Source organism: Sus scrofa, chromosome 2 (genome assembly GCF_000003025.6).
Source record: "Sus scrofa isolate TJ Tabasco breed Duroc chromosome 2, Sscrofa11.1, whole genome shotgun sequence".
Lineage (NCBI taxonomy): Eukaryota > Metazoa > Chordata > Mammalia > Artiodactyla > Suidae > Sus > Sus scrofa.
The window spans coordinates 56,051,261-56,123,349 of record NC_010444.4 but is presented as its reverse complement, the minus strand read 5'-3'; the positions used below and the strand labels follow the sequence as shown (position 1 = coordinate 56,123,349).

At 35.5% G+C, this 72,089-nt stretch overlaps 3 protein-coding genes across 3 annotated transcripts; 1 reads left to right on the top strand and 2 right to left on the bottom strand.

The window, feature by feature from the left end:
• Positions 15,779-16,735, bottom strand: LOC110259605 (olfactory receptor 14A16-like). The gene has a single exon (XM_021085082.1). It carries the CDS (start codon positions 16,733-16,735, stop codon positions 15,779-15,781), a length of 957 nt encoding a protein of 318 aa, XP_020940741.1.
• Positions 42,056-43,047, bottom strand: LOC110259604 (olfactory receptor 6M1-like). Its single transcript, XM_021085081.1, has one exon. The coding sequence runs from the start codon at positions 43,045-43,047 to the stop codon at positions 42,091-42,093; it is 957 nt and encodes a 318-aa protein (XP_020940740.1). The 3' UTR covers positions 42,056-42,090.
• Positions 57,614-61,944, top strand: LOC100736662 (protein FAM71A-like). Its single transcript, XM_021085080.1, has 4 exons — positions 57,614-57,775; positions 59,919-60,121; positions 60,669-60,930; positions 61,660-61,944. The coding sequence occupies exons 1-4, from the start codon at positions 57,614-57,616 to the stop codon at positions 61,942-61,944; spliced, it is 912 nt and encodes a 303-aa protein (XP_020940739.1).

Below are 72,089 nucleotides of genomic sequence, written 5' to 3'. Positions count from 1 at the left end.
AATTAATAGTATCAAGAAATTAATGGCAATGTAAATTAAGCATATCTTAAATCTATACTATCTATTTATTTACTTAGTCAATAACAAGTCTGAATCCTGAATTTTGATTGTGAATTCTAAATTTTGAATCCAGAATAAATGAAAAAAATTATACTGTGAAAGCATTTTTGACCAGTAAGAAAATGATAAATATCTATATTCTGTTTTGAAGAATACAGATTCTGAAGTGACAAGTATTCATGGAGGTAAATCTCCTCTCCCATTAATATTACACTTTTAAATATATTAGTATTATAGAATCAAATTAAGTTAAAGGCATAAAATAAGATAAAGTAAATTAATGTTTTACTAGGTAATAATACTCCTTGATAAACAGTAACAAAATTAAATAAAATTTTAAATAAAACATAAATCTGGAGGTGGGATAAATATGGTGGAGGAATAAGATATGGCACTCAACTACTACCACAAACATATTTTAAAAAAACACCAATGTACATGGTAAATGAGTTATATAAGACACCTACTGAATGATGGCAGAAGACCTCAAGCCAACAAAAAGAGCAAGAAGCCCTCCAGATAACTGGATAGAAAAAAAGGGAAAAAAAAAGAGTGAGAGAGACATAAAGGAATTGGGATGGGGCCTGCACTCTTGAGAGGGACCTGAGAAAGAGGAAATGGTCCCACATGCTGGGAAGCCACCTAACTGATGGGGATATCATCTGACATGGAGGGACCTCAAAGCCACAAAGAAAAGCACACCAGCTGCAAATGAGAATGGCAAATCAGAAAGAGAGCTACAGAGTCCATCAGTACTACTGCCCCCAGAAGCCACAGTCTGAGATGTTCAAGTGGAGCCTGTGTGCTGAGACTCAGGTTCTGGAGGTTGTTTCCTGGGAGAGAACTAGGGTTGACTGTGTGGAGACAGCCTGAAGGAGCTAGGGGGTAGTGTGCCAAGGGCTGGGGAGAGGAGTGTCCCTGCTGAGGGAACCCTGAGGTCTGGACCTGCAGGAGAAGCAAGGTGACATTGTTGGGGAGGGCAAGAGGAAATGGGGTGGACTTCCATAGAAATTTCTCTGTCTGCACACGTGCAGACACTCAGAGGGCAGGGTTAGGGGTGGCAATGCATCTTGGACCTATAATGTCCCCTCATGTGCCAGCCATTTGTTGTAGCACCTCCTGTGTAGGCAAAGCAGGATGGGATACTTCTTGCATGTTCTACAGGTAGCAAGGGCAAACCACTGCAGTTATCTCTGAATGCAGAGGTGGGCATGCCCCACCACCACAGATGGGTTCATCAACAAGCAACGTTTGAGCCATAATCACCACAGAGGTTGCCAAAGAAGAGGGTATTGCAACCGAGTACAACCTATTGTTGCTCTCAATCCCCTGGAATGCACATGCCCTGCCATCACCACTGCCAAATGCTCTAGGCACCACCTAAATCTGCCTGAGGCTTGGTACCACTTCCCAGGACTCTGCAACTAGGAGTAGCCTGTGTGACCTTCCCATAGGTCCTTTCTACTATCAAGAGCCCAGAAACCAAGCACTGACTACTACCCTGGCTCACTGCCTCCTCCCTGGAAAGACATGCTGCACCCTATCCAGGGGATAACAGCTTGCTCACACTGAGGAAAGATACAGCAAATATCTAAATTCCCATGCCAAAAATAAATAGTAAGCCCTTACAAAATACAAAGGGGTGCACTTGAATATAAATATCCCTCTAAGACTACGGTAATTGATTTCCCTAAAATCACAGAATAAGAAAAATATAAGAAAAATAAAGAAGCTCAAGAACCAATCCCAGGATAAAAACAGGAGAATTCAGCTGAAGTTGCAAAAAGTGAAACAGACCTCTGCAGTCTAGTAGACACTGAGTTCCAAAAGGAGATAGTGGGGAGTTCCCATTGTGGCTCAGTGGCAAACGCTGATTAGTACCCATGAGGGTGTGGGTTCAAACCCTGGCCCTGCTCAGTAGGTTAAGGATCTGGCATTTCCATGAGCTGTGGTGTAGGTAACTGATGTGGCTCAGATCTGGTGTTTCTGTGGCCATAGCGTAAGTCAGCAACTACAGCACCAATTTGACCTCTTGACTGGAAACGTTCATATACTACAGGTGTCCAAAAAACAAAAACAAAAATTACAAAAAAAAGAAGATTGTGAAAATAGTGAAGTAATTAGGGGTTACTTTGAAGGACTTAAGAGCAAATATAAATAGTAATGCAGACTACTTTAGAAAGGAACTAGAAAATATAAGGAGGAGCCAAGAAAGATTAGAAAAGTTAGTTGCAGAGACACAAACTGAGTTAAAGGCACTGAAGAGAAGAATGAATAATGCAGAGAAATGAATTTGTGACTAGGATGACAGAATAATGGAAATCACCCAATTAGGACAGCAGACATAACCAAAAAAAAAAAAAAAAAGAAAGAAAGCAATATAAGATATACATGGGATAATATAAAATGGGTCAATCTATGCATAATAGGGATTCCAGAAGGAGGAGAAAAAGAAAAGGGGATAGAAAATATATTTAAGAAATTATGTCTGAAACTTTCTAAAGCCAAAGGAAACAGGTATAAAGATTCAGGAAGCACAGAGGGCCCCAAACAAGTTGAACCCAAACAGGCCCACACAAAGGAATAATATGACAAAAATGGCAAATTTAAAACTAGAGAGGAGTTTAAAGGAAAAAGATAAAAGCAAAGCATTAATTATAAGAGAACACCCATAAGGATCTCAGGTGATTTCTCTACAGAAATTCTGCAGGCCAGAAAGCATGGCAAGATATGTTCAAAGTTCTAAAAGGGAAAAATTTGAAGCCTAGAATACCCTGCCAAGCAGGGATATAATTTAAAATAGAAGGAGAAATAAATAATTTTTCCAAAAAACAAAAATTAAAAGTATAGCAATACTAAACCCATTCTAAAAGAAATGCTGAAAGTCCTCCTGTAAGTAAGTAAGAAGAAATAGGATGGAAGAAACCAAAATTGGAAAGTATTCACTTAAGCCAATATACAGAAAAAAAAGAAAAAAAAAACTTTTGTAAAAGAAATAATAAACTAAAAGAACAGCAAAAGAATAAACATGATGATGTTAAAAAAAGTACATCAAAATCATAAATTGTGGGGAAGGAAATTAAAATCTAGACTCTTACTTTTTAGAATATTTTTAAGCCTACATGACTCTCAGGCTAATGAAAGCAAATATAGGAAAGGGTTAATGTATTTTAAAAACAGGGCATCCACTAATCAAAACCAAACAATACATTCACACAAAACAAAAAAAAAAATAGGAAACAAGTATAAAATAGAATGAAATCATCCAAACAAACAAATGAAAAAAAGAAAAAATGAAAAACAGAATCAACTGGAAACAGGTTTTAACCTGGCAATAAATACATATTTATCAATAGTTACTTTAAGTAATAATGGACTGAATGCTCCATTCAAGACATAGAATGGCAGACTACATAAAAAAAAAGAGCCTAAAATGTGTTGCCTACAGGAGACTCGCATTAGGGAGAAGTACACATAAAATTGTGAGGGAGGGGATGGAAAAAGATATTTCATGCCAATGGAAAGACAGGAAAGCAAGAGTTGCAGTACTCATATCAGACAAAATAGACTTTAAAATGAAGGTGATAAAAAAAACAACAAACACTATTTAATGATAAAAGGAACCATTGAAGAAGAGCATATTACACTCAGCAACAATATATGCCCATGATATAAGAGCACCCAGATACATACAACAAATACTAACAGACATAAAAGGAGAAATTAATGCAAATACAATAATAGCAGAAGACATTAACACAATACGTCCATCAAAGGACAGATCCTCTAGACAGAATATCAACAAGCAACAGAGATCCTAAATGACACAATAGAAAAGTTAGACTTAGAGTTCCTGTCATGGCACAGTGGTTAAGGAATCCAACTAGGAACCATGAGGTTGCGGGTTCCGTTCCTGCCCTTGCTCAGTGGGTTAACGATCTGGCGTTGCCGTGAGCTGTGGTGTAGGTTGCAGACGCGGCTCAGATCCTGCGTTGCTGTGGCTCTGGCATAGGCCAGTGGCTACAGCTCCGATTCGACCCCTAGCCTGGGAACCTCCATATGCCGCAAGAGCAGCCTGAGAAATACCAAAAAGACCAAAAAAAAAAAAAAAAAAAGTTAGACTTAACTGAACTTTTCAGGATATTACATCCCAAAAATCAGAATATACATTCTTTGCAGATACACATGGAATATTCTCAAGGACTGACCACATATTGGAGCACAAAAACAACCTCAACAAATTTAAGAATATGGAAATTATTTCAAGTATCTTCTCTGAACAAAATGAAATGAAATTTGAGATCAAACACAGAAAAAGAAATGAGAAAAAACTGACTAAATATAGACTAAACAACATGCTACTAAAAAATCAATGGGTCAATGAGAAAAAAAATAAATTAAAAAAACACCTTGAGACAAATGATAATGAAGACACAATGATTCAAAATCTATGGGATGCCACAAGAGCAGTGCTTAGAGGGAAGTTCATAGTGATATAGTGATATAGGCCTTCCTCAAAAAAGAAGAAAAACCTGACCCCCTTGCTGTACAGTGGGAAAATAAAAAAAAAAAAAAAGAAAAATCTCAAATCAATGACTTAACCCAATGCCTAAGAGATTTAGAAAAAGAAGAATAAACAAAACAAAGTCAGCAGAAGAAAGGAAAGCATAAAGATCAGAGAGGAAATAAATAAAATAGAGATTAAAAAACAATAGAAAAAATTAACAAAACCAAGAGTTGGTTTTTTGGAAAGGTAATCAATACTGACAAACCTCTGGCCAGACTCACCAGGAAGAAGAGAGAAATAACCCAAACAAAATAAGAAATGGAAAAGGAGAAATCTCAATGGATATTGCAAAAATACAAAAAAAAAAAAAAGAGAGAATACAATGAACAATTACATGCCAACAAATTTGACAACCTAGGAGAAATGGACAACTTTCTAGAGACATACAGCCCACCAAATCTGACTCAAGAAGTAATATATCAGTCAAGCAGACCTATCACTAGAAATGACATTGAATATGTAATAAAAACAATCCCTACAAACAAAACTCCAGGACAGAAGGCTTCAGAAGTGAATTATACTAAACATACAAAGAATGATTAAACCCATCCTTCTTAAATTTTCCAAAAGTTTGAAGAAGAAGGAAGAATTTCATAGACATTCTATGAAGCCACCATCACCCTAATACCAAAACCAAAGATACTACCAAAATAGAAAATTATAGGCCAATGTCTTTGATGAATATAGATGCAAAAATTCTCAACAAAATTTTAGCTAATTGAATCCAACAATGTATAAAAAAAGATCATACACCACGACTAAGTGGGATTCATCCCAAGTTCACAAAGATGGTTCAACATAGAGAAATGAATCAGTGTCATTAGCCACATTAACAAAGTAAAGTGAAAAAACACATGATCAACTCAATAGACACAGGAAAAGCATCTGACCAAGTTTAACATCCATTTATGATGAAAACTATTACCAAAGTGTATGTAGAGGTAAGATGCCTTAACATAGTAAAAACCCACAGCAAATATAATACTCAATGGAGAGAAGCTGAAAGCCTTCCCACTTAAATCTGGATCAAGACAAAGCTGCCCACACTTACCACTTTTGTTCAATATATTATTGGAAGTCCTAGCCATTGCAATCAGAAAAACAATGAAATAAAATGTACCCAAAATGGAAGAGAATAGTTACAATTGTCACTCTGTGCAGATGACATATATTATTTATAGCAAAACCTAAGGATTTCACACAAAAATTACTATAATTTATCGATGAATTCAGAAGTAGCAGTATACACAATTAACATTCAGAAATCAGTTGCATTTTTGTAGAATAACAGTGAAATATTAGAAAGGGAAAATAAAAATAAATTTTAAAATTGCATCCAAAAAAATTAAACACCTGGGAATAAATCTGACCATGGAGGTGAAAGACACATATGCTGAGAACTATAAAACATTAATAAAGGAAATTAAAGAGGATTCAAAGAAATTTAAAGATATTCCATGCTCCTGCATTGGAGAATTAATATCATTAAATGACCAGAGTACCCAAAGCAATCTACAGATTCAATGTAATCCCTGTCAAATTACCTATGACATTTTTTCACAGAACTATAACAAACAATCCAAAAATTTATATGGAACCATAAAAGACCTGGAATTGCCAAAGAAATCCTGAGGAACAAAAACCAAGCAAGAAACATAACTTTCTCAGACTTCCGACAATATTACAGAGCTACAATGATCAACACAGTGTGGTACTCATACAAAAACAGGCATATTGACCATTGGAACAGAATAGAGAAATAAACCCAGACACCCATGGTCAATTAATCTTTGACAAAGATGCAGGAATATAAAATCGCAAAAAGTCTCTTCAGCAAGTTGTGCTGGGAAACCATTGTAAATCAACTATAATATAAATTTAAAAATCTATAAAAATAAATAAAGAAAAAACTAAATCTACATAAAATAAAAACCCAGGATTTCCCATCATGACTCAGCAGTAATAAATCCAACTAGGGAGTTCCCGTCATGGTGCAGTGGTTAACAAATCTGACTAGGAACCATGAGGTTGTGGGTTCAGTCCCTGCACTTGCTTAGTGGGTTAACTATCCAGCATTGCTGTGAGCTGTGGTGTAGGTTGCAGACGCGGCTCAGATCCTGCATTGCTGTGGCTCTGGCATAGGCCGGAGACTACAGTTCTAATTAGATCCCTAGCCTGGGAACCTCCATATGCTGTGGGAGCGGCCCAAGAAATAGCAAAAAGACAAAAAAAACAAAACAAAACAAAAAAATCCAACTAGTATCCATGATTATGCTGGTTCAATCCCTGGCCTTGCTTAATGGGTTAAGGATATGTGTTGCAGTGAGCTGTGGTATAGGTAGCAGATGCAGCTCAGATATGGGTGTTACTGTGGCCATGGTGTAGCCAGCAGCTGCGCTCCAATTTGACCCCTAGCCTGGGAACGTCCATATGCCATAGGCCACATACGTAGCCCTAAACAAGCAAAACAACAACAACAACAACAAGAAAAACCCTCATAATAACAAAATGGATATGTTGGTGAAAATTCAAGAAATAATCAAGTTAAGAAGAAAAAACATTAAGGAATTTTATTGAGGCTAAACTGAGGAATATAACATAGGAGCTAGATTCTCAGAAAGCTCTGAGTACTCTTTTACCTGTTAGTAGTAGAAGGCATAATCATATATATTTTCAAGAAAAAGAATCACACATCAAATTAATGTACTAATATTCTACCCAAAGGTCATCAAGACTATATAGTCAAGGTAAGCATATACAAAGTAAAAAGTCACCATAACCCCTTACAGAATTGGGAAAATATGCAATTATTTTATGAAATTATAATGCTAGTGTCAGAAAAAAGATAAAAATACCAATATTTATGATCAAGCAGGCATTCCCATCTTTGAGGATCTCTGGTTAATATGTAAAGCAGATGTACAGTGCTTATCAGGGATGTAGAGAGGCCAAAACAAAAACAGAGAGGGATTTTATGTCTAATTTTTCTTGTCCTGCTTTAAAATATGAATTTTATTTCATCAGATATATACTAGTGATTCAATTATATTATTTAATCTGTCCACATTTATTAAAAATGTAAATATTCAAGCAGTGTTTTTCATGTCTATAATTACATAATCATATTAGTGTATACATCTATATCTCTATATGCCTCTATATCTGTATTATATTATTCTAACATACCATAGATAACCACACATTATATTTTTTTTTTTTTTTGGCTGCACCTACAGCATAGGGAAGTTTCTGTGTCAGGGACTGAATCTGAAGCACAGCTGTGATCTATGTCATGGCTGTGGCAATGCCAGATCCTTTTAACATATCTCACCAATCCAGGGATTAAATCCATGCCTCTGCAGTGACTAGACCTGCTGCAGTTGGATACCTTAACCCACTGAGCCACAGTGGGAACTCCACATATTACTTTCAATTGTGATTATCTTTTTCCTCTAGCCTTATTAATTTTTGAATGAAAAATAAAAATGGTGTACATATAAAGTGTAGATGTTTTTTCTATATGCACACATTGTGAAATTACTACAAAAAATCAAGGTAATCTTTCCATCACCTCACATTGTTACCAATTTTTGTTTGTGCATTGTGACAACACATAAGACTTACCCTCAGCAATAGTTTAACTACACCTTATTGTATTGTTAAGTATAAGCCCTATGTTGTTCAATAGACCACTAAGACATTCATCTTGCATTACAAAAAAGTCTGTTTTCTTTGAGTAACTCCTTCTTTTCCCTTACGCTAGTCACTTATAATTACTCTTCTAGTTTCTGGCTTATTTCTTTATTTCTTTTTTTTTCCTTTTTCTTAATTGCTTTGTCTAGGTCATTGAATAATATGTTCAAAAGGAGAGATAAGAGAAAATATCTTTTTATTCTGCATCTTAAGGGAAAACTTTTAGCTTTTCATCATTAAATATAATGTTAGCTGTAGACTTCTAATAAATATCATTTATTACATTAGTAAATCCTTCCAAACTTATTTTGCTTAAACTGTTCTTTTTTATTGTTTTCCCAATGCAATTTTTTTTTTCTACTGTACAGCATGGTGACCCAGTTACACATACATGTATACATTCTTTTTTCTCACATTATCATGCTCCATCATAAGTGATTATTTAATTATTACAAAATACTGTTGATTATGTCGGATACTTTCTCTGCATGTATCTTTTATTCTCTTAGTGTGATACATCGCATTGGTTGAATTGCACAAGGTGAAACATCCTTACATCCCTGAAATAAATTATACTTGGTCATAGTTTTTTATTTGATACTTCAATATACTGTTAAATTTGTTTGGGGTAGCATTTTATTGGAGGATATCAAATATGTCATCAGGAATATTTATATGAAGTTTTATTTTCTTCTGGGGTTTTTATCTGGTTTTGTCATCAGGTTAATACTGGCCTCATAGAGTAATTTTTAGTGTTCCTTCTACTATTTTTTATTGAGTTTAAAAAGGTTTTGTACTGATTCTTCAACTCTTTGGTGGAATTTATATTTGAGGGCTTCTGGTCTTGTGCTTTCACTGCTTGGTATATTGTTTGATTACCGCTTCAATCTCTGTGTTTGTTATTGGTTTGTTCAAGCTTTGCAGCTTGCCCTTGTCTTGATTCAGACTTAGTAGCTCAAATGTTTTCAAGAAATTATACATTTCTCCTAGGTTATCCAATTCTTTGTTGTAAAGTAATTCAAATTTTCTCTTACTATTTTATCTCTGTGACATCAGTTGTAATTTCTCCTCATTAAATGCTGATTTTTTATGTAAATCTTAATTATTATTTTCTAAACTGGTGTATATAAATGTAGATTTTGTTCATTTTTTCAAAAAATTAATTCAGCATGTTAATTATTTTTGATTATTTTATTATTTTTCTTGTGACATTTGTTATTTTCTTCCTTTTTTGCTAAATGTGACCTTGAAATGCTTTTTAAAATCTAATCTGTTCAGGAAATAAAACTAGCTGTTTGTCTTTAGATTTATTTTCTTAATTTCGACACCTATTACTATAAACATCTCTGTTAGAATTGCTTTTCCGTATCTCATATATTTTGCTATGTTTTTTCCCATTTGTGTAAAGATTTTTTCCTTTGTTTTTGACTTAATTGATTGTTCAGGATTTATTAATTTTCAAGTTTTTGTGCATTATCCAGGTTTCCACCTGTTATTGATTCCTAATTTAATATACCTGTGATTGGAAAAAAAGCTTGATATAAATTCAGTCTTTATAAATTTATTAAGGCTTATTTTGTGGTTTGCCACATAATTCTATCTTGGAGAATGTTCCATGTACACTTGAGAAAAATATGGATTTTATTGTTATTGGAAGGAATATTTTGAAAGGTCCTTTTGGATTAAAGGGTGTCAAGAGACATGTTTCTACAATATTTTCTTAGCCTCTCTGCTTCTATTTTCTATGCTAAAAACTTTGTTTTGTCCTGCTTTACCTTTACCCTACATTCCTGCTTGAAAAACAGTCATGGTGATACTAAATGACTTAAGCTTAAGAACAAAGACCAAAAGGCAAAAGCTATTCATGTGGTCAGCTGAATGAAGACATAATGCTTTGGTCTAGGCATGCTGGACCTATGTAGATAGGAATGCTATTTTCACAGCATGATATGTCCTGTTAAGATAAGAGAAAGATGAGCCTCATGGCCCCAAGGGGTTTATGAAGGGTCACTAGCAGGATATGCATCAGCAAGGAGAACAAGGTGCAAACCTAGGCACTCTGGGTTGCTGCAGATAGGCATGCCATCTGTGGAAGCACAATGGTGATTCTCTAGATTCTATGCATAGATAGCTGAGGCCAGGCTATTGATTGTTAAATGCCTAAAGGTCAGAGTAAAAGCTTAACCAGCTACCAGTTATGTGACTTTAAAAAAAAATTAAAAAAAAAAACTATATTCTGCACCTACAGCCCCCTCCTCACTTGATGTAACCTAAAGAGCACAATAAAAGAAGTGTGGTTTCGTGAAGCAGCGCTTTTGCTCCCTGAGACCTTGAGTCCCCTGGTTCCCACCTTTGATTAAAATAAATGTCTCTGTGTTTTGTTTTATGTTAATTTTTCTTAAGTTTCACAGTGCCTGTTCTTCAGCCCTTACCTGCTGAGCTGGTCTCAGCAAAAATGTAGTTAAAATCTATTTTTTTCTTACTAATTTTCTGTTTGTATGACTGCCTGTTTTTAAATGTGTTATATTGAAATATCCTACTAATGTTGTGTTGTTTTATATCTCCTCTTTGGATTAGTTAATATTTGCTTTATATACTTAGGTTTACTGATACTAAATTCTCATATACTAACAATTGTTATAGCCTGTTGATCACCTTATCATCATATCCATCTCTCTTTTGGTTTCTGTTTTCATAGAATATCTTTCCATGCCTTCACTTAAAGCCTATATGTGTTTTAAAGCTGAAGTAATAATGTTGTGGAGAGAATATGGACAGACATTTTCCATTTGTTTAGCCACTTAGCCACCTGTCTTTTGATTGGGATCTTTAATCTTCCAGCTTGAGAGACCATTACAAAAAGATACTTCAATGATTAACATCCTGTATGTGACAAAAAAAAAAAAAAATCTACTCTATGGCAAGTCACTATCATTAGCCAAATCCAGAAAGATGCCCTTCATGGTATACTTGTTGATAAAGTCCAGATAGTTTAGATTTCAGGACATTGTTTGAGTAATAACAAACACAGGATTTAGATGATTTTATGAAATACCCCCTACACACAATTTATACATTTTGTTTTTATTTATTTATCTGAATTAGTATTCCTGAACACATGGATTAATATATTTTATGATTTTTAAAATGTAGTTGTTAAGCAAATTACCACTTCTCTTTTATTTCTTCTTTTCTCTTCATTCTCTGTATCTCTAACTACCAGTGTTTTCTACATCTCTATATTTTCTTTATCTTTAAGTGTATGTGTGTCTGTGTGTGTTGAATGTATATATGTGTGTTCGTAAAATTATATTCCCTTCTCCTCTATAAAATGTTCTGGTTAATTTATCTTGGTTGAGTTCTTTAAGTAGTTTTGATATGGAATTTTTTTTTTTAGTTTTTTCATTGAATTTTTAATTTAAATAATAATCTGCTTCTATTTTGCCAAGCTTTACTTACATATTTTCCAAATATTTGCATTTAATAATTAATATCCACACTTCGATTTTAAGCTCCTTGATTCTACTCAATAATTAAAAAATGTAGACTTCTTGAACACTAAGAATTTTTTGAACAAAATTTTAAAGTGCTGAAAGTTTTTCATGTGTTTTTCTTTAACATTTTTAGTTATATTAACTATAAATTACTTTTAGGTCATTAGTAAAAGAAATTATATAAATTAATTTAGTGACTCAACATAATGTAAAATCAGAAATCAACATAATTTTATTAATTTGATTAAATAGTTGAATGCATACAACTTTGAGACATTATTTAATATTTTATTAACTTAGTTACATATTTTAATTGCATTATATTATAGAGTCAAAGTTGATAAAAATGTTACTAACCAGTTTAAATATGATCTAATGTATTTTCTTAATTGAATATGTATATTTAATTTTTTATATCTCATTATTTGAATAGTGACACTGTAATAGTATTATTAATTCATATGAACTAGTGAAATAATTTGTAAACAAAAATGTCAAGTATTTAAAAGAAAAAATTACAATTTAACATAACAAATTCAAAAGATTTCACCATCTTTTCTATCCATTCATGGGTGCCATACAAATATATATATTATATCCTGTATCAAAATCAATTGAGTCAAATTCAGAACTGATTGTCACCATCATAGAATGAACCATTTGAGAATAAATCTGTATTATCTGAAGTGTAATTAGAACAAAATGTTTATTATTATAAGTACTTTGAAATTAAATTTTAAAATATTTGAGTAAAATGGAAAGAAAATATTTTGAGTAGGCAACAACTGAAAAGCTTCTGGATCAAGTTTGCACATGTTTGTGGTACAGGCTGATGCTTATCTTCAACTAAGTTTAGGAAGAAAGCAATAAATAATGAAGATATTTTATATTTATATTTGCTTTAGGAAGAAAGCAATAAATAATGAAGATATTTTATATTTCCCAATATTTGTATACTTTATAAGTATACATTGACTAATATTATTTTATTATGCAACAATTTGATGAGTTCTCTCCTTTTTAAAATGTGAATATGCACAAGTAAATATTCTGTGTAAGACCTATCGTGAGAAAATAAAGTATCCAATCAGGATATTTTTCTTAATTTCCCATGCACACTATGTAATGAAATAAATGTAAAAAATATATACTTAGAGTGTAATGTTATGATGGCTCTTCACCAAATATTTCTGGAAATATTAGAATTATGATACAGTCTACTATCCTGTATTTTGCTTTTACCATTATAAACTAGTTGATTTATCTTATTTGCTTTAAAGATATTCTTATCCAAGAGAACTTTGTATATTTTCAATAATTATTCTACATATGAAGTTAACTTTTACAATTATAATTACTAATTGCCAGTGTCCTTGTCACAATAAATATATGCTTTATTTTAAATGAGTAATAGATTTCCATATCTCATATTTATAAGATGGTCTCATTCATATAACATCTTTAAGCCTTGCCCATATTAGAAAGTAATTACTCTAGCTACAAATCATAATACATAGTTACATATGGTACTGAAGTTCTTATAATTATTGATAATGTGATATTCTGTGTTAACACATGGTCATTGCACAAATGCTTAGAGTTGTAAGTGGCATGGAAACAAGCAATTAGCTTTACAAATATTAGAGATAAATTAGAAGACACTTGGAGAGTATTTGCTGAACAGTGAGGCTTAAATTCAAGTTTGTTGCATTTCTAGGGAGATTCCAAAGTGAGGAATCAATGGAGGAAAATAGAAAATATAAGATTCTACTACTTTCTCTTGTATACAGAAAATCAAAAAGAATCTAAGAGTTAAAAAGAGAAAACATGAGCTAATATAGTATGTAAACAAAATACTATGTTCAGTCTCCTTAAAATATATTTTCAAAGAAGAGTAAACATGTGTGTATATTTAATTAAAATGTGTGGAGAAGTATAATGTTAAAATTCATAGTAAGTAATTGCTAACCAAAATTCCCATCATGGCTCAGAGGAAAGGGATCTGATTAGCATCCATGAGGATGCAGGTTCAATCCCTGGCCTCACGCAGTAAGTTAAGGATCTGGTGTTGCTGTGAGTTTTGGTGTAGGCTGCAGTTCAGATCCGACATTGCTGTGGCTGTGGTGTAGGGTAGCAGCTACAGCTCCAATTTGACCCTTAGCCTAGGGACCTCCATATGCCATGGGTGCAGCCCTAAGAAGCAGAAAAAAAAAAAAAAAAAAAAAAGGTGTTAGTAAAAAATGTATTCACCCCAGTACATTTTTGAAAACATATTTTTTCTATGTTAAATTTTATTGTAAGTCTTAAATGTGTTTCAATGGTAGCAGTGGTAAAATTCTAATGCTCTATTGCAAAAATTAGTCAATTATTTTAATGAATGAAGATTTCAGAAAAAAAGGCATAAGCAAAATGAAGACATATCATCTTCACCCTCCCCTTATTCTCCAGTAAATTTTAACTAATGTATCTTCCTTTCAGAATATTTATTTGCTGCAATTTATATATAGCTAATAGGCCAGAAAATATAGAAAATTATAAACAAAAAAATATATCAACCAGCAGAGTTATCACAGAAATTTGATTGTGTTTGGGTTGTAGTAGCTTTTTTCTCCTAAGTTATTTGGGTGGGATATTGAATGAACAGTGCCAAAATGGAACACTAACAAACCACACATCAAGGAATACCACATAGGTTACTTTTGTGTACAGGTCATTATAATAAAGAATTAAAAACATTTCAAAATATTTCACAAGAAAAATAAAACGATAAAAATATATGAGGGAGATCTACATAGACATTACTCCACAGAAGACATATCGATGGCCAACAGGAAAATAAAAGATGCCAAACTTCACTCATTATTAGAGAAAGGCAAATGAAAACATCAATGAGGTATCACCTCACACCAGTTATAATAGTCATTATCAAAAGTCTACAAATCATAAGTGCTGGAGATGTGAAGAAAAAGGAACCCTCCTACACTATTGGTGGGAATATGTAGTGGTACAACCACTATAGAGATCAGCATGGATGTTCCCTAAAAAAAACTAAAAATAGAGTCACTATATGATATAGCAATCTCACTCCTGGGCATATATCTGGAAAAAAATAAAAAATATTCAAACACCCCAATACTTATTGAAACACTTTTAACAATAGCCAAGACACAGAAGTAACCTAAATATCCATTGACAGATGAATGGATAAATAGATTATTACTTAGCCATAAAAATAATGAAATAATTCCATTTACAATAATATGAATGGATTCTGAGATCATCATACTAAATTCAGTCAGTCATGAAAGATAAATTTCATATGCTATCACTTACATGTGGAAACTTAAAAAATGTTAAAAATGAGCTTAATGACAAAACAGAAATAGATTCACAGGCACAGAAAACAAACTCATGGTTACCAAAGGGAAAAGGTGAAGGATAAATTGAGAATTTGGGGTTAACATATACACACTACCATATATAAAATAGATAAACCACAATGAGCTCTGTATAGCATAGAGAAATATACTCAATATCTTATAATAAGTTATAAGGGAAAAGAATGTGAAAAAGCCCCAGGCTCAGATTTCAGGGGCCATTCTTAGTAACAGAGAATGTGCTTCTTTTCCAGAATACAAATCAGGACACCTGGGTATTCAGTCTCATTCAACTAGGAATATAATCTCTAGTCAAGTATCCCACCAGAATGTGTAAAATGACTTGATAAGCAGAAATCAAGATAAACTAATAGTAACTAGGTACAAACTATGAATGTGCAATTTTTCAAGCAATGTTCCAAAGTTGGTGCTGTCAGACCTGAATTCAGCTTCATTCATACTAGATATCATATTTTATCCCAGTTTGATCAAGAATCATCACTATAATTCCTGGTAACCCTGAAGATAAGCACAACAAACCAGACAGATTAATCCTGAATTTAGGCATATATTATGATGTGTCTCTATTATTTGAGAAACATAAGAATATTCTCCTTTGTCAATAGCTTTCTAGTGACCAACTTATCTAAACCTGCCTTTATGGCCTTGTTTCTTAAGCTGTATATAATGGGATTAAGGGAAGGGGGCAGAAAAATATAGAAAGAAGATAGAATGAGATCAGTGAATGAAGGGGACCCTAAAATAGGTTTCAAATAAGCAATAAAAGCAGTTGAAAGAAAAAGTGCAACAACTGCCAGGTGTGGGAGGCAAGTAGAATAGACTTTTGACTGTCCCTCTGTGGATGGAATCTTTTTGACAGTGGAGAAGATGTATATATATGAGATTATGATGCACAGAAAGCAACAGAAATCCAAGACTGCATTAACAAGAATGAGCACAACTTCTGCAGTTATATTCTTTGAGCAAGTAATAGCTAACAGCTGGGGAATATCACAGAAGAATTGCTGGATTTTGTTGAGGCCACAGTATGATAAGGAAAAGATTCCTATTGTGTGCATAGCAGATAACAAGCCACCACTGAGCCAAGACAGTGCAACAATCTGGACACATCTGTCCCTGTTCATAATGACTTCATAGTGCAGGGGATGGCAAATGGCAGTGTAGCGGTCAATGGACATTCCTGTGAGGAGCAGCAATTCTGCCACTGCTGAAAAAGGTACCAGAAAGACCTGGATGACACAGCTAAGAAATGAGATGGAATTCCTTTGTATCAAAGAGTTAAAAACAATTTTAGGCACAACAGCTGAAACAAGGCAAATATCAAACAGGGACAGATTTCTTAAGAAGAAGTACATGGGTATGTGGAGGGATGGGTCTAAGGATGTGATGGCAATAATGAGGCTATTTCCCATTAGGGCTGCCAGGTAAATTATTATAAAAAACACAGATTGTAAGAACTGAAACCTCCATGTGCCAGAAAAACCCAAGAGAAGAAATTCTGTTAGCACTGAGATATTGTTCATTCTTGACGAAACATTCTGTGTGAAAAAAAGAAAAAAAATTTGTTTAAATGATCAAGAATTCTAAATATAGCATATTTTCCTTCAATAAAACTGAGAAATAAAAACTTTAGGTGTTTCTATTTAATGTTCATCATATAATGAATGTGTTGTGTATGTGCATGAAAAAGAGAGAGAGAAATGAAAAATAATTTTAACAGTATACTTTCTCCATCAATACAGTTCAATTTATTAATCATATGTTTGTATGTATTATTTTATCATCTTTACTTCTTCTTCTTTTTGTGTGCCCAAATGTTATAATGCTATGCAAGTACATAGCAAATTGTTTCAGATTGACAACAAAATGCAACCTGGTCTCATAAATAACAATTTAATTCACATATTAATGAAAATAAGGGGACCAATATAGAGTATCCATTGATCCCATTTCATATATTATATCCACTTGCTTTTCATTTTTTGTCTTTAAATCAACTGTTTTACTTAAAATTATTTGCTGATTTTCATCTTAAAAATAAACTCCATGAAATAAAGAATTTTCTCCTCTCTACTTTAAATTTCATTCCTTCCTATACTTTTTAAATCTCTTCTTATAAGATTTTAGGTTATTGTACAATTGATTAAATGTCATATCCCATAATTTCTTCTTTTGGTCTTTTGAGTTTCTATAATTCTTCCTTCACACTCTCTTATCATTTTGGTTACCTAGATTTCACTTTTTTAAAGTTTTTCAATTAATTTTTAAAATCCATATGCCTAGACACAATGACAGAAAGCTAGAAAGAGATAAATACACACGTAAATGTTCATGAGGTTATACTTATTAATACAAAATGTAGAATTATGTGAAAGGTTAAATTTCTGTTTACAAAACTGTATTTTCTTTCTCTGACTTTTAATTACTAATATAATTTTCCTACAACTGAAAAATGTTTCCTAGTATCATGAAATCTTTGCAAATATTTTGCCTAAATATAACCCCATATTAAAGGGAAAATTCCATGTATTTCTCTACTTGATTTAAAATTGACCAAAACTTTGATGGTGAAGACATCAAAAAGGCATTGTTATAGACATAGACAGATGCAAAAATATACATAGATATGCATATATAAAATATCTATATATATAAACTTATCTCTCTTCTAGTTATCTAGTCTTGTCTCAACATGTTTCTGGTATTATTACTTTAATGCCTTAATTGAGACCATTAGCTACGGCCTGTCTTTTCCATTCAACAATCAACAACTATTCCCTATTCATTTAAGAATCCAATTAATATAGCTGAATAAAATAAAGAAAATATATTTGTTTTGAAATTTGGGTGAATCAATTTAGAGTAAAATGTTGAAATAAACTGACATGTCTGTTGATTTTGTTCAGTGCACAATTTACATTAAAATACTCCTTCATTTAAATCTTGCAATTTTGTTAATATTTTGTTTTCTTCCTAGATTGGCTAGTGTTCTTTATTTTTATTAATGTCATACATTCTCTCTCTCTGTTTTTCTGTCTCTGTCCATCTCTCTCTTTGTTTCTATTTCTCTCTTTCTCTCAGTAGATAGATATACAAATCTATTTAGCTGGACAGCTAGCTATCATCTAGATCCTTTTTAAAATTCTTTGAATAATGTAAATAGCTAAAAAATACATGAAAAAGAAACCATTGTGATCAGATGCTTGGAATGCAATATATTTGCTCATATTTTCTTGGAAGAAAACTACCTAAAACTAATCATTCCAAAATTATATTCATTTAAGAGTTATCAAATTTATTAGAGTAGAGAAGATATTTATATTTGAAATATATCTGAGCCTATATTCTAGATTCTCAAATGCACAGAGTTACAAAAATATTTTTCTTACTACCCCTCAATGTAGTCTATGATCTCCATAATATTCAGGACATTTTATTGTTAATGATATTACCAAATTAGTTACCACTTTTTGACATCTCCCTTTATCATTTTACTTACTTTTTTTTCTTCCTGGACACAATTTAAATAAAATATTTTCAACTGATTTTGCGTTGATTATGGTGTGCTCAGATAGTTCTGTATATTACAAATAAGTTATGTAAATAGCAATTACAATATCTCATAATGTCCTTTGTATGAGCTCATTTCAGAATTTATTTTTTTAAACCCATGTTTTAGAGATCTTAAATTAAATATCATGGCACAAGAAAATTTCTTACTAGAAAACTAAGAAATAAGGGTTTTGGCAGGCTTCTCATTTTCTGACTGAAATTATAACCAACCACCAGAATAAAAGAAAAATAACAGTCACTAAAGTATCTGTTCTATAGAAGATAAAGGAAGTCAGCAGGCTTTGTATGCAGTTGTTGGTGAAAATATTACTCACCATTAATGTTAATGGACAGAACTAAGTCTGACTTTCAAATATTAAGAAACTCCTTCCTTCTCTAATAGGAACTTTCCTTTTGGCTCTCTTGACTTTAGTATACATATTGTTGGTGAGAATAGAGCCTAAGGATAGTGATGATTTTATATCTGTTGTCCATGTCTCAAGGGCTTAAAGTCTGAAATTCTCCAAAGGGATATGCTGCTGCTTTTGTGTAAATTGGCTTATTGTATCTGTCCTTCACAATTATAAGAGATAAATCTTGGCACTACCTAATATGTGGAAATAAAATACCACAACTGAATTTTCCTTACCAAAAAGTCTCTTCCAATACTGGTATACAACCAAGAGTCCCATTAGTTGCTAAGAAGACATTTAAGGAATACACTTATCCAATCACCAATGAGCCTTTATAGAAAATAAGCTATGTGACTGGCACATTCCAAGGTATTGGTTATGTTATTCACAATGGGCTTTTTGTTTGTTTATTGTTTTTTTGAGAGCTAGGTTTTATTTGGGACAAAATGAGGACTTAACCCTGGGAGGCACCATCTCAAATAACCCTGAGAAAACTGCTCCAATGAGGCAAGGAGGGTAGTTAGGAAATACAAGTGTTTTGCAACAAAGGTTATGTAGTAGGGAAAGAAGGATTACTGCTAATAACCAAAAACTAAGATTGTCTTGTTAAGAAATTTAGTCCAGTGTGGGCCCAACAAGTGTCTGGGCTCACTGAAATCATTCCCTTGGCACCTCACCTAATTGTGGCCAGTATCTTGTATTTTCACAGCCTGAATTTCCTCGTGGCTCAATGTTAAGAGTGGTTGCAATCTGATGGCTGCTAGATGGCAGGCATTCTTTTTTTCCTTCCTGAGTTCCCTCAGGGCTTTCCAGCAGCTGTGCACACATTTTATAGAAGTTTGCTGCTGGTCTTGTGAGGGTTACTACTAGTCATGAGGAGCAGAGGTTACCATGAAGAATCATAGTATTTTTTTCTAGATACTAAGGGATGCAAGAATTTGGCTCATACAATATTCTCCTAAAAATATCTAGCTATCTGAATACTTGCTGTGCCAGTTTTCCCAGAGCACAAAATACCTCACCCCTAATCTCCACCTTGAGCCCGCTCAGGGAGTGTTGAAATCCAGCAGTTGCAATAGCTCATGATTTAATTCATGTAGAGGCAGATGGCAAATAATGTCAAGTACCAATTTCCAGTTCAGCAAAGTAACCAAGCCATACATACATATTCTTTTTTTCCACATTAACCTCTATCATGTTCGATCACAAGTGACTAGATATATTTCCCTGTGCTATACAGCAGGATCTCATTGCTTACCCACTCCAAATGCAATAGTTTGTATGTACTAACCTCAAACCCCCAGTCCAGTCCATTCCCTCCCCTCCCTCCTGGCAACTATTTGTCTATTCTCCAAGTCCATGAGTTTGTTTCCTTTCTATAGATAGGTTAATTTGTGATGTATATCAAATCTAAGATATATGATATCATATGGTATTTTTCTTTCTCTTTCTGACTTACTTCACTTAGTATGAGAGACTCTAGTTCCATTCATGTTGCTGAAAATGGCATTATCTTGTTCTTTTTTATGACTGAGTAGTATTCCATTGTGTATATGTATCATATTTTCTTAATAAATTAATCTATTGATAGACATTTAAGTTGTTTCCATGTCTTGGCTATTGTGATTGTGCTGCAATGAACATACAGGAGCATGTTTCTTTTTCAAGAAAAGTTTTGTCTGGATATATGCCTAGAAGTGGGATTGCTGGGTCATATTGTAATTCTATATTTAGTTTTCTGAGGTACTTCCATACTGTTTTCCATAGTGGTTGTACTAATTTATGTTCCAAACAACAGTGAAAGAGGGTAACTTTTTTTCCTTGCATCATTTGAAATTTCTCCCATTCCATAAATTGTCTTTTTTTTCTTGTTTCCTTCCTTTGCTGTGCAAAATCTTTTAAGTTAAATTAGGACCCATTGGTTTATTTTTGTTTTTATTTCTATTGCCTTGTGAGACTTACCTTTCTATGGTTAATGTAAGACAATGTTTTGCCTATGTTCTCTTCAAGGACTTTTAAGGTATCTTGTCTTACATTTAAGTCTTTAAGGCATTTTGAGTTTATTTTTGTGCATGGTGTGAGGGTGCGTTCTAGTTTCATTGATTTACACGCAGCTATCCAGTTTCTCTAGCACCACGTGCTGAAGAGACTATTTTTTGGTAAGTCTATTTAAAGTTTTGTCAATTTTGTTTTTGTTTTATAAAAAGCCAGCTCATTGTTTAGTTGAGTTTTCCTATTTTTAATCTCTATTTATTTATATTTTGTCTTTATCATGTCTTTCTTATGTTAATTGTGGGTTTAGTGTTATATTAGTTGTAGGCTTTTTGTTGTTGTCTTTCTTATTATTGTTCCTTAAAACATAAAGTTAATTTCTTATTGGAGATATTTATTACTATAATATAGAAACTATTGCTACAAACTTTCCTTTTAGAATTCCTTTTATTTGTACCATAATTGTAGTATGTTTTATCTCCATTTTTATCTACCATATTTTAAAAAATTTTTCTTTTGAAGTTTTTCTTTGACCAATTTTTTCAGCAGAATGTTGTTTAATCTCCATGTATTTATGATGATTTATTCTTATAAATTGACTTACCTTTTATCACATTATACTAAAATACTCTCTTCTAGCTTCTAATTTTTGGCTCAAGCATGAACTATAAGCTTATTGAAATTATATTATTTGATTAATTTCCTATCTCTGGTTACTTTCAAAATTCTTTTTTTTTGTCTTTGACACTAGATAGTTTAATTATAATTAGTCTCATTATGGCATATATTTCAACCTGATCAAATCAGGTATTGAAATCTAGAAATGAATTTTTCACTTCAATTATTGTATTTCAGCTCCAGAATTTCTGGTTTTTTTCTTTCTCCACAGTTCCTAACTCTTTGTTGAGTCAATATTGTCACTCTTGCATAATTTTCCTCATTTGATTTAGCTGTGTATCCGTATTCTCTTTTAGTTCATTGAACATCTGTATAAGTGTTATTTTAAGTGTTTTCAGCTGGCTAATAGATCTGTATTTTTTTATGGTTGATATCTGATGTGTTACCTTATTTCTTTGTATGAGTCATGTGTCCATTTCCTCTCTTAGTTTTGTGATGCTTTATTCATTTAGGAAAATAAGTACTTCTCATAGATTTTATACTGGATTTGTACAAGCAATGGCCTTTACCAGTAAGTATATCTGGAGGTTCTAGGACATCCCAGACTTTTTCTAATCCCTTTCTCACCTTGCTGTCTACCCACAGAATACAACTCTAATGTGGTGCTTAACTATGTTGGCTGTGTCGTCTAAATTTTGGAACCAGCTCTGTTAACACTTTGAATCAGATGAAAAAAACATCAGCATTCTGGAGTTCCCAGCATGTCTCAGTGGTTAACAAATCTTACTAGTAAGCATGAGGTTGTGGGTTTGATCTTGCTCAGTGGTTAAAGACTTGGCATTGTTGTGAGCTGTGGTGTAGGTCACAGACATGGTGCAGATTCCATGTTGCTGTGGCTCTGGCATAGGCTGGCAGCTACAGCTCCAATTAGACCCCTAGCCTGGGATCCTCTATATGCCACAGGCCACAGGTGCAGCCCTAGAAAAGACCAAAAAAAAAAAAAAAAAAAGAACTCCAGCATTCCTGTTTTGGTCCAGCAGATTAAGAACCTGACATAGTGTCTGTGACAATGAAGGTTTGTTACGTGGCCTCATTCAGTGGGAAATTGTCTAGATAGATAAAATAAAAGCCAGAATTAGAAGGAAGAAATTTTTAAATGATAAAACTCACTAGTAAATTCAATGATAATATAAAGATAGAAAATCACCCACTGACAAATATCATATTAAAAACAGCAAGCATTAGAAGGGTAGAGGACAAAGCAGAACATTGAAACTACATTTAAAAATTAAGAGACCAGCAACCAGAATTAATTCTGTACATATACCAATGACTATATCAAAATCAAATTGGAACCACAAACCAAAAATCTATAGTGGAGACACACATAAAAAAAGAAAAGCAATCCAACACAACACTAAAGATAGTCAGTAAATCACAAGAGAAGAGGACAAAAGAGGACGAGAAGGAAAAAAATTCAAAATAGCAACCCAAAGTAATTAAGAAAATGGCAATAAGTACATTTTTAACCATAATTACACTGAATGTAAAATGATAATATGCTTCAACCAAAAGTCAAGGACAGGCTGAGTAGATAAAAAAACAAGACCCATACACATGATTTTTCCAAGAGACCCTCTTCAGAGCAAAGGATATATACAGACTGAAAGTGAGGGTATGGAGGAAGGTATTCCATGCAATTTGAAATTAAAGGAAAGCATGATTAGCAATACTCATATCAGATAAAATAGACTTTAAAATAAAATTACAAAAAGGACACAATCCAATGATCAAAGGATCATTCCAATAAGGTATAACAATTGTAAATATATATTTATCCAACATATATTTGGAGCCAAATATATAAGGCAAACTTAACGGAGAACCAAAATATATAAGGCAACTGCTAACAACCATAAAGTGGGAAACTGATAATAACACAATAGTAGTGGGAGACATTAACACCCACATATATCAATGGACTGATCATCCAGGCAGAAAATCAACAAGGAAACACAGTGCTTAAGTGACATTCCAGACCAGATAGACTGAAGTTCATACAACAGTTCATCAAAAGTAGCAGAATATATATTCTTCTTAATGGCACATGGAACATTCTCAAGAATAGATCACATCTGGGGCCACAGATCAAGCATTGGTACATTTTTTTAAAAATGGAAATATTTTAAAGAGTTTTAAAAGACCACAGTTAGGAGTTCCCATCATGGGGCAGTGGAAATGAATCTGACTAGGAACCATGAGGTGGCAGGTTCAATCCTTGGCCTTGCTCAGTGGGTTAAGGATCTGGCATTGCTGTGGCTGTGGTGTCGGCCAGCAGCTACAGCTCCAATTGGACCCCTAGCCTGGGAACCTCCATATGCCATGGATGCGGCCCTGAAAAGACAAAAAGACAAAAAAAAAAAAAAAAAAAGACCACAATTATATGAGACAACAAAAGAAATACACAGAAAAATGTAGCAAAAAACACAAACTCAAGGAAGCTAAACAATATGCTACTAAAAAAACAATGGATTATTGACAAAATCAAAGAAGAATTCGAAAAATACTTGGAGACAAATGACAATGAAGACATAACAATCCAAAACCTATGGGACACAGCAAAAGCAGTTCTGAGATGGAAGTCCATATCAATATAATCTTATCTCAGGAAACAAGAAAAACCTCAAATAATTATCATCTAAAACATCTATAGAGGGAAGGACAGACAATGCCCCAAATTTATAGAAGGAAAGAAGTCATAAAGATTAGAGAAGAAATTAATACTATAGAGAAAGAAAAAATAAATCAATGAAATCAAAAGTTGGTTCTTTGAAAAGAGCAACAAAATTGATAAAATTTTAGCCAGATTCATCAAGCAAAAAAGATGTTTCAAATCAATAAAATTAGAAATGAAAAAGAAGAAATCACAACTGACAACACAGAAATTCAAAGGATTATAAAAAACTGCTATAAGCAAGTATATGCCAATAAAATGGACAGCCTAGAAGACATGCTCATATTCTTACAAAAGTACAACCTATCAAGACTGAACCAGAAAAAAAATAGAAAATATGAATAGACCCATTGCAAGAACTGAAATTGAAAATGTGATTAAAAACTTCCCAAGTACAAAAGTCCAGGATCTGATGGCTACACAAGTGAATTCTATCAAATATTCAGAGAAAAGTTAATATTTATTCTTCTGAAATTCTTCCAAAAAATTTGCAGAGGGTGGAACACTCCCAAGCTCATTCTATGAGGACAATATTACCCTAAAACAAAACCAGACAAAGATATCACAAAAAAATTACAGGCTAATATCACTAATCATTATAGATGCAAAAATCCTCAGTGAAATACTAGCAAATTCAGTAATACAATAAAAGTATCATACACCATGATCAAGTGGTATTTATCCCAGGGATGCAAGGGTTCTTTAATATCCAAAAAATAAATCAGTGTGAGACACCACCTCAAAAAACTTAAAAATAAAATAGTATCATCATCTCAGTAGACAAAATCCAACACTCATTTCTCATATAAACTCTTTAGAAAATGGTCATAAAGGAAAACTACCTCAACATAATAAAATCCACAGATGATAAATCCACAGCTAACATTATTCTAAATGGTGAAAAAAATAAAGCATGTCCACTGAGTTCAGGAATATCACAAGTACATCCACTTTCCATACTGTTATTTAAACTAGGTTCAGAAGCCGTAGCTATGGCAATGAAAGAAGAAAAAGAAATAAAAGAAATCCAAATTGGAAAAGATGAAGTAAAACTATAACTATTGTCAGGGAACATGACACATGTTCCCTAGAAAATTCTAAAAAGACTACCACAAAACTATTAGAGCTCATCAATTAATTTGGTCAATTTTCAGAATACAAAATTAATACACAGAAATTGATTGCATTTCTATACATAAAATGACAGATCAGAAAGGAAAATCAGGGAAACAATTCCATTTACTATCATATAAAACAGAATAAAATACCTAGGAATGAATAAACCTACCTAAACAGAAAAAAAAAATCTGTACTCTGAAAACTCTAAGATGCTTCTGAAAGAAACCAAAAATAAAACAAACAGATGGAAAGAAATACTATCATTTTGGTTTGGAAAAATCGTTATTGACAAAATGAGTATGCTACCCAAGGTGATATACAGATTCAATGTAATACCTAACAAATTACCAAGGACATTATTCAGAGAACTAGAAAAAATATTTTAAAGATATAAATTCCAGAAATAAACCTATGGTCAACTAATCTATGACAAAGGAGGAAAAAACATACAGTGGAAGAAAGATAATATTTTCAATAAATAATGCTGGGAAAACTGAACAGCTACATGTAAAAGAATGAAATTAGAATATTTTCTAACCCATATACAAAAATAAGCTCACAATGGATTGAAGACCTAAAAGTAAGGCCAGATACTCCTAGAGGAAAACATAGGCAGAAAGCCCTTTGACATAAATCACAGCAACATCCTGTTTGACCCATCTCCTGGAATAATATCAATAAAGACAAAAAAAATTGACCTAATTCAAACTCAAAAGCTTTTTCACAGCAAAGGAAACCATTGAAAAAAGAGGAGACAATACACATAATTAGAGAATATCTTTGCCAACAATGCAACCAACAAGGGCCTAATCTCTAAGTGTGTAAACAACTCATTCAACTCAACAACAGCAACAAACAAGCAACCCTATCAAAAAATGGGCAGAGGAGTTAAATAGACACTTCTCCAGGAAGACATATGGATGGCCAATGAGCACATGAATAAAAGGTTCAACATCATTAATTATTAGGTAAATACAAATCGAAATTAAAATGAGGTGCCATCTCTCACTGGTCAGGATGGGCCTCATTTACAAGTCAACAAATAACAAATGCTGGAGAGAGTGTGGAGTTTTATTTTGGGAATCTTCCATCACTATTGTTGGGAATGTAAATTGGTACACAACCAGCATGGAAAACAATATGGTGATACCTGAGAAAAATAAATATAGAACTACCATATGATCCAGAAATCCCACTCCTGGGCAATACTTTCATTCAAAAAACATATCCAATCCTATTTTCATTGCAGTGCTATTCACAATAGCCAAGACACAGAAACAATCTAAATGTATATTGACAGATGAATGGATTAAGAGGTGGATTGAGAGATAAATACAACGTAATACAACTTGGGCATAAAAAATTACAAAATAATATCATTTGCAGCAACGTGGATGCAATGAGACTCATATTAAGTGAAGTAAATCAGAAAAAATAAATACAAATACCACATGATGTCACTTATATGTAGAATCTAAAATATGGCACAGATGATCCTATCTATAATACAGAAACAGATCACAGACAGGTAGTGAAGACATGTGTTTGCTTGGGGTGGGGAGCGAGGAATTGTATGGATAGGGAGTTTAGAGTTGGTAAAGGCAAAATATTACACTTGGAATATTTACATGAAGTTGTAAAATTACAAATGGTGCATCAATTGCCATGAATTATTACCCCTTTTGTGGGAATTCCCTTTTTGTTTTATAATGACACAGATGCTGTTAACTTCTCAATTGATCTCTAGAACACTGCCAGAGATATCGTGGTCTGTATATCACAATTAACACATTGTCTCTCTGGATATAAGACCTGTTGCTTCCTATTATACCATCTTTCTGATATATTTCCCTCTCCTGTAATAATGAAGCATAGTTTTGCTGTAGAATTTTGAGTTGATAGTGTTTTTCTTTCAGTAATTGGAGTATCACACTGCCTCTGGAAAGCAAGTTTTCTGCTGAAGAATATATGGATGAACATAAAGAAATAAGCAAGTAATTTTTTTTCTCAAACAGTTTTTGGAATTATCTGCTATATAATCTTTGATTCTTACTGTTGAGTTCTTTCACCTAGACCTGTATGCCCCTTCTCTTATTTCCTCTTTTCCCACAGAGGTAACTAGAGACTCAGTGGTAGGGGAATTGGTAATGTTATTAAAGGATATGACTTTGCAACTAGAAAATTACAGAGATATGGAGATCTAACATATTGCATAGTAATTATAGGCAACCATAATGTGATATATAATTCAAAGTTGTGAAAAAAATTGTACTTGACTAGAACCCACATGTTTGGACTACATTTACATTTTGCTACAAGTTGTACCAACATATCTACGCAAGTTCTTTCTTTAGGGCCATTTGTTCAAATAAAGTAATTTGAAACCCACCCAAAAAAAAACCATAATAAAAAGGTAAACTTATATCTCTAACACACACACACACACACACACACACACACAACACAAACTTGCCCTTTTTGTAACCTTTGGGATTATATGAATTATTTAATGTATTTATCCAATCATTTAATACCAACAGCTAAACAAATTCTGATTAATGCTTCAGGTTCATGTTTCAACTATTGAAAATGTAGTCATCATTTGTGCATGTGAGAGTATATTGAATTAACCCCAAGAAATTTATCCCCCACTGTGATCTCATTAAGATGACTGGGAGGCTTAGATCATGATTATTTAGCATAAAATGTTTCATAGTTAGTCCTTAGGGAAACTGAATTTGGTCCTCACCATTTTTCCATATATGCAATTCTTTGGCAATTTATATTTGTGCATATTGTTTCTAATATCAGATGTTGCCAAATATTTAAATACTCATATACATATATTATCAACAATAACTCCATATGCTGGAGAGGGTGTAGAGAAATGAGAAAATTCCTACACTGTTGGTGGGAATATCAATTTGTACAAGTATGGAAAACAGCATGGATGTACCTAAAAAACTAAATATATAATTACAATATGATCTATCAATCATATGGACATATATCTAGACAAAACCTTCCTTGAAAAAGACACATGCACTTGTATGTTCATTGCAGAACTATTCAAAATAGCCATGAATAGGAAACAACCTAAATGTCCATTGACAGATGAATGGATTAAGAAGATATACACAACAGAATACTATTCAGCTGTAAAAAATAACAAGACAATGCCATTTGAAGCAACATGGATGGAACTGAGAGTCTCATACTAATTACTAAGTGAAGTAAATCAGAAAGAGAAAGACAAATACTAAATGATATTACTTATATCTGGAATCTAATATCTGGCACAAATGAACATATCTACAGAAAAGAAACAAACTCATGGTTGTGGATAGCAGACTTGTGGTTGCCAAGGGGGGCAGGGAGAGAGTGGCATGGACTGGGAGTTTGGGGTTAGTAGATGCAAACAATTGCATTTATAGAAACAATAAGGTCCTGGTGGATACAATAGGGAAATATATCCAATCACTTGTGATGGAATATGATGGAAAATAATAGGAAAAAAAGAAAGTATGTACATGTAAAACTGGGCCATTTTGCTGTTAAACAGAAATTGACAGAATGTTGTAAATTGACTATAATAAAATTAAAAAAAATAAATGATGCATGGTAGAGCACTTCCTAAAAAAAAGAAATAAAAAATAGAAACCTTAATTTATAAAGAAATAAAGGCAGTCTACTCTTCCATTCCAAACCAAATAGAATTACAAATGTTTATGTATTTTGGCTTTAGTTAAGACCATCTATGTACACACACAGTGTTGATGTCCTTTCAAAAACCCTCACACCATGCATGAAAATAAACTGAAAATGACATAAAGATGTAAATATAAGACAAGATACCATCAAACTCCTGGAAGAGAACATAGGCAAAACACTCTCTGACATCAACCTTACACATGTTTTCTCAGGTCAGTCTCCCAAAGCAACAGAAATAAAAGCAAAAATAAACTAATCAGACCTAATCAAACTGACAAGCTTTTGACAGAAAAGGAAAACAAAAAGAAAACAAAAAGACAACTATAGAATGAGAGAAAATAGTTTCAAATGATGCAACTGACAAGGGCTTAATCTCTAGAATCCATGGGAGCAACTTGTATGACTCGAAAGCAAAAAAAGCCAACAACCCAACTGAAAAAAAATGGGAAAAGACCTGAATAGACATTTTTCCAAGGAAGATGTACTGATGGCCAACAAGCACATGAAACAATGCTCAACATCCCTGATTATTAGAGAAATGAAAATCAAAACTACCATGAGATACCAACTCACACCAGTCAGAATGGCCATCATTAATAAGTCCACAAATAACAAATGCTGGAGAGGGTGTGGAGAAAAGGGAACCCTCCTGCACTGTTGGTGGGAATGTAAGCTGGCACAACCACTATGGAGAATGGTATGGCGGTACCTTAGAAATCTATACATAGAACTACTATATGATCCAGCAATACCACTCTTGGACTTATATCCAGACAAAACTTTTCTTAAAAAAGACACACGCACCCACATGTTCATTGCAGCACTATTCACAGTAGCCAAAACATGGCAATAGTTGCTGATATTGTCTAGATATAGGAAAGAGTCCTTAGAGCTACCTGGTAGCAGGAGGTGTCACAGGAGCCACTAATGCCCCTGCATACTACTAAAACTATCATGTGCCCAGTGAATCTCTGCCACATCCCTCACCAAATCCATGCCTAGAAGCCACCCAGCTGCAGCAGAGGTAGCATAATACTGCTACTGCCATCACTTGCTCTGGGTACATGTGAGCCAGAACTCTAGGACTGGACACTTGCTCCTGCATATACTTACCTGCTATCAAAGGAATGATAAACATATAGGTAGGCAATATGAGAGGGCAAAGTAATAGCTTTCACATAAAGGATCACTACAAAAACACACAAAAAAGCTAAATAATGAGGAGATAGGTAATATGCCTGAAAAAGAATTGAGAATGACACTAGAGATGATCCAAGATATTCGAAAAAAGAATGGAGACACAGATCAAGAATTTACAAGAAATATTTACCAAAGAGTTAGAGGACTTGAAGAGCAAGAAAACTAGGAGGAATAGAACAATATCTTAAATGAAAAATACACTAGAAAGATTCAATAGGGGGAGAATGGAAGAAGAAGAATAAATAAGTGATGTAAAAACAGTTGTGGAAATCAGCATCACAGAAGATAATAAAGAAAAAAGAATAAAAATCTTAGGAGTGTCTAGGAGACTTCTGGGACAATATTAAATGTACCAGCATATGCATCATAGGGGTTCTAGAAGGAGAAGAAAGAGAAAGGGCCAGAGAAAATATCTGTAGAGATTATGGCTGAAAACTTCCATAACATAGGAAAGGAAACACTCATTAAAGTTGAAGAAACACAGAAAATACCATACAAGATAAACCCAAGGAGAAACACAGCTAGACACATACTAATTAAACAGACAAGATTTAAATATGAAGAAAAAATATTGAATGCCACAAGGGGAAAGCAACAGATAACATAAAATAGAACCCCATAAGGATAGCAGCAGATTTTTCAGCAGAAATTCTGCAAGGCATAAGGGATTTGCAACATATATTTAAAGAGATAGAGAGGAGGAACCTAGAACCAGAATATTCTACCCAGCAAGCTCTTATTCAGATTTGATAGAGGTATACAAAGATTTTCAGACAAGCAAAAACTAAGCTAATTCAGCACCTCCAAATCAGCTCTACGACAAGTATAAAGGAGTCATCTAAGCACAAAAGAGAAAGCTGGAATCAGAAAGAACAAAATTTCCAATAAGAAAACTCACTAGTAAAGTCAATGATAATATAAAGGTAGAAAATCACACATCAACAAATATATAAAAACTGGCAAGCATGAGAATAGGATAGGAAAAATGCAGAAGGTTGAAAATTCATTTGAGGAAGTTATCATTGTGTCTCAGTGGTAACGAACCTGACTGTCATGAGACATGTTTCTATAATATTTTCTTAGCCTCTTTTTTGAAAACTCCATCTTGACCTGCTTTACTTTACCCCATCTTCCTGCTTGAAAAACAGTAACAGTGATGGTAAATGACTTAAGCTTAAGAACAAAGACCTAAATCATAAGTTATTCATAGGGTCAGCTGAATGAGGACATAATGTTTTGGTCTAGGCACACCAGACCTGTGCAGATTGGCATGCCATTTGCACAAGCATGATATGCCCTCTAAAGAATAAGAGAAAGAGGAACCTCATGGCCCCAAGTGGTTTATGACTGGTCATTAGGAGAATATGCATTAGCAAAGAGAACCAAGGTGCAAACCTAGGCAAACTGGGTTGCCACATATAGGCATGCCCTTTGCAGAAGCACAGTGAGGATTCTCTGAAATGCTATGCATAGATAGCTATTGCCAAGCTTCCTCAAATGCTAATGGTTGTTAAATTCCTAAAGGTCAGAGTAAAAGCTTTACGATCTACCAGCTATGTGACTTTTAAAATAATAAAATAACTTATAAAATAATAAAAAATCCTATATCCTCCACCTAGAGCCCCCTCCTCACTTGAGGTAATCCTAAAGAGCACAATAAAAACAGTGTGGTTTCTTGAGGCAGCGCTCTTGGTCCCTCAGACCTTGAATCCCCCGGTTCCCGTCTTTACTTAAGATAAATGTCTGTGTGTCTTGTTTTATGTTAACTTATTTTTTCCTTAAGTTTCACAGCACCCGTTCTTCAGCCCCATCCTGCTGATCTGGTCTTGGCACCTGACTAGTATCCATGAGGGTGCAAGTTCAATCTCTGGCTCTAGTCAGAGTGTTCAAGATGAGGTGTTGCCATGAACCACAGTGTAGGTTGCAGACATGGCTTGAATCTGGCATTGCTGTGGCTTTAGGCTGCAAGCTGCAGCTCTGATTTGACTCTGAGCCAAGGAAATTCCATTCCACAGGTGTGGCACTAAAAAGAAAAAAAAAAAAGAAATGTATTTGAAATTAAGAGACCAGCAACAAAAACCAATTATGTACACATATTGATGATTATATCAAAATTAAACAAGAACCACAAACCAAAAAATTATATTAGACACACACATAGAAAAAACAATCCAAGCACAACAGTAAAGATAGAAAATCACAAGAGAAGACAACAAAAGAGGAAGGGAAGAACAAAGAACCAAGTAACAATCCAAAGTAATAATGAAAATGACAATAAGTACATACATACCATAATTACATTGAATGTAATAGATTAAATGCTCCAACTAAAGGACATGGACTGGCTGAGTGGTTGCAAAAACAAGATCCATTTATAGGCTGTTTACAAAAGAACCACTTGAGATCTAAAGACACATACAGACTTAAAGTGAGGGGATGGAAGAGGTATTACATGCAAATGAAAGCCAGAGTAGCAATACTCATATCAGAAAAAATAGATGTTAGAGTAAAGAAGGTCAAAAGAGACAAAGAAAGACATGATATAATGAGGAATTCCCATCGTGGCTCAGTGGTTAATGAATCCAACTAGGAACCATGAGGTTGCGGGTTTGATCCCTGGCCTTACTCAATGGGTCAAGGATCTGGTGTTGCCGTGAGCTGTGGTGTAGGTTCCAGATGCGGCTCAGATCCCGCACTGCTGTGGCCCTGGTGTAGGCTGGCAGCTACAGCTCCAATTAGACCCCTACCCTGGGAACCTCCATATGCCATGGGTGGAGCCCTAGAAATGACAAAAAAAAAAGACATGATATAATGATCAAAGGATCAATCAAAGAAGAAATAACAATTTTAAATATATATGCACCCAACATATAAACACCACAATATTATAAGGAATCTTCTAACAGCCATACTAGGAGAAATTGATAGCAAAACGTAATTGTGGTGGACTTACATCAATGGATGATCAACCCAGCAGAAAATCGACAAGGAAACACAGGCCTTAAGTGACATCGTAGACCAGATAGACTTACTTGATGTTCATACGATATTCCATCAAAAAGCAGAAGAATATACATTCTTCTCAAGTGCACATGGCACATTCTCCAGGATAGACCACATCTTGGGCCACAGAAGAAACTTTGATGAATTAAAAAAAAGATGAAATTATTTCAAGAATTTTCAAAGACTACAATTCTATGAGACAAGAAATTAACTGTAAGAAAAAAAAACAGAAAAACCCACAAACTCCTGGTAGGTAAAGAATATGCTTCTAAACAACCAATGGATTATTGAAAAAATCAAAGAGGCAATCAAAATATACTTAGGGACAAATGATAATGGAGATACAACAATACAAAACCTATGAGACAAAGCAAAGGCTCTTCTGATACAGAAGATTATGCCATACGATCTTATTTCAGGAAACAAGGAAAAGCTCAAATAAACAACCTAACCTTACATCTAAACATCTAGAAACAGATAAACAGACATAGCCAAAATTTGGTGAGGGAAATAAATCATAAAAATTATGGAATAAATTAATGACAGACAAAACAATAGAGATGATCAAGGAAATCAAAACTTGGTTCTTGGAAAAGAGCAATAGACTTGATAAACCTTTAGTCAGATTCATCAAAAAAAAAGAGGGAGAGGGTTCAAAATTAAAAATGAAAAGCAAAAGTTACAAATGACACCACAGAAATATGAAGGATCATAAGAGAATGCTGTAAGTAACTATGTACCTATAAAATGGAAAATCTAGAAGAAATGGATAGATTCTTATAGACTTATAACCTACCAAGACTGAATGAAGAAGAAAGTAAAAAAAGTGATTAGACTAAGCACAAGAACTGAAATTCAAAATATGATTAAAAACTTCCAAAAAAGAAAAGGTCATTACTTGATGGCTTCACTGGCAAATTCTATCAAACTTTGAGGAACGAGTTAACATCTACTCTACTGAAACTCTTCCAAAATATTGCGGAAGATGAAACACTCCAAAACCCATTCCATGAGGCCACCATCTACCTGATATTTAAACCAGACAAAGACACCACAGAAAAAGAAAATTAGAGACCAATATCGCTGAAGAACAGATGGAAAAATCCTTAACAAAATACTAGAAACCATATCCATCTGAGCATTAAAAGTATCATACACCATGATGAAGATAGATTTATCCCAGGATGCAAGGATTCTTCAATATCTGCAAATCAATCAGTGTGACACATCACATCAAGAAACTGAAAAATAAAAAATGTTTTAATCATATTAACAGATGCATAAAAACTTTTGACAAAATTAAGATAAGCAACAATGGAGCAAAATGGCTGAGGAGTAAGATGTCACACACACCTTCTCCCAAAAACACATCAAAAAAACACATCTACATGTAAAATGACTCACACAGAACATCAACTGAATGCTGGCAGAAGAACTTAATCCTCCAAAAAGGGCAAGAAACTCTTGACATAACTGGGTAGAACAAAAGAAAAAAAAGAGAGAGAGAGAGAGAAAAGGAATAAGGACTGGACTAGCATTCCTGAGAGGGAGCTGTGAAGGAGAAAAGGACCCACATCCTGGGAAGCCACCCAACTGATGGAAAGATCAGCTGAGTTGGAGGGACCTCAAAATCACTGAGAAAAGTGCAGCAGGTGGACTAAGAATAGCAAAGCAGAGTGAAAGCCGCACAAATCACCTGAACCTCCATCCTGGAGTCCACGGCCCAGATGCTCAGGTGGGGGCTGAGTGCTGAAACTCAGGCTCTGGAGGTGAGCCCCTGGGAGAGTATTGGGGCTGGCTGTGCAGGGACAGCATGAGGAGCAAAGGAGAAGGGCACAACAGGCAGGGGAACAGTACACCACAGGCTGAGGAGGGGAATGCCATGGCAGAGGGAACCTGGGAGAAGGTCCAGACCCACAGGAGAGGCAAGGTGACATTGTTGGGGAGGGTGAGAGGAGGAGGGGCAGATTGCCATAGGAAACTCCTTGCATCAGAGTGTGCACATGCCTGTGGGATCTCAGAAGGAAGGGAGGCTCTGGTGCAGGCTACAAGCAGCGAGAAGACTCCTGCTTATTCAGGGGAGACTGGGCACTTCTTGTACAGGCTACTGGTGGCCAGGCACCTCTTCTGTGGACTAAGGGCATCAGGGGGCTAAGTGCGGCATGGTACCTCTTGCATGATCTACAGTTGGCAGGGACAGACTACAGCGGTTGTCTCTGAGGCCAGAGGAAGGCATGGCTTTCCACCAATGGGGGTCTGTGAGTGGGCCCCAACTCTGACCCTAGTCATCTCAGGGGATGGAAAAAAAGAGGGCACTGTAACCAAGCACTATACACTTTGGCTCTCACTCCCCTGGGAACACACCTGCCCTGCAGCTTCCACTGCAAAACACTCTGGGTGGTGCTCAGACAGTTGGATACTATCCCTTCCCAAGACCTTACAACTAGGAGTAGCTGGTGCAGCACCTCCTGCATGGGCTAAGTGGGACAGAATGCTTCTTGTGTGGTCTGCAGGTAAAGGGGGAAAACCACTGCAGTTATCAATGATTCCATATGTAGGTGTGGCCCACTGTTACTGGGGATACCTGAATAAATATCACTTGCAGCTCCAACCACCTCAGAGGGCACCACAGATAAGGAAATTATGACATAACACCACCTGTTGTTGCTCTCACTTCCCTGGGAGCACACCTGCCCTGCTACTGCCACTGCTAAACACTCTGGGCAGTGACCAGACCCTTGATCACTGACCCTTCCCAGCAACCTGCAACAAGGAACAGCTTGTGCAGCATATCCTGTGGGGGGTACGCAGGAAGAGGTACTTCTGGCATGGTCTACAGTAGGTGAGGGCAAATGACCACAATTATCTCTGGCTCCAGAGGTGGGAGTGGCTCACCACCACTAGGGGTCTGTGCACATACAGCACTTGCAGCCCAAGTCACCTCAAAGACACTATAGAGGAGGGCATTTTGATCAACAACAAATGTTGGTGCTCTCACACCCCCGGGAACACACCCGCCCTGCTTCCGCCACTGCCAAACACTCTGAGTGGTACCCACATGCCAGATCTCTGTCAGGTCCCAGGATCCTGCAACTAAGAGCAGCCTGTACAGCACCTCCTAGGTGGTCTAAGTGATACAAGTTGCTTCAAGCAAGGTCTACAGGTGGAGGGGCAAACCACCACAGTTATCACTGACTCTAGAGCTGGTCATGGCCTGCTCCCACTATGGGTCCCAGAACAGGCACCACCTGCAGTTCCAATCACCTCAGAGGAGGGCATTGCAATTAAACACAAGCTGTTGCTGCTCTCAGTCCCTTGGTAACTCATGCACCCTACTGTTGCTATTGCCAAATGCTCTGGTCACCTTGCAGATCTGCCTAGAGCTCATTATCACTTCCCAGGGTCCTGAAACTAGGAATAACCTGTACCACCTTCCCGCAGGTCCCTGCTGCTGTTGAGAGCCCAACAATTAGGCACTGGCTGCTGGCCCTAGCCATTGTCTCCTTCTCCCTGAAAACACACTGAGCATCCTGGGAATATCAGCCTGCTCACATCAAAGAAAGAGACAACAAATATTCAAACTCCCACACCAAAATAAGTGATAACACCCCAAGAAATACAAAGGGTTATTCTTGTATAGAAGTAGCCTTACAAGACTACAGTTTGGTTTCCCCAAACTCACAGAAAAAGAAAAACACAAGCAACATAAAGAAGCACAGAAACCATCCTTACTTCAAGGAACAGGAGAATTCACCTAAAGCAGTCAACAATGAAACAGACCTCTGTGGTCTGACAGATGTTGAGTTCAAAGGGGAAATAGTGAAAATACCAAAGGAATTAAGAGAGGATATGAACTGTAATGCAGATTCCTCTAGAAAGGAACTAGAAAATATAAGGAGGAGCCAAGAAAAACTAGAAAATCCATTTGCAGAGATATAAACCGAGCTAACGACAATAAAGACCAGAATGAATAATAAAGAGGAATGAATTAGTGATGTGGAAGATATAATAATGGAAATCACCCAATTAGGATGGCAGACAGAAAACCAAATGAAAAAGCAAGAAAGAAATATAAGAGACCCATGGGATAATAAAAAGCAGGGCAAGCTTCACATAATTGGAATTCCAGAAGGAGAAGAAAAAGAAAAGGGGATTGAAAATATCTTTGAAGAAATGATGGCTGAAAACTTTGCAAATCTAAATGATACTGATATCAAGATACAGGAGGCACAGAGGGCCCCAAACAAGCTGAACCCAAACAGGCCCACACCAAGACATAATAAAAATGGCAGGAGTTACAGATAAAGAGAGGATTCTAAAGGCATCAAGAGAAAAGAAAAACATTTATTATAAGGGAACCCCCCCATAAGGCTATCAGCTGACTTTTCTACAGAAACACTGAAAGCCAGAATGGAGTGGCAAGATATATTTAAAGTGCTTAAAGGAAAAAGTTTGCAACCTAGAATACTCTATCCAGCAAGAATATAATTTAAAATAGAAGGGGATTTAATTCTGGCCTTTCTATCCTGTTCCACTGATCTATATTTCTGTCTTTGCGCCAGTACCATACGGCTTTGATGATTGCTGCTTTGTAGTATAATATGAAGTCTGGGAGCATGATTCCTCCAGCTCCATTTTTCTTTTTCAGGATTTCATTGGCTATTCTGTGTTTTTGTGCTTCCAAACAAACTTTAAAATATTTTTTTCGAGTTCTGTGAAAAGTGTCCTTGGTAATTTGATAGGGATGGCATCAACTCTGTAGATTGCCTTAGGTAGTATACTCATTTTTGATAATATTAACTCTTCCAATCCATGAGCATGGTATATCTTTCTATCTATTCATGTCATCTTTGATTTATTTCGTCAGTGTCTTATAGTTTTTAGTGTACAGGTCTTTTGTCTCTTTTGGTAGGTTTCCTCCTAAGTATTTTATTCTTTTGGATGTGATGGTAAATGGTATTGCTACCCTAACATCTCTTTTTGCTCTTTCACTGTTAGTGTATAGAAATGCTGTCAATTTCTGTGTATTAATTTTGTATCCTGCAACTTTGCCAAATTCGTGGATGAGCTCTAACAGTTTTCTGGTAGAGTCTTTAGGATTCTCTAGGTGTAGTATCATGTCATCTGCAAATAGTGATAGTTTTACTTCTTTCTTTCAAATTGGACTCTTTTTATTTCTTTTACTTCTGATTGCTATGCCTAGGACTTCCAAAACGTTGTTGAAGAGTAGTGGCGAAAGTGGACATCCTTGTCTTATTCCTGATCTCAGCGGGAATTCTTTCAGCTTTTCACCATTGAGAATGATGTTTGCTATGGGTTTGTCATATATGGCCTTTATTATGTTGTGGTAGCTTCCCACTATGCCAACTTTCTGAAGGGTTTTTATCAGAAATGGTGTTGGATTTTGTCAAAGGCTTTTTCCGTGTCTATTAAGAGGATTGTAGAGTTTTTATTCTTCAGTTTGCTAATGTGGTGTATCACACTGATGGATTTGCGGATATTGAGGAACCCTTGCATCCCTGGGATAAATCCCACTTGATCATGATGTACAATACATATAATGTATTGCTGGATGCAGATTGTTAGTAGAGCCAACTAATCTATGACAAAAGAGGCAAGAATATACAATGGAGAAAGGACAGCCACATGGAAAAGAATGAAATTAAAACACTCCCTAACACCATACACAAAAATAAGCTCAATATGGATTAAAGACCTAGATATAAGACCAGACACTATAAAACATTTAGAGGAAAACATAGAACAAACACTCTCTGATATAAATGACAGCAACATCTTCTCACATTCACCCCTTAGAGAATTGACAGTAAAAACAAACAAACAAACACACAAACAAAAAACAAATGGAACCTAATCAAACTTAACAGTTTCTGCACAGCAAAGGAAAACCTAAACAAAACAAAAAGACAACCCACAGAATGGGAGAAAATATTTGCAAGTCAATCAACTGACAAGGGATTCATCTCCAAAATTTATAAACACCTCCTACTTCTCAATACCAAAAAAAACAAAAAAAAAAAAAACCCATGAAAAAATGGGCAGAAGATCTAAACAGACAATGCTCCAAAGAAGACATCCAGATGGCCGAGAAACACAAAAATAGAAATATAGATCACTGGAACAAGATAGAAAGACCCTAAATAAACCCAAGCGCCTATGGTCAATTAATATATGACAAAGGAGGCAAGAACATACCATGGAAGGGCTACATATTTATAATCAACGAAGAAGTGCGAAGAGAAGAAGACCACCTTCTTCTTCCTTTTGGGGTAAATGTCGAGGCTTAAAACATTAATTACTCCTTTGACCTAGTATGGTTTAACCAGGACAGTCATGGCATTATTTAAATCACATATATTAACAAAAAAGAGGTAACATATACTAAAATATTGTCGGAGTTCCCGTCGTGGCTCAGTGATTAATGAATGCGACTAGGAACAATGAGGTTGCGGGTTAGATCCCTGCCCTTGCTCAGTGGGTTAAGGATCCAGCATTGCCATAAGTTGTGGTGTAGGATGCAGATGCAGTTCGGATCTCGCATTACTTTGGCTGTGGTGTAGGCTGGCAGCTACAGCTCTGATTAGACCCCCAGCCTGGGAACCTCCATATCCCATGGGAGCAGCCCAAGAAATGGCAAAAAGACAAAAATAAAATAAAATAAAATAAAAATTAAATTAAATTAAAAAATAAAATAAAATATTGTAATTTGTCTTAGGTTTTGGTATAATGTTCCCTTTTACATAGATTTTTTTTCCCTTTTCACCTATATCTGTGTCTTGAATACATATAGAAATATTACTTGCCGAAGACTATTAATTCCCTGATTTAATGTAACATGATTCAGAACCCATGTCTATTTTTTTTTGTGTTTTAACTATCAGGTTTTGTGGCTTGACTGTATCTGGAGCGTAGATGAAATTTGTCTTCCTTCAAGGTATTATATAGATTGTTGCTAGGCTACTGTATTATTTTCTTGAGTGATCATTAACTTACAACAGCCTCCCAAACTCCTTCAAAAATTCCTTTCTGTATTTACTAACCTAATGGGATTTTTCAATTAACCATTCAATATTCCCACTTTATTCCTATCAGCTTTGCATTATCTCACTGACAGGCGACAAAGACCAGATATGAATAGTAAAGTCTACTTTATAACTCTCCATTCCCAGGATCTATGGCACTCCATTTCATTCTTAAAATGGACCAAATTTTGGTATAAGTTAAACACTAACCTATCTATTGTGCAAATGTTAGATAACATATATGGCTGTTTATGTAATAATACCAAAAATCAGGATATGAAGGCTAATGAGGCAATCTTTCATGTCCATCTATTTTATTCACTCTGAGTAAAACTCTTATGCTGGAAGTTAAAGTCTCTCAAGAGAACACAGATACTTGTCATAACACGAAAATACTGGCTACATTTGACTGATCCTGCAAAGATCACACAGCTAAAGCCAGAAAATAAATTATATCCCTAGGATATCTCAAATTTGAAGTGAGTCAATCTCTTTTCACTGATTTCTGTAAAAAGAAAATTCAGGAAGTGGATTTGACTGTGTTGCAAACATGTGGAAAAAGTTAAAAGGGTTCTGAAGAAATTCTCATGCCAAAAAAGAGGAAAAATGCAAATTTAAAAAAAATCTAGACACCAGTTGTTTTCACATGAATTATTGTCTAGTGCTGATGTTAGTCTTTTATAAGAAAGTCAATGTTTTCCTGACATGGATAATCATTTGTTTGGGAAAGATTACAATAAATGAATTACTACTCTTATAGTACAATAAAATTCAAAAAACAATGATAGATATATTTATGTAATATATGTGTTGTTCATTATCTCACCTCTCTGAAGTAATCATCCTTTTCTAGTTGAAATACATGTTAAGTTCATTGGGGAAAGAAATCTTTCTCATTGGAAAAAACATGAATTTCATATAGAAGAAAATGCTTGAACTGATATAAATAAAAATGGAAATTATAAATCTATGGAAAAGAGTGATATATAAATAAAACTAAAATGATTAATAGAAATATTTTTCTAAATATTTGTCAGTACTAGGTTACATAGAAGTTTAAATCCCCCAGAATTTAGTATTTGATGATTTTTATCCATTGTGTGTGTGTGAGTGTGTCAGTGTTTCCTATATTGTTGACAGTTTCTTTTTTATTAGTAAAATATAAACTCAAAGAATATACACACATGTAGGCCATCATTGCTATACTACTATTACTTTAACCATCCTTAAGCAACATTACTGCCATCGGCACACATAAAGTACTACATAAAGTATTACAAGGTACATTACTTCCACTACCAAATTACTTTTTTAATATTTATTAATCATCTTAAAAATAATATGTACATGTATCTGGCTTCCCTATGTCATTATGATTATAAATATTAAAAAGCATAAATAACAAGAACTTCTTCCTTTTCTAGTAATAATTTCTGAATTAATCATGGCAGTACATAAAAATACTCAGGTTTGGGATGAGTCTCATAATGCTATCACTGGAATCTTATTTCCTTCAGAAAGTTCTGACCTTTGGTCAAGGTGTCCTTCAGAGCAGCTTTCATGGTTTCATTTCGTAAACTGAAGATGAAGGGATTCAGGAGTGGTGTGACGACACTGGAGAGGATGAAGAGGATCTTGTTGAGGTGCAGGCTGCTCTTCTGTGAGGGGCGGACATAGACAAAGATGGAGATTCCATAGCCCATAGAGACCACAGTGAAGTGAGAGGCACAGGTAGCAAAGGCTTTACGTTGACCTTGGCCTGAGGGTATCTTCAGAATGGTGGAGATGATGTAAACATAGGAGACCACTGTGAGGGAGAGGGAGCTGATGAGCAGGACCAGGGAGCTGAGGAAGTCCAACAGCTCTATGAAACGGATGTCAGCACAGGCCAAGTGGAGGAGAGGGGCACTGTCACAGAAAAAATGATCAATCACATTGGGGCCACAGTATGGCAGTCCTGCCTTAAGGACAGTGGATGGGAGGATCAGGAGAAAGCCACCCACCCAGGAGAGGATGACAAGATGAACACAGAGTGAGCTAGTCATAATCATAGGGTACTGAAGAGGGTTGCAAATGGCCACATAGCGGTCATAGGACATGACAGCAAAAAGGATAAACTCAGTGCATCCAGAAAGGAAGTAGAAATAGGACTGAGTGAAGCATCCATTAAATGAGATGCTTTTCCTCTCCAACAGGAAGCCTCTCAGCATTGTAGGAACCACACAGGTCGTGGTTAATATTTCACTGAAAGAGAGATTGCTAAGGAAGAAATACATGGGTGAGTGAAGCCTATAATCTACAAGAATCAGGATAATGATGAGGGTGTTTCCAAGGACTGTCACCAAGTAGGCCAATAAAAAAATCAAAAAGAAGAAGCTCCCAAGGGCTCTAGTGGATGGTATTCCTATAAGAGTAATCTCAGTCACCATGGTCCAGTTCTCCCTGTCCATGCTGAGTGAAGAATATCCTCCTTTAACTTTGTCAAAAAAGAAAAAGTAACAACATGTATCACTGATTAAAACACAATAGTATAAGATATATTAATCTGAGCATAATTTTTTTAGCAAGAATAAGCAATATTATTGAAAAAATCTTGTTGGAAAAAAATCATAAGTCCTGTTTGCACTACATACTTGAGACATTATCAGGTTAACAGAGATACTTAATGTGGTTAAATCCATAGATCAAAAGTATGCTAATATTGTCTTCATATTTTATTGTAGGTAGTAGATATTCTATGAAGAAATATTTTATAAAAAGCAAATAGCTAAGGGAACCAAAACAAATAGAATATTAAACTGTAAAATCATTTTCTGAATAATTTTTAATAACAAAAAATGATTTGATTATGTTTTTGGAATGGCTTCACAAATGTCTGTGGTTGCATTATTAATCAAAACCTGAAATTTCTGAAAGCAGACTTCACAACATAGAAGTTCTTTCCAGAACTGTTTTCACTTTACATAATTAGAATACTTTGGCATACTGAGGGTAGAGAGAAAACTACAAATTCCAACTTAACCATAATTAAACACTTTGCCACTTAAAGGAAACAAATTAACACCATATATGATTTTAGTAGTACAAAAATATCAAAGGAAGTCCTCAAACCAAAAATAATATGGAAGTCAATGAGTAAATTTCTGGAAATAAAGTAAAATAAGAAGGAACACAGAAATATTTAAAAAAATAATAAAGAACATCATGGAAAACCAGTATGTCTATTTTATCAAAACTTGAATGGATTAAGCTCACCTAGTACAAATATCAAACTAAATTAAAAAGAAAATATGATTGTATTTTTTTGAAGAAACACACAAAATATAATGAGTGAAAAAATTTAAATATATTGGTAGAGCAAAGCAAAATTTGAAAATACCTAGGAAAGCCGATGTCACAATACAAATAGCAAACAGAATTTAATAGAAAAAGGAAAAAAAATTTCAGAATAAAACACAAGGAAAGTGACGATATTATAGGACAAATAATAACTTTTAATTTAAAATATAAATAACCATACATAATGAAACAAGTGATATTGTATCAGCATTTTCAAAGTAAAAGTTGGAAATTTAGGCACATACTAGGACATAATGAAGTAATAAAATAAATTGACATTGTTTTCATATTTAATGATCTAATACGGCAGAAACCAAATATCGTTAAGTTTATTTTAATATTATTAGAGGTCAGCATTTATAATTAAATTATGGTACTATATATATACAAAGGCATGAGTGAGTATACATTATTGAATAATAGAAATAAGGACACTATTCCTTAATTTATGATCAATATTGTAAAATTTTGATTTTTAAAAATATGTTGGTATAGATACTGAAATGCCAATCAATTACTAGCACGACTTTTAGTTTTGAATTTCATCAAAATAAAATAAGTGAAAGCATGTAGAAAAACTAATACCATTATATATTATACTAGATATGATAATATGTATTAAACTACATCAAATTAGGACAAGCATTCAAATCTACATGAAGGCACATTTATGATTATTTTATTCTATTTGTTTTGGAAAGTGAAAAAAGAAAAAATTCAACTTACATAAGATGAGTTTCCAGTATAATATCCTGCCATTCATCAACTTCCTGCAAAAATCTCTTTGGAAAACATGACCATCGAGATAGCATAAAAAAAAGGTAAAATGAAGAGAACATTCTTGGGGAAAAATACTTGTAAACCATAAATGGGATAATATCCAAAATATGTAAGAAAAAAGATAGAGACCACAGAGTCTGAAATATTCCCCTTGGTGTTAGTGCAACAGTCCTAAATTAGTCATTGTTATTGACAATGCTCCAGGATTGAGGAAATGGAGAAGAGAAAAAAAAAAAAAAAAAGAGCAGGGAGAGAGAGAAGTTTTATTGCTTGATTCAGGAAAGATATGTATTTTTTAATTAAGACTTTTGAATCGGTTTAAGAAAATAAGTAAGGTAGAGTAACTATTAGAAAAACAAAGCACTGGGCTAATGTCATTAAAAAAGTGGTAAAATTTTATGTTATTTGATTACCGTTATAATTTCTTTATGGATCATTTAAACTAAACAAACATACTGTACTTGCAAGACTAACATTTTCTAACATCTGGCTCTTAAACTCTTAGATATCTCTCAGTTAAAGCCCTTTTTCTTCATGAATACACTTTGCCTATAACTCAGTAAATGCTACAAATAGGCTTTCAGTCTCCTTTTCTAGATCATTCAAATTTTTACCAGTTAACTAAACTTCCTTGAAGTTTCCCCTACCAGTAAAATTTTGTTAGGTTAAGAAAAGGTAGAAAATGTCCCAAATTTTATCCCCCCCCTTTCTTTTCTCCTTTAGAATCAGGCTCCAGAGCTGAGAGGACAGGGTTTCCAAAGAAACTGCTGAGCTCAGGTTCCTTTCTGAGGTTGGGCTATTCCCAAATTAACAGAAGACAATTCCACAGCACTCACCTAGAAGAAGGTCTAACTAAGAATAAAAGACTTTAAAGTCAGCTGAAGCTCCCACAGGGGGAACTTTACAGGGTGGGAAATATTAGTCTATTTTCTTTTCATTCTGAAAACTTTGCTTTGTAAACTCATTAAGAACTATTCTATGGAGACCTTAATAAGTGTATGAACATTTTTTCCCAAAAGGCTGTTTAAAATGAGAAGACAAAATTCAAATTATGTGAACAATTCAGTTTCTGGCCTGTACACACACAAAGAGAATGTATTTATATCGGTGTATATATGTATGTATGTATAATTAGAAAGATCTGTGTTTTAGGTATAATCTTTGATCAAGCAGTATCTTAGAGCTGCAGCTAGCTGCTCTCAAGTTTTGGGGGTGACATAAATTCATCATTGTTCATTTTCATTGGGTAAAACTAATGGATGTGAAGGATTATTTTACAAACAGAAATTCATTGGTGTGAAGTGGTAAGATCAACCATAATATTTGAGCATGTTGTGTCCTGCATGGGCACTGAGCCAGGGATATATAAATAAAAACAAAGAGAAATATGTTTATCTGTCATGACTAGTAATGTTTATTGACTCTACATTGCAATGCATGATACACCATAACAGGAAGTAAACTTTTGAAGGAAAAAAATGAAGCTCTATAAATGTAGGAAGTTCTTTTGATAGTACATAAGTGAAATGAGATAAAATGTTCACTGTGAGAAAATGACTATACTACCTAAAGCAATCTACAGATTCAATGCAATCCCTATCAAATTACCCATGATATTTTTCACAGAACTAGAACAAACAATCCAAAAATGTATATGGAACAACAAAAGACCCAGAATTGCCAAAGCATTACTGAGGAACAAAAACCAAGCAGGAGGCATACTTCTCCTAGACTTCAGGCAATATTACAAAGCCACAGTCATCAAGACAGTGTGGTACTGGTACCAAAACAGACATACAGACAAATGGAACAGAATGGAGAACCCGGAAATAAACCCAGACACCTATGGCCCATTAATCTTTGACAAGGGAGGCAAGAACATAAAATGGGAAAAAGAGAGTCTTTGCAGCAAGTATTTCTAGGAAACCTGGACAGTTGCATGCAAATCAATGAAACTAGAACCCACCCTCACACCATGCACCAAAATAAACTCAAAATGGCTTGAAGACTTAAATGTAAGACAAGACACCATCAAACTCCTGGAAGAGAACATAGGCAAAGCATTCTCTGACATCAACCTTACACATGTTTTCTCAGGTCAGTGTCCCAAAGCAACAGAAAGAAGAAACCCATGGGACCTAATCAAACTGACAAGATTTTGTACAGCAAAGGAACCCAAAAAGAAAACAAAAAGACAACTTACAGAATGGGAGAAAGTAGTTTCAAAGGATGCAACTGACAAGGGCTTAATCTCTAGAATATATAAGCAACTTATACAACTCAACAGCAAAAAAGCCAACAACCCAACTGAAAAATGAGCAAAGGACCTGACTAGACATTTCTCCAGGGAAAATTTACAGATGGCCAATAAGCACATTAAGCAATGTTCAACATCACTGATTATTAGAGAAATGCAAATCAAAACCACCATGAGATACCACCTCACAGCTGTCAGAATGGCCATCATTAATAAGTCCACAAATAACAAGTGCTGGAGGGGCTGTGGAGAAAAGGGAACCCTCCTGCACTGTTGATGGGAATATAAGCTGGTACAACCACTATGGAGAACAGTATGGATGTACCTTAGAAAACTATGCATGGAACTACCATATGACCCAGCAATCCTGCTCTTGGGCATATATCCAGAAAAAACTCTCCTTAAAGAAGACACATGCACCTAGATGTTCACTGCAGCACTATTCACAATAGCCAAGACATGGAAAGCACCCAACTGTCCATTGACAGAGGATTGGATTAGGAAAATGTAGTATATATACACAATGCAATAATACTCAGCCATAAAAAAGAATGAAATCATGCCATTTGTAGCAACATGGATGCAACTAGAGACTCTCATCCTGAGTGAAGTAAGTCAGAAAGAGAAAGACAAATACCATATGATATCACTTATATCTGGAATCTAATATATGGCACAATGAAGCTTTCTACAGAAAGGAAAATGATGGACTTGGAGAACAGACTTGTGGTTGCCAAGGGGGAAGATGTGGGAATAGGGTGGATTGTGATTTCGTGCTTAATAGATTCAAACTATTGCCTTTGGAATGGATTAGCAATGAAATCCTGCTGTGTAGCAGTGGGAACTATATCTAGTCATTTATATGCAGCATGATAATATAAAATAGAATGTGTACAGGTATGTGTAACTGGCTCACCATGATGTACAGTAGAAAAAAAATTGTATTGGGGAAATAACATTTAAAAAAATTAAAAATAATTAGAAAAAAATGATGAAGAAATTGAAGTAATGGGAAGACTGACAATAATTAAGGAGATTCAAATAAATCCTTTGAAAAATTTTGTTAGTATTAGAAGGCATATATAATAATATTTAGATATATTTAAATATATTATGTTTTATATTTTGATATCATGTAAAGCATATGTTATATTAATGTCTTTGGCTCAAAATCTTCTTAGATTTCAAATTTAACTTGTCTGATATTAGCATAGCTATTATGGCAATCTGATGGGTGAAATTTTTATGAAATGTCTTCTTTCATTATGCAACCTATTTTTGCCTTTGGAATTAAAATTCATACTGAATACAGTATATAGCTATATCGGTTTAAAAAAAATCCATTCCATCTATCTTTGCCTTTTGATTAGAAAGTGTATCTATTTACATTCAAAGTTGTTACTGATAAGATGGGATTTACTATGTGGTTTTAGTGTTTTATATGTCTTAGGTCTTTTTACTCCTTTTTTCCTCCATTAATTTTTTCCTGTTTACTTGATTTTCTGCAGTGACAAAAATAATTTCCTTCAAGTTCTTTTTGTGTATATTCTACAATTATTTTCTTTGTTGTTGCTGAATTAGTTTTATGGGATTGCCATAACAAAAGTACCAGAGATAGGAAACCTAAACAGTGAAAAAATTATTTATAGTCTCACACTTCCACAGGATTAGAAATCTAAGACCAAGGTTTTGGTAAGTATGGTTCTTCTGAGGCCTCTCTCCTTGACTATCAGTTTACTATCTTCCATGTCCTTTCATTGTATTTCTACTCTATGTGTACACATCCCTGATATCTTGTCCTCTTCTTATAAGGATACAAATTGTATTTGATAAAGAACCTGCCTTTTTCATGTTGTTTAACCTATTTACCACGTCAAAGGCTTTAACTGCAAATATGATCACATTGATGATTAGAGTTTTAATATTTAAAAAAAATTCTGTGGGGGTTGAAATTCAGTCTATAAAATTTACTATGAGCATTGAATTTGACACTAAAAATGAAAACATTCTATTGTATTTGAGCCAACTTACTTTCAATAGATTATAAAAACTCTGCTCCTATATAGTCTCTCCTTACCCATTTTCAGTTTTTAATGTCATGAATTACATCTTTATAAATTGCGTGTCCCCAAACATAGAGAAAAAACTTTTTTTAATACACTTGTTTTTTAAATCTGTAAAAAATAAAAACTGGGGTTACAAGATAAAAGTACAATTTATATCAGGTCTTTCTTTACTCACGGATTTATATTTACTAGAGATAATTGTTTCATATCACTTTGAGTTACTGTCTGTATCTTTTAGTTTCAATCTAAAGTACTTTAATTAGTATTTTGAAAGGAATTAATAGCCACCGACAATGTCAAATCTTGTTAATCTAGGGTTATCTTAAAACCATCCTCATTTTATAAATAGTTTTGCTGATATAGCATTCTCAATTGACTCATTTCCTCATCTTTACAAATATATCAATCCATAACATTCTGGCCCCCATGATTTTGGATGAGATACCTACTGACATTCTTATTGAGGATATCCTGTATGTGACGAATCACTTCTATATTGTTGTCTTCAAGATTCTTTTTCTCTTCGACATTTAAGAGTTTGATTATAATGAGTCACTGTGTATATCTTTTAAGGTTTTTTTTTTATTTGAATATCATTGAGCTTCTTGGATTTACAGATTGCATCAAATATGGGAAGCTTTTAGCCATTATTTCTTCAAATAATCTTTCTATTCTTGTCTCTCTCTTCTCCATTTCTTACTGCCATATTGTGTTTGTTTGCTTGGTAGAGTCACATAGCTCTCTTAGGCTTTGTTAATTTTCACTTCATCTCTGTTTTTTTTCTTTCTGTTGTTCAGACACAATACATTCAATTGTACTTCTTCAAGTTTAATTCTTCCACATATTAAAATCTGCTCCAATTCCTCTGGTGAATTTTCAAATTTTTATTTATTGTACTTTTTAAATCTAGAAATCAAGTTTTAAAAATTGTTTGGTGTTTTTGGATGCAAACTATTATATTTGAAATGGATGGTCAGTGGGGCCCCACTGTACAGCACAGGGAACTGTATGTGATTGGGTCACTTTGCTGTACAACAGGAATTGAAGAAACATTGTAAATCAATATAGTTTAGTTAAAAATAAGTGAAATAAGTAAAAATAAAATTGTTTCTATATTTTTATTGATATTTAGTTTGTTCACCCAGCACTTCCTGAATTTGTCTACTTCTTTTAACCTCTAGAGTACTTTTAACATATTGTTTTAGTCTTTGCACTTTTTTATTTTTTATTTTTTTTTCTTTTGTCTTTTTGTCTTTTGTTGTTGTTGTTGTTGTTGTTGTTGTTGTTGTTGCTATTTCTTGGGCCGCTCCTGCGGCATATGGAGGTTCCCAGGCTAGGGGTCGAATTGGAGCTGTAGCCACCGGCCTACGCCAGAGCCACAGCAACGCGGGATCCGAGCGGCGTCTGCAACCTACACCACAGCTCACGGCAACGCCGGATCGTTAACCCACTGAGCCAGGGCAGGGACCGAACCCGCAACCTCATGGTTCCTAGTCGGATTCGTTAACCACTGCGCCACGACGGGAACTCCCTTTGCACTTTTTTAAAAGTCTTCCTAATAAGTTTATCATCTGGACTTCTCCAGTGACAATTTTTGTAAACCTATGTGTTTCTTTAGAATGGACAATATTATGTTTATTTGTACAGAATTTTGCTTTTACACTCTGAATATTTGAATCATATAATTTTGAAAATCAGAATCTCCCCCCCATTTTCCAGGTTGCTTTTTGGTTTTGTTTATTTGTTTGTTTGTTTATTTGTTGTTTTATTGATGTTCTTTGTGCTTAGGATCAACCTGAGGTATAAGCTTCAGGTCTACTTAGGTTTTTTTTTGTTTGTTTGTTTGTTTTTAATGAGTCTATGTCTTTCTCTTGCTATGCACAATGACTTTTAAAATTGCACCATACTTCTGGTAGGGTTTGATGACTTAATCCTTAAATAGCCTCCCATAAAATTAAAAAAAAAGAAAAAAGGAAAATAAAAACATAAAATAAAAAAAAATTAAAAAGGAAAGTATGAAGAGAACAAAATCAGATTCTGTTTTTCTAAATCTCTGGAAACTACTTCAGCCAGTAGTGGTTGTGAATATGGTGGCCTGGCTCTGTGTCTGCTATTTTGCTATCAGAAAAATCTAGCTGTACTTAGAACACAGATTCCTAGCTCTTTGCCCAATCAAGTATGCGACAAACTCAAGTGGAACTGCTTAACGTTCCTCTCCCATTGAACTTCAATATCAATTTGTGAACATATGTTTAACTCCTTGATGTTTAATGCTGCCCAGAATATCATTTCTTCACTTTTTTTAAAAAACACAACCTAAGTATTATGTTAAGGAAATTCACAACCCACTCATCACTCCTCATTGGGAGTGTTTATTACTGGCCACCCTCTCTCACTATAGACACATCAAAGAAATAAATTATTCAGAATTTAAATCTTGAGATGGAAGCAACTGAACTGTCCATTGACACAGGAATGGATAAAGAGGATGTGTTACTTATATACAATGGAATATTATTCGTCCATAAAACAGAATGAAATAATACCATTTGCAGCAACATGGATGGACCTAGAGATTATTGTTCTAAATGAAGTCAGACAGAGAAAGACATATATCATATGATATCACTTATATGTGGAATTTAATAAAAATAATATTTATTTACAAAACAGAAATAGATTCAGAGATTTCCAAAACAAACTTATGGTTACCAAAGGGGAAAGGTCAGGGGGATGAGTAAATTAGGAGTTTGGTATTAACATATACATACTTTGATATGTAAAGTAGATAACCATCAAAAACCTCAGCGAACTCTACTCAATATTCTTTAATGACCTATATGTGGAAAGAATCTGAAAAAGAACGGATGTATGTATATGCTTAACTGAATCACTTTGTTGGACACCTGAAACTAACAACTAATACAACATTGTAAGTCAACTACACTCCAATAAAATTTATATGTAGTTTATTATACATATAAAGATAGGGTTAGGCACTAACTATTAGGTACAAAATGTACAACAGGTGGAATACAGAATATATTTTATAGTAACTACAAGTGGTGTATAACCTTTGAAATTGTGAATCACCATATAATACTCCTGTAATTTATATAATATTATACATCAACAATACTTCAATTGAAATTTAATAACAACAACAAATAACTTGCCTTCAGCCATTTGGCCAACCTATCTATGAATCTTGTTCTCAGGTCTTTAAATCTTTCTTAGAATGTTCCCTTTATCTCACTTTGTTCTAAGCCATATTTGGTGCTTAATGTCACCCATAAGAGAGCCATGTCTTAAATTACTAATTTTAGCAACTAAACCTATAAGTATAACATCCTATCAATCTTTGCAGCTAAATTATTACAACTGCATTTGTTTGATTTTTTGATTTCTGTCTCAATGTTTGCTCTTTAAAATATGAGATTCTAACATTTATCACTTCTTTCCCCCATTTCCAACTATAATGACAAATCTAAGCCCCAATTCAAAATGAACTCTGCTTGTCAACATATGTATCTAAATTCAAACAGCTGAGTAATCTTAAATCAAAGTACACAAACAGGTAGGACAGTATCACAATAAAATGATGATGTTCTATTTCAGCAAAGTACTTAATTTTATTTCCAAAGTCATCATTATTTTTTTGTCAGTTATTGATATCTTTTTATAAAGGTAGTACGACATGCCTTTGCCATTTTCTTCCAACCTCAAACTTACATTTCTTTGCTAAAAAAGAGCTGATACTATTATCTCTGAATTTAAAGATGAGACATAATCCACATAAAGTACCATGTTAGATCTTTAACATTATCTTCTCTCCATTTCTTTAAACACTTGTCAGATTACAATGATCATCCCTTTTCCTCCTAAAGTAAATAACATATTTTTTCCTATTGAATATTGACATCTCTACATTTGACCTAGATTACTTTTTCATTCAATTCCAGGGTATTAATTATCACTTCATATATTATATCCAGCTTTTTGCTCACTACTGGGCCCTTCTGACAAGTGTGCAAACTAGATGATGAAAACTTGCTTTTATCAAAAACACACAAAGATCTCTAAGCACATTTTCTCACTTCTTCACAGATGCATTTCTCAGGATAACTGTAAGCATACACAATTGCTTTCATTTCTTTATAAGCCATCACCTCTTCACTGTCACCAGTGTGACTGCACCCTCCACAAGTAAAAGGCACTGCCCTCATGGGAACAACATAACCCCTGTGTTGAGAAATATGATGAAAAATATCAATACACATGTTCCATGTTCGCTGTCTTATCCTTCTGAGAACATTCTAATCCCTTGGAAGAGTCTGTATAACAAATTCATGAATGCCTTCCCACCTATATGGTTGTCTTTCTTATTCCATATTTGGGAGGTGGGGTTCTTCTTCTATCACTTACAATTTACATTTTTAAATTCCTCTCTTCCCTTTCCTTTAGTATGGTATTATTGTCATTTGAGGGGCTACAGTCTTCGAGACATTTTATTTATTCTCACATTTTAAAATATCATCTATACATTGAAAACTTATAAGATTTTAACTCTAGACAAGGCCATGACTCCAAGATCCAGATCCATACATACAAATATTTATTTCACATCATTTTGTGAAGTCCCTCATATCTAGAACAATAAACTTTTGTTCTGCAGAGCCAAGTACTTTCAAAGTTTTCACTTGAGGAAGAATATTCAGTAATATAATTTAAGCCTTGTTGAATATAAGGCATAACCAATATATTAGTGATTAAATTTCACAAGTTAAGGTATTAAAATCTTAAAAATTAATCCTTCAAGCCCAGACCAAACATTCTTTCTTCCTTACTTTTCATCTTGTCTCAGATTCCAACATATCACTTTTTTTTCTATCCAATATTGAACTAGATGGATATGAAAAGGCTAACAACAGTCCTCACAGGTCAAGTCACAGCACCAAAGGAAAACTGAAGGTTGGAAGAAAATGACTAAAGAAAAGAAAAGAGCATGTGTTGAGAATAAATTATATGAGGAAATTACATGCACTTAAAGCTCGGGAGTAGTTATGAATCTCTGTAAAAAGAACACAAATTGTTGCCACTATATAGGAATGAGGGAATAAGACCAAAGATATATATTCTTTATTGTGAGGCTTTTGTTATGATGGATTCATCATCAAACTGTCACTGGGAAGAAACCCACGCTTATATAGAGACTGACTGACTTCCTTTTTCCACACAGCAATCCATGCTTTCCTAACAGATGTAATGCAGACCAACACATAAAGAAAACCACAGAATTAGTGGGAGCCAGAAAAGGCCAAGGTGGCAATAGTAAATTTTCCTGAATGGGTTCCATCTTGATGAGGAGGGCAGTATTTGCACAGATGAGACTCAAAGTGTCTGAAAGTTTCCTTTGCCTCATTACCACTCTAAGACTTCCATCCAAAAGAGATACTTGCACTTTACTAGGCAAACTCAGTGCTATGTGCAAAGAAGCCCAATAGACTACACAGGCTTTGCTTGTTTCTAGAAATAACTGTCTTTTGAAGGAGGTACCCACCTCTTCCCCTTCAAAATTTCCCGTCTCCCTCGCCTGGGGATAAAGGGTCTTTAGAGCAGGAGCTCTTCCTTCCCCACTCTTTGATAAATGCATAAAGTTTCAGAGTTCCACTATATCTCAGTGGGTTAAGGATATAGATTGTGTAGGTCACAGCCATGGCTCAGATTAAATTGCTGGCCCAGGAACTTCCATATGTCATGGGTGTGGCCAAAATATAAAAATGCATAAATTTTCTGCCGTGTTTGTGGGACCCTGGCTTCTGTAATTGGCATGAGTGGCACCAGGCAAAGAAAGGATGTAGTTGGGCTCCACTGATTGGAGAGGTATGTAACAAAACCTGAAATCAAGACAATCTTCTCTCCTATATGGAATACTGCAATGACTTCAAAGTGGCTCATTTTTAGTCTTCTTTTTTCTAAAAAGAAACAAAATTTGCAAAATCCTACCTTTTGGGGGACGTGGATGGACCCTGAGAGAATTTTAGACTATTTTTTTTCTTTTTAAGGCAACATCTCATAGCATATGGAAGTTCCTAGGCTAGAAGTCAAATCAGAGCTTCAGCTGACAGCCTATGCCACAGCCACAGCAATGCCAGGTCTGAGCCATGTCAAAGACCTGCAGCTCATGGAAACTGTGGATACTTAACCCACTGAATGGGGCCAGGGATCTAACCTGTGACCTCATGGATACCAGTTGGGTTTGTTACCACTGAGTAACAACGAACTCCAAGGGCATTTTAAGATATAGGGTTAAACTACTCAAGCAAAACCTATAATTTAGCAGATTAGATTTAAACCATAACAGATATAACAAAACCATGATCCTACTTGTCTACAAGACACTCTCTTTATTATTTTTTTATTATAGTTGATTTTCAATGTTCTGTCAATTTCTGTATAAAAGTGACCCCAGTTTTATATATATATTTGTATATGCACACATATATACATTCTTATCTATGTATATGTATATATATTCTTTTTCTCACATTATCCTCCAATACAATCACTTGTGATTGAAGATGATGGAGGATAATGTAAGACACTCACTTAGATTTAGTATGTACATAGGTTCAAGTGAAAGAGTGGAAAATATTTTATGTAAAGTAATAGAGGTTATGTGTGCTTCTGAGGCTGACCCAGTGGGCAAGGACATCCTCCTTCCTCACCAACGAGCAGCCTGAGCCCTAAAAAACCTGAGGTAGTGTGTCTAAAAGGCTTTGGATCTTCAACAGACATATCCTGAGCCTCAGCTAGTTTCACTTTTACATTCACAGTTCCTTCCCCAGGGGAAAAGTCATGCCTCCTTGGATTTACTTTGCATGTTTCCCTGTGAATCACCACTTTTCCATAGGGACGGTTTGTGCTCAAACTCCACTTTGGAGTTGTTGTCCTATAGACCAGACCTTGTGTGGGTAGATGAGACCTTATCACATGGAAGGTGGCAGAAGACAAACAGGAGCACCACTCCACCATTATACTTGTTCCCTCCATTCATTGAAGCTTCAAAGAGTGACAATACATGACCACTGCCTCTGGCCCCCTAAAGGGGAGCCATTTCTTGAGGAGTCTAGGGTTGGGGTAGGCAGCCCAGCCCACCTACCTGCAGAGATGAGTACAGGCCCTCAGTAGGAAGTGTGTGCTCATTTGACCCGCTGACCAGGGTCGTGTCTGTGAATGCGCTCTCCCCAATGGGTCTGCCAAGAGGAATCTTTTGCCTGTGGGAGCAGAAAGTTTGCACGTGCTCCTCATACCATCACAGCCCTTGGGCGGGGTGGGTTGGGGTGGGGGGCTCCTAGTTGGGATGAGGACATAGTGGTTTGTGACAGGTTAAGGTCACAATGAACAGGAAAAGTTTAAAGGTGGCCTGCGTTGGGGTGGGGGTGGGGATTCCTACCGAGGCGGAGGTTTTGAAAGCGACGTACAGGTGCGGTCTTGCTTACAGAGGGCTGCGGGGTAGCTTGGGGCTGCCTTTTCACCTCTGCTCTTAGAGGGAGGGTCTTGGTCCAGGATTGACTTGCCTGCCCAAAGGCCAAGTGGTCCGTCAGTCCTCAGTACCCTCTGCGGGGCTGTGGGGCAAAGCGGGGAGGGCGCCTTGCATGTTTTGGCAAGGTGGGTGTCTAGGAGTCAGGACCTTAATTTGGACCAGAGTAAGGAAACCTGGATCTGTGCTGCATGGGAGTCACAAGAAGGGAATAGCAGGAAAGGGGGCGGGGGGCAGTCCTGGACCTTGGAGTGTGGGGAGGATCCTGATCAAGACTGGAATAATGGCAGATCTTGTCTCTAACCTGGTGGGAGAACCCTGATGAGGCTAGCACAGGAGGGGAGTGGGTGGAAGAGAACCTAATAGAGAGGGATCCTAAGGAGGGACCTTAACCAAGAGGTGGGAGGGGGTGGATGTGACCCTAACCATGTCCAGGGAGGAAGTAGACACCCATCTAAATGGAAAAGTCACTCAAAGGACATAATGAGTGAAAAGCTCTGAGGTAGAGTGACTTGTCTTTGCTTGGATAGAAGTAATGACCACTCTTTCTGTGTGCTATGAACCTACACTTGAAAGTAGAGAAAGGTGAAGTCCTGGACCAGGGAAGGGTGGGAAAATGAAAGTTTGAAGTCTATGTGATAGTCAAGGGCCAGGAGAGCTACCCCACAAGATTGTGAAAGTTGTTCACTGCACAAAAGCAGCTGGTTCAGAGGTGAGGGTAAAGTTTTTGCAATCTGTCCTGCACTCCTGTTCATCCAGCTGTGCAGTCATCCTGGTCCTGGACCACCTCAGCCAAGAGGAATGGATACTTTCCTCTAATTCCCACAAGAATATCATCTGCTAGCAAACTGTGGGCCAGGGGTTGTTATCTGTCCAGAGCACCCCTTTGTCTGAATCAACATGGCATAATAGAGTTAATAAATGTGGATTAGCTCTATATTCCAGGGCTGTGTTGTAGTTTAAAGAAACAACTTCGAAGTAACAGTGGCAAGAGATAACATGTCTACTCTTTTCAGCTGTCTTAATAAAACATGTCCATGGGCAGCAACACAGCGTTATCACATTGCAGTACTCAAAGCCGGCATATGTTGCACATGTTTAACAACTCCCTGGGAAAACTGCAGCGGCAACTAGACAAGGGAGAGTATGATATATTCAAGCACATACCAATGTTTGAGAGCGACTTTATCCAGGTGAATGATCCCATACCTCTTCTTCATCTCTGTGGTTCTTAATTGTAGTTCCCCCATCTTTCCCACCTTTCATTCTTTTCCTTCCACAAATCTGTGTGGTGAGTATGCAAAGACATTTAAATAGGATAAAATAAATGTTTTGTTTCTCATTTACTGATTTTTACACCCAATTTTATCAGGTGACTACTCTTGACATAATTGCTTCAGATTTAATATTTTTTAAAGAATAGACATGAAAATGGTTTAATTTCTCTTGAATCTCTTCCCTGATTGCACTTACCTTCCCCTCCCCCACAGTTACCACTGTCCCAAATTGGTCATTATTATTCTCATGCATATTTTGTCCATATATATAAAATGTTTTATGACTTTGGGAGATGCAGTGTAGTCTTGTCTTATATGTGTGGACATTCGGCATGATATTCTGTTGGGTGTGCCATTTGTAGCTTTCTTTTGCTCACTCGGTGTGTTTTGTAGGATCTTGAGGCTCTCAATCCTTTATAGTTATATGGTGATCTTCAACATCCAGAGAATGTTGGGGTTCTTTTCCTGTGAGCCTCACAGCAACCTAGTTATATAGGCATAACAGATACTGTCATTCTACTTGGGAGCAGACTGAGCTTCAGAGAGTGAAATTGATTTCTTACACCAAAAAAGGGGCCAATGCTCAGGCTTTCTGATTTCCAGTTCATGGAATTTATACTCTAAAGTGCTTCCTGGAGGATAGAAGTATGAACAAGACTTTGGATGTGAACAATACACACCTTGTAAGCGAGAGAGCATAGTGAGAGTCAACCACGGAACTCCATGACTTTATATATATCACTGATTCTCAACCTTGGCTCTTCCTTGGAATTACCTGGAAAGTTTGGAAATCAGTGATGCCTGGGACCCACCTCTGAAGACTCTTGTGTTGTGATTTGGGACAATACAGGCAGCAGACTCTTTCAGAGCTTTCAGTTTATTCTAATGTGTAGGTAGGATTGAGAATCAGTAAACACATAAACAGAGGATTAAAAAACAGATTATTATTCTTGCTGAACCATTTGAGAGTTGGGTGGCAGTGGCTGGTGTTATGATATTTATTCCTTGAATTCTTCATGTGTTGTATAAGAGTTTGAATGTTTACCTGGGTAACCATGGCACAATTTCAGAAAATTTGATATTGATAGAATACTATCAATATATGTTCAAATTTTCTCAATTACCTCAATAATGTCGTTATCCTTAAATGTTCAATTTCTTTAAAAAATTGTTTTCTAACATTGTTGTGACATTTTGCATTCCTACCAGCAAAACATGAGAGTTCCAGTTGCTTGAGGTCCCCTGCACCACTCTCTGTTGTTAGTGGTCTTAAATTTCAGATGCTGCAGTGGTTGTGTAGTGAATTCACATTTTGTTTTGCTTCTCTTTTCTTGATTAATAATGATACTTGGCTTCTTTTCATGTGTTTACTTGCCGTTCATATGTGTTCATTGGTAAAGTGTTTGCTCAAACTATAATAGTCCTATTTTTATGTTCTTAATAGAGTTTTTTTTTCCAATCCAAAATCATGTATTAAGCATTTAATTGTCATACCTCTTTACTCCTTTAATCTGGGATAATCCCTTTACATTTCACTGTCTTTTGCATTGTCATTTTTGAGGTGAAAAACTATATTTATTTTTAATAAAATGTATAGTTTGTGAAATTTCTAAAATTTGTTTACTGAAACCACTCCTGAAAGGTACTTATGTTGCAAAAATCTAATCTCTTTGCAAAATCATTTTAATGAACAACTCTGTACATGATTTCTGTGTATTTACAGGTAAATTAGAGTATCTTTTCACTGGTGGAATTACAGGTTCTTAGGCTGTACATACATTTATTATTTTGATAGTGATCATAGGCACTTCAGACTCTGGGAATACACGTGCTGAAGAAGAGTCTGACTCCTATAAGTGGTCAGATTAGAAAGGGAGATGTGTCAGAACTAATACTGTGGTATAGCACTTGAATAATGTGTGTGGGGAAAATAACATCACTTTGAGTTTTTCTTGCCCACCAGGAACTGTGGTTGACACTTTACGTAGGAGTAGAGCGGAGGAGGAAAAATAGAGTAAACTATAGGATGCTGCTGCTTTCCTCTTTCTTCCAATAACAGATCAGCAAAAGAGGAGAAGTGCTTGATGTGCACAACAGTGTGCAAATGGTGACTGTGGGCATTGCATACACTGACCCAAACCTCGCAATACCAGACATCATGCTGCTGGCACGACCAGCTCTGAGCTGTGCAGCCAATGCCAGACATGACAAGGATACACAGGGAAGGGGCCTCAAGTCAATAAAGAGCTTGGAGCTGACCAGGTGAGTCCAGGAGTTTTAGTCCCTCCCTGTAAGAAGGATGCTGAAGGGACAAGAACATGGGTCATATAATTCACCATAGCATAGTACCCAAAGTGAGAGGGGCCTCAGCAGCATGACTAGCATCTGCGATATGGAATCAGAAGAGAGGGCAGACACAGCCATAGGGATTCACTAAGGCTTTGTGGGGGAAATTGCTATTGATTTTGTAAGAAGGATTATGGGAGTAAGGTCAGAAAGGTAGCTGGGGGCGTATAGTGGGAAGGTCTTGTATGGCAGAGCAGTTAAGTGTTTATAACATGTACCATTTTTGATAGGTGGTCAAGAACCATAAAGGTGTTGAACTGAGGTGTGATGAGATAAGTGATGTACTGAAAATTAGTGATGCACCAGTCAGTGATAAGGAGGTAGATGTGAGAACTGAAGTCAGGTGGGCAGGATTTGGTAAATTCTTTAACAGAGGGTGTGAACTCTGGCTGGGCCAGGAGTATCAGGGAGCCCACCTTTCTGTTTATCTCCACCTAACCTCCCACCCCTTTGCTCCCAACAGGCTGCTTCCTCTGAAGTTTGTAAAGTTATCCATCTATAATCATGAGAAAAAACAGCTCCACTTGAAACTTACCACTGGTCGCTCTTTTTACCTACAACTGTGTACCCTTTCAGATTCTAAAGAAGATCTCTTTTCCTACTGGGAAGACCTGGTGTACCTCCTGAGACCTCCAGTGGAGGCTTACAGTGGTACACAGGCTGAACCAGTTGGTGACATGATGGATATACCTGTGTTGGAGGCAGAGGATAAGAAGAGCCCAGCAGTAAGACTTTGCAGAAACCCTTAGAGAAGGGGCCAGAGTGCTTTGGGAGAACAGCTAAGTCTCCCAGTCCACTCTCCCAAGCTTACCATGGAAACACATTCGTTTGGAAGAGTTTAGGCCAATGAACCATCATGTATAGGCCTTCCACATTGGAGAGGTTCCTAGTGCCTCTGAGTATCCAAAGTCCCTTAAATGTCAGCTTCTATAATCTCATGTCCAATGTAATAGTGTGCCCTCAACAACATTTTAATTGCCAGTGTATTCTGGAACACTTGCTGCAGTAATCCAGACAGTCTTATCTTTTTAAACTATGAGACATTTTTAACTACAGAAAAATCCTTCCTCTATTTTAGCCATGCACTGATTTTTATATACATCAGTGTCAATGTAGCATGCTTTATGCACATATATACATTTGTTGGTGTGTATCAGAATGTAAAATGAGCATAGCTCTTCACCATCATTCTTACTTTTAGGACCCTATTTTGCAAATATGCTAAGACAAATGTATAAAATGAAAGTGTGAGGATGCTTACCGGTGAATTTAAATAGTGATCTCCCTGGCACTGGAATTGTCCAAGCAAAACTGGGGTGACCATTGCAGGGGTTCTATGGATGGGATTCCTGCATCCACTGGGAGATGATTTGATGCCTCCATAAGACAGGTGCCAGTTCTTTCTAGTCTCACTTATTTTCTTATTCACCTTCTTTTTTTTTCTCTTGGTGCAGGCAGTGGAGCTCCATGGAGAAGGAGACCAAGATCAGGTCAGCATAAGGAGCCTTCCCACATTTGCTGATGTGTCAGGATCCACTTCTCTTGCTTATGCTGGTGGGGAAGGAATCCAACATCACTCTTCCCACACACACTGTTTGCTTAGGAACAAGCTCTCTGTCCTAATTATGGCATCTACAGGGCCTGACGAAGTGGCAACATCAGGGCCAGCAGCAGTTATGCCTAAGTGCTGCATGAGTGTGGCTGCAGGAGAAAAGATGACCTGTTACAGAGACAGATGAAAGTCCAGGAGCAGAACGCTTCATCTCAGCCTTTCAGAGTAAAGGCAACATGAGTGAACACGGTGGAGGCCAGAAAGTCTCTCAAATCCAGGCTGATGCTCTTGGGAACAAAAAGAAATAAGAGAGAACTCCTACTAAAAGGCCTCCACTAATTGGTAGTTCAGAGGAGGACAAGTCAATCCTAAAATCCCATGGAGCCACCCAGGGGGATAATATGGAGAAGAGCCAGGATGGCCAGGGACAAGGGTCCTCCTCCAAAGGATACACCAGCCTCAGCTCCACTCAAAAAGAGTCTAAGTGGGTAGCTGGATCCCTTTCTTCTTTCTGTTGGCTTCAATTTGTTATTTCATTTTCAAATGCTTTTTACTCAGGTGTGTGTTGTGAATTAGGGTAAATGAAATACTAACCCTGTCTTCAGGTAGTTTGCAGTCCAGTAGAAGGATATGCAAACTTTTCTCCTTTCTATATCCTTTTTCTCTTTTTTATATTCCTTTTCTCTATATCCCTCTCCCAGCTTTCTTACATATTAATACTTTATATAACCATAGTAAAATGATCAGAACCAGGAGATTACCATTAGTACAATAATATTAACTCAGCTAAACATTTTAATTTCATTGATTTTAGGTTCCAGGATTCAACATTGCCTTTGTTGTTATTTCTTTGCAAAAATCTGTTTTTCCCAAGTGTTTGTCCACTGCTTTAGCAATCGTCAGTGATTTTGATCTGTGTAAGTTATTCCTGTGGTATTTCCCTAGTGAAGATTTTATGTTCCCCTGGTTCCCTCTATGTGTATTATTTGAAATTCCACTGTTAGGAAGAATTGTCCTTTCTCTCTGATTTATATTTTATTTGTGGTATGAATGGTTTATTCTGTTGGGTTATACTATTTTATTATTTTTCTTCATTTGACTTGCTTAAATTATTCTGTTAGAAACTCCTCCAGTCTGTCTCCTGTATTCCTTCAATAAGCCTTATCTATTTTTTAGCACATTTTAATACTGCAAAATATTCCAAACACATATTTTCCCTATACCATCTCTTCAGTAGAGCATTTCTGAATTTTTAATTGGAAAAAGGTACTTATATATATAATCTTGGCAGTAGTCATAGGGTTTTCTTTTTAAGGATTTTTATTTGTTTTTTAATTTTTTGTAATTATTATTTTTTTAATAGTTATTTCCCCAATACAATTTTTTTTCTACTGTACAGCATGGTGACCCAGTTACACATACATGTACACGTCCTATTTTCTCACATTATTATGCTCCATCATATGTGACTGGACATAGTTCCCAGTGCTACACAGCAGGATTAATAGCTGCACCTGTGGCATATGGAATTTCCTGGGTCAGAGATTGAATTTGAGCTGTAGCTATAAACTTCTGTGCAGCCACAGCAATACCAGATCATTTAACCCACTTCCCCAGGCTAGGAGTCAAACATTCACCCCTGCAGTGACCCAAGCTACTGTAGTGGGGTTCTTAATCCACAGCAGGAACTCCTGGTGGTAGTTGTTTTGACTAGACTTGTTCTGTTTTGTTTTTCAGGTTATCTGAAAATTTGAAGCGAAGCCAATCTAAAACTAGGTCAGGTGGGGTACCATAATTCAGAGATTGGTTTCCTTGTTCCTTCCATTCGTTCTTCTGTGGCTCTTCCTTGGTTTAGGAGAGAGCACAGTTTAGCTATTCATGGAATTTGATTTTATCGACTAAAATGGATCTCAAATATCATCACAATCCACCAGTCTATTTCAAAGATAAAGAAACATAACACCTGAAGTGGATCAATTCATTCATTTCTTGAAACAATTAAATGCTGACTATATCCCTTTCTCTTTGCCAAAAATTTGTTTATATATAACAATATATGGGGCAGAGTGGGAAGTGAATGCTCTGATATGGGGTACCACTTATGCAGAGGCTTAAAAGCATGAAGACAGGAGCATCTTTGGGAAACTCAGAGCTCTATGTATTTGCAGCAGCAAGAGAGGCAGTAGGACAGATGTGGTCCTAGGTCATGAAAGGGGCCTAGGGAAGTGTTTGAGGCAAAGGAGTGACTTGACCATACCTATACTTAGAATGATCACCTAGGTGATACAGACAGACCAGAATCAGAGAAGCCAGTTAGTACCATGGACATGAAGAGAGAGAGATGATAAAAGACCTAAATGATGGACTTGTAGATGGGTCATTGACATATACTCAGTAGAACATTGTAAGTGATTAAAGAAGGGAATAAGGGATAGAGGAGAATATGAAATGACTTCCAGATTTCCTGCTTGGTGGTCTAGGCGGATGGCAGTGCTATTCATACATGTAGGAAAGAACAAGAGGATGAGCCCTAATGAACTCAATTTGAACAGATCCAACATGAACTTTGTATTCAAAGATGTTCCAGTTTAACAGAATAAAATCTGGTAATTCAGTATTTTTTCAGTAGACATTGACTGTGTGCCTGATTCTCTGCTCCACACAGGGCAGAATGAGATGTGCATTTTGGTGAGTATGCACACAGTCTCTGTAGGGAGATAAACTGCTTTAAGGATCTAAAACTACAAAATGAAGCAAAATTTGAACAATACCTTCACAGAACCAATGGCAGAGGAGAAAAGAACACATGTTTAAATGACAAGTTATTCAAGTATGGCTGAAGTATAGTGTCCCCATGAAGAAGCAGTTGAAGACAAGATGGTTAAAATGGGTGAGGCTAGATTGCTACATGCCTCAAATGCTGTGCTTAAAAATTTGCACATGACTGTTTTTTTTTTAATTTGAGGAAGGATATGATCATTAGTAGTAAGCTTTTGAATCAGAATCCATGAGTGATTTAAGTGAAGGTCAAAATAAGTATATATTATTCATTTTCCCAGAGGCACTTTCATTGTTTGTCATCATGACTCTTCCCCAGGATCTTCAAATAAAAGCCCCAGAAAAAAATTGACTGTTTCTTGATCTTTAAAGCCCTTTTTACTGCAGAGATGGTGAAACAAGTTTCTGAAAGTGAACAATCCAGGAGGATAGACTCTTTATTAAGAAAAAATAAAGCCTTCTTTAGGAAAGGTAGAGACAGTTTGGAAAGCAATTTGGAAGTCAGCATGCAGCCCACAGAATGTGGTGAGGGTCTGGAGGTCCTGATACTGTGATAACTGAACAAGGAGGTAAAGATCTTTGAAGCCCAACATAAGAGGCACCAGGTCCTGGGGAGCAAACTCTTTCCAGATAGCTTCCCTTCACCTTGAATAAATAAGACTTTCCTTTTCACAAATAAATGCTGTTGTCTTTTTCAATTTGCATGTTTCAAAGTACAGTAATGACCACAGAAGATTCTGTGACATCACCTAAGCTTCAACGTGAGACCCCAGTCTCTTTTCTAGCACAGCCACAGCTCATATGTTAGCTCAAAGGAGCCTACAGGAGTGCTTATCCTTGCCTTAACTAACAACTGTCTGCCTTTGGCTCCCCAGGCTGTGGCTGAAAGTAACATTCTGTGAATTGGAAAGGGCTACCACCTCTCCTTCCTCCTCTTCCCTCTGAAGGTTCCTGGATATATATGTTAGGCTAGGTCAATAGACTAAGAACAGGACTTCTCTGCACAAGAATATTCATGGAAGGGAGAGGAGGAATGCAGCACCCTTTCTTGGTAATCATAATGTGAAGGGATATCATCTAGACTTAGCAGTTCCACATGTAGGTCAATACTTGGAGGAAATTCACATATGTGTTCCAGGAGATAACCATGAGAATTTTGGAGCAAAGCTCAGGAAATAACTCCAGTGTTTATCAACTGAATAATAAATTATATAGATATGCAGTGGGATATTACACAACACTGGCAGCTATACATATTTGTATGGATTAATCTACTTCTGGATAAAAGAAGCATGTCAAGAAGATTTAGTGATTGGTTCAAAAATAACACTAAGCAGGGTAATTACACATTTGGTATTTTCTCTTGAGAAAAGCAAGCCTCTCAAAGGTGAAAAAGGGAGGTGTCATCTGGACAATATACACAAGAGATTCAATAGTGTTTGGAGTTATCCCCTTTCATAAACATGGCATTGGGTATACAGACATTTAAATTAAATTTCACATTTTACCATTTCTTAAAGCAAGATGGTCCTTAAATAATGTAGTCCTCATTGTCATAGACATAACCAATTTAATTTTGAAACTTTAATTTTTCCTATATTAACAAGAGCAAAATATGTCAAAAATCAGAATCTGAAGGATAATTTTTAAAAATTCTTATACAATACAAATTTGCAGAGATAACATTTCGTTGTGTTCATTTAGTTGGCAACTTTTTAAATAATGCATCAAATAATGAAACATCTTGAATTTATTACATCTTGATTTGACTGATTTTTTTCTTTAACCTATGTATATATGTTACATGTACTGCTTTGCACATATGTCATATAATAAAGAATCTACTGTCTGTCCTCATAGTACCATCTCGTATAGGAATATAAAAGCACAAAAGCTTCTAATTTATGAGAACTCAAATGGGGATTGTGAGGGCTTGTGGCAGAGACTGCTAGGTGCCTAAGCAGTTTTCTTTCTTTCCTTACTTACAACTCTAATTTTTTGGGGGAACAGCACCCCACATAGTATTGGCTTCTTATGGCTTGGAGATCATTAGAGAAGAAGGCATAGTTTATTGACACTACTAGTAAGCATTCCTGATGGTTTACCCTGAATGTATTCTTCACCACCTTTTACAATATATTTTTTTTAAATCAAGTATGTTGTCTTTTCTTTATTGAGATGCTAAGATTTTCCTTTCTTTTATGTAACAGACAACTTGGAATTTTATGTTGATCTACTGAATAATATGGGACTCTAACTTTTAAATTAGAATCCCATGAAAAATGATGATCTTTGAGTTTGACCTGAAAAAGAATGTTTAGCCACACTTACATACGATCTTCAGACTTTCTTCACATGTCAGGTCAATCTTAAACTGTTTTCAGTGTTATTGGTACCTATCACACACACACACCATTGCTGAGAGTTTGAGAGTTTGGAGTTTGTACTGAATTCTTCTGCATATTTTTGTTCTCAAAGATATGAATATGCTCTTTATATACTAGTGAAAACATCTGCAGCCTGGAGATGAGCCTAGGAATTTATATACACATTTGTGGCATTGCTTTCTTGAGCTTTCTCATCTCAGCTACATCCCTAACATTTCCCTATTCCTAGGGGTCATTTCCTGGCTTCCTTAGAAAAACTAGGATTTCAGTTATTTTTATCTGATGTGTATTCCATGAGGAGTGACTGTGTCTGCCTCCCTTCCAAATTTGAGAGGATTTAGAGCAAAAGTTCATTGGGAATTGCTTGCTTCCCACACTGTTGGAATCACAGCTCCTGTAGTAAGAGATAATTTTTTTCATAACATTTTTGGTGCCTATCTGGTCACTGTTGTCACTGTGATGCTTGCTTTATTTATTTATTTATTCATTTATTTATGAGTTGAGTCTAAGAGAAATGCAAGGGAAAAAAAGGGGGATAATTGTGATTTCTAGGCAGTATTTCAAATATATAATTTTGTTTCCCAGAATACTTGCTAATATTTACTTTTTAGAGTCCTCGAATTCATGAATTTGTTCAAAGTTTTTAAAACACATTCACTAGTGGAGAGAGTGTGGTGTTATCCACACTATATTTAACTAAAACTGAAACCCTGACCCTTAATTTTATTTTATTTATTTATTTTATTTTATTTTATTTTATTTTATTTTATTTTATTTTATTTTATTTTATTTTCCTACTGTACAGTAAGGGGATCAAGTTATCCCTACATGTATACATTACATTTACATTTTTCCCCACCCTTTGTTCTGTTGCAATATGAGTATCTAGACATAGTTCTCAATGCTACTCAGCAGAATCTCCTTGTAAATCTATTCTAAGTTGTGTCTGATAAGCCCAAGCTCCCAATCCCTCCCACTCCCTCCCTCTACCATCAGGCAGCCACAAGTCTCTTCTCCAAGTCCATGATTTTCTTTTCTGAGGAGATGTTCATTTGTGCTGGATATTAGATTCCAGTTATAAGTGATATAATATGGTATTTGTCTTTGTCTTTCTGGCTCATTTCACTCAGTATGAGATTCTCTAGTTCCATCCATGTTGCTGCAAATGGCATTAGGTCATTCTTTTTTATGGCTGAGTAGTATTCCATTGTGCATATATGCCACTTCTTCCTAATCCAATCATCTGTTGATGGACATTTGGGTTGTTTCCATGTCCTGGCTATTGTGAATAGTTCTGCAATGAACATGTGGGTGCCTGTGTCTCTTTTAAGTAGAGATTTGTCCGGCTATATGCCCAAGAGTGGGATTGTGGGGTCATATGGAAGTTCTATGTATAGATTTCTAAGGTATCTCCAAACTGTTCTCCATAGTGGCTGTACCAGTTTACATTGCCACCAGCAGTGCAGGAGGGTTCCCTTTTCTCCACAGCCCCTTCAGCACTTGTTATTTGTGGATTTATTAATGATGGCCATTCTGACTGGTGTGAGGTGGTATCTCATGGTAGGTTTGATTTGCATTTTTCTTATAACCAGTGATGTTGAGCATTTTTTCATGTGTTTGCTGGCCATCTGTATATCTTCCTTACAATCTGGAAGAAATGGACAATTCTCTAGAATCTTACAGCCTGCCAAAACTGAATCAAGTGAAACAGACCAATTGAACAGACCCATCACTAGAAATGAAAATGAAGATGTCATAAAAACACTCCCTACAAATAAAAGTCCAGGACCAGATGGCTTCACAGGCGAATTCTGTCAAACATATAAAGAGGAATTGGTGCCCATCCTCCTTAAACTCTTTCAAAAGGTTGAGGAAAAAGGAATACTCCCAAAGACATTCTATGATGCCACCACCACCCTCATTCCAAAACCAGACAGAGATAACACCAAAAAAGAAAACTATCGCCCAATATCATTGATGAATATAGATTCAAAGATTCTCAACAAAATCTTAGCCAACCGAATCCAACAACATACCAAAAAAATTATACACCATGACCAGGTAGGGTTCATCCAAGGTTCACAAGGATGGTTCAATATACGCAAATCAATCAACATCATAAACCACATTAACAAAAAAAGTCAAAAATCATATGATCATCTCAATAGACGCAGAAAAAGCATTTGACAAAGTCCAACATCCATTCATGATCAAGACTCTCGCCAAAGTGGGTATAGAGGGAACATTCCTGAACATCATCAAAGCCATTTATGAGAAACCCACAGCAAATATAATCCTCAATGGGGAAAAACTGAAAGCCTTCTCACTCAAATCTGGAACAGGACAGAGATGCCCACCCTCACCACTGCTCTTCAACATAGTTTTGGAAGTCCTAGCCACAACAATTAGACAAACAAAAGAAATAAAAGACATCCATATAGGAAGAGAAGAGATCAAACTGTCACTGTATGCAGATGACATGATACTATACATAGAAAACCCTAAGGACTCAACCCCAAAACTACTTGATATGATTAATAAATTCAGGAAAGGAGCAGGATATAAGATTAACATTCAGAAGTCAGTGGCATTTCTGTACACCAGCAATGAAATATTTGAAAAGGAATACAAAAATACAATACCTTTTAAAATTGCACCTCCCAAAATCAAATACCTCAGAATACACCTGACCAAAGAGGTAAAGAACCTATATGCTGAGAACTATAAAACTTTAATCAAAGAAGATGTAAAGAAATGGAAAGATATTCCATGTTCCTGGATTGGAAAATCAATATTGTAAAAATGGCCATACTACCCAAAGCAATCTACAGATTCAATGCAATCCCTATCAAATTACCCAGGACATTTTTCACAGAACTGGAACAAACAATCCAAACATTCATATGGAACCACAAAAGACTCAGAATCGCCAAGGCAATTCTGAGGAACAAAAACTAAGCAGGAGGCATAACTCTCCCAGGCTTCAAGAAATACTAGAAAGCCACAGTCATCAAAACAGTGTGGTATTGGTACCAAAACAGACAGACAGACCCATGGAACAGAAGAGAGAATGCGGAAATAAACCCTGACACCTACAGTCAATTAATCTTTGACAAGGGAGGCAAGAACATCAAATGGGAAAAAGAAAGTCTATTCAGCAAGCATTGCTGGGAAACCTGGACAGCTGCATGCAAAGCAAGGAAACTAGAACACACCCTCACACCATGCACAAAAATAAACTCCAAATGGCTGAAAGACTTCAATATACGACAGGACACCATCAAACTCCTAGAAGAAAACATAGGCAAAACACTCTCTGACATCAACATCTTGAATATTTTCTCAGGTCAGTCTCCCAAAGCAATAGAAATTAGAGCAAAAATAAACCCATGGGACCTCATCAAACTGAAAAGCTTTTGCCCAGCAAAGGAAACCCAAAAGAAAACAAAAAGACAACTTACAGAATGGGAGAAAATAGTTTCAAATGATGCAACTGACAAGGGCTTAATCTCTAGAATATATAAACAACTTATACAACCCAACAGCAAAAAAGCCAATCAATCAATGGAAAAATGGGCAAAAGACCTGAATTGACCCTTAATTTTAAAAATAATTTTATGAAAAATAAAGCATATGAAAACAGAATTGTATAATTATTCATATGTGGCTTCTCCATTCACTTCAACTAGATAGTGTGAAAGTTTTTATCTACGATACTCCCTTAACCACAATGTAAACTAATTTAAAGAACTTATGAGATCTACTACCATTTCACACATAAGCATTTTATTAAGTATCTCTGAAAGATAGATAATTAGTAAGTCTAAAAATAACAAATGCTGGAGAGGGGGTGGAGAAAAGGGAACCATCCTACACTGTTGGAGGGAATGTAAATTGGTACAACAACTATGGAAAACTGTATGGAGGTACCTCACAAAACTAAATATAGAACTACCATATGGCCCAGGAATATCATTCTTGGGCATGTATCCAGACAAAACTTTCACTGAAAAAAATTCATGCACACCTATGTTCATTGTAGCACTATTCACAATAGCCAAGACATGGAAACAACTTAAATGTCCAATGACAGATGATGAATGGATTAAGAAAATGTGGTACATATACACAATGGAATGCTACCCACCCACAAACAAGAGCAAAATAATTTGCAGCAACATGTATGGAACTAGAGGCTCTCAGATGAAGTGAAGTATGTCAGAAAGAAAAATAAAAACTCATGGACATGGCGAACAGACTTGTTGTCCATAGGGAGGGGGAGGGAATGAGAGGGACTGGAAGTTTGAGGCTAGTAGATTCAAACTATTGCATTTGGAATGGATAAGCAATAAAATACTGCTGTATAGCCCAAGAAACTATATCTGACCACTTGTGATAGAACATGATGGAGGATAAATAATGTGGAAAAAAAAGAATAACTGGGTCACTTTGCTGTGCAGCAGATATTGACAGAACATTGTGAATCAACTATAATAAAATTGTATAAAAATTATAAAAATAAAAGATAAGTAAATTATAAAACCACATGTGTAATACTATTACTAGGAAAGTTAACAATCATTGCTAAAGATTTCAGTAACTGTATTTTTTCAATTGTCTCATGATATTTTTAGCAGGTTCTTGCTAAACAAGCTAGAATGCAAACTAGGTCAACATCTTGCTATTGACTAATATGTCAATTTTTTGGCATAAAACATTATTGTCTTCATAAGTGACTCATGAAGAGTTGAGAAAAGTGTAATTTCTGCTCTTTTTGTGGAGTGTTAAGTGTAATTAAAATTAGGTTTGTCGAGAGTTTTGTTTAAATCTACTATGTCTTCACTAATTTTTTCTTAGTAGCCCTATCAGTTATTGGGAGATTGAAGTGTCTGATTATAATTGTAGATGTGTATATTGTGCCTTCCAGGTCTGTCAGTTTTTTTTTTTTCTCTTTCTCCTTGTATTCTAAGCTCATCTCTTTGGTGCATAAACATTTCAGGTTGTACATATATTTTTGATAAATTGTTTCCTTTATCATTTTGAAATGGCCCTCTTTATCCCTGATCATATTCCCTGTTGAAATATGATTTTCTGAATATTAATATGGCCACACCAGATTTTTGGGGATTGTTGTTAGTATGACATATTTTTTCATACTTTTATTTTT

Excerpts from the sequence above, each read along its gene's own strand:
- LOC100736662 (XM_021085080.1), top strand. The coding sequence starts at position 57,614 with ATGTCCATGGGCAGCAACACAGCGTTATCACATTGCAGTACTCAAAGC. Across the intron at positions 60,122-60,668 it reads AAGAGCTTGGAGCTGACCAG|GCTGCTTCCTCTGAAGTTTG; the intron begins GTGAGTCCAGGA and ends TGCTCCCAACAG. Across the intron at positions 60,931-61,659 it reads AGGATAAGAAGAGCCCAGCA|GCAGTGGAGCTCCATGGAGA; the intron begins GTAAGACTTTGC and ends CTCTTGGTGCAG.
- LOC110259605 (XM_021085082.1), bottom strand. The coding sequence starts at position 16,735 with ATGAACAATATCTCAGTGCTAACAGAATTTCTTCTCTTGGGTTTTTCT.
- LOC110259604 (XM_021085081.1), bottom strand. The coding sequence starts at position 43,047 with ATGGACAGGGAGAACTGGACCATGGTGACTGAGATTACTCTTATAGGA.